The sequence below is a fragment of the Ixodes scapularis genome, unplaced genomic scaffold (assembly GCF_016920785.2).
Source record: "Ixodes scapularis isolate PalLabHiFi unplaced genomic scaffold, ASM1692078v2 PGA_scaffold1__304_contigs__length_218370807, whole genome shotgun sequence".
NCBI lineage: Eukaryota > Metazoa > Arthropoda > Arachnida > Ixodida > Ixodidae > Ixodes > Ixodes scapularis.
In genome coordinates, this window is record NW_024609846.1 from 13,787,645 (window position 1) to 13,848,239 (window position 60,595).

At 43.5% G+C, this 60,595-nt stretch overlaps 1 protein-coding gene across 1 annotated transcript; it reads left to right on the top strand.

The window, feature by feature from the left end:
- The first annotated feature begins 8,909 nt into the window (after positions 1–8,909).
- Positions 8,910–35,623, top strand: LOC115329802 (chymotrypsinogen B-like). Its single transcript, XM_040212045.1, has 6 exons — positions 8,910–8,958; positions 19,211–19,430; positions 23,540–23,753; positions 23,820–23,955; positions 25,154–25,410; positions 35,351–35,623. Exons 1-6 carry the CDS (start codon positions 8,910–8,912, stop codon positions 35,621–35,623), a joined length of 1,149 nt encoding a protein of 382 aa, XP_040067979.1.
- The last annotated feature ends 24,972 nt before the right edge of the window (positions 35,624–60,595 follow it).

Sequence of the window (60,595 nt, forward strand, 5' to 3'; positions counted from 1 at the left end):
TTTTCATAAACTCTATCATAGTTCCTCAGATTTCCGTCAAAACAACATTCTCCCACCGGCTCGCATTTCCCCTCGTCATGATCATTGTTACAAAGTTCATATTCCATTTGCAAGAACTAATCTGTTCAAATACTCCCCGTTCGTACAAGCGGCGACTGAATGGAATGAGTTGGCAAGCGAAATTGCGACGGTCACTGATCATGATACATTTATGTTGTTATTGCGTGAATCTTTAAAGTGAATGAATCATATATTGCCCTGTATGTTTGTTACTCGGTCGCTGGGTCTATTGCTTTTTTTCTAGCACGTCGACTGCCTCCAATGATGTGAGTGCGTGTGTGGCTTTTTTGTTATGTAATGTCTTTCCTTCATGGTTCTGTTTAGCGTGACACGATGTCTTCTATTCTTTCTTGTAAAATATTGTATGATTATGTAAACGTTTATACGACACCCCCCTCTATGTAATGCTCCTTTGGATCCTTTAGAGGTATGTAAATAAATAAATAAATGGAGCGCGGGATAGTGCGTTTCCCGACACGAGGTCTTTGGAATGACAGTGCCAGAAAACATATTGTTATCTGCGATCTTTTTTTTTTTTTTTTTTTTTACAGAGCACCTGCCGTGGACGTCGGTTGCCATAAAAGCTTGCAAGCAAGGCTACTGGCCGACCCCATGCATCTGCTTATGTGGGAAAGCCCGTGCGATTTCAAGCTTGCCAAAAGCTATACTCCCGTGCAGGCTGCTTGCACGGGAGTATAGCTTTTATATTCCCGTGCACTTATAGATGCTTGCACGAATTGGGCACCAATCGAGGCAGCATGTTCGCAACTCTCTGTACACGTTTTCTGTTTCGTGTCATTCTCAGTCACGTGGGTTCGTATCTGGTATGCGGGGCGAAAAATTAATAAAGCATTTCAACCGAGAACACGCGAGAGAATATACGTGAGGCAAAAGTGGAATGCGTGGCATCCGCACATCTTTCGTAAACACCTTCCTGCGGCGTGGAGAGATTACAACAGTGTTTTACCGCATGCCAGAAGTGACGACATTCAAGATGGCTGTGAACTTGTGGAAAAGGCGTATACTCCATTCACTCTTAAGCTGAGTCTAGAAGCTCCGCTTTCACTGCGAACTTTCTGCCCTTGCTAACACAAGTGTGAATGCGCAGGCATGCCCAACCAAGGCACTCCGGAAGCCAGCTAGCTCGCGCTGAAGGCGGAGCTTCTAGTCTCAGCTTAAAGGTTAACGGAGTATAAAAAAAACCCTAAGTACAAAACGGGTTGTTAAGGCGGGCGATCTTTTCAAGAATTGGGCAACATTGATGACGGACACCCTACAACGCCAACTACAATATCGGCAACTGCAACTACATGAACAACTGACGTTATTTCCAGTGTTGCGAAAAGCCCACAACAGCTGTCGCTGTAAAATAGCGGATAACAAAATGCGGTTGCAGCACCGTCAATGCCAAGAGCACTTGTCGGGAGATGCCCTTCCTTGCGCTCCGGAGCAAAAAAAAAGCAAAAGCGTTCGCAAAATAAAAAAAAATGAAACAAAAGAAAAGCGTTCAAATCAAAACAGACGTCAATCTTGTTCCGATCGCTTTTCTTCACGCATCGTGTAGGGTGTCTGAAAGCGACGCCGATGCACAAAAGCTTCTCCGTGACGTGTCGCAGCTACCTCTTTGACTCTACTGTGGATTAACATAGGATTGCTCATTTTGATATGGCAAGCAGTGGCGCACCAACTGGTCTTTGAGTGGGGGGCAAACCACACCCTCCCCCCCCCCCCCCCAGGTCGGGGGGGGGGGGGGGGTGATGCCCGTGGTATCTCTTGGGCGCCAACGGACAGTGTTTGGCCTGCCCAGTGCGGCTGTTTCAAGGGGGGCGGGGGGGCAAAACACATGCCTCGCTCCACCACTCTGAGACTGGGGGGGGGGGGGGGGGGGCGAGCGCCCCCCTTGTCCCCCTGGTTGGTACGCCCATGATGGCAAGATACCATAATTATGGTAAATAAAATGTTCATTAATCAAATTTAGTTCATTACTAAATCGGAGGCTAAATTGTTGCTTTCATATAATGTCCCCATTAGAGGATATCCAGCTGCACAAACGGAGTTATCGCACCTCTCGTAGTCTTTTCCTTTTTCCTTAGTTAGTAAAAGTTAATTTTGATTTATAGCATACAGCAGCACATTATACCAGAGCACTGTAATGGTATTGAAGTATATTATAGCACACTGCTATATCGCTTATGCAGCTACCATGCACTGATCCGCCACAACATTATAGCAACCCTACATTGTGGGAATGTGCGGGCCTAGCTGACGCTCGACCCGCGATATCTCTCATCGTTTGATTCGGATGGTGACTAACCGCAGCCAGTATTAGAGAGCCATCGTTTTATTAACTCCGTGTCCGTGTAATGGGGAAGGCTTCTGACTCAAGCGACTTTGACAAAGCGCAAATCATGGTGTCAAGGTCACTCCTGACCAGGTACGCTCATTCGTTGATTTTCTTCCCCACCGAAACGCACCGAAACGGCAATCTTTCAATAGGACAACGCTCCATGTCACTTGGTCATAATTGTGCTACAGTGGATGGAAGAGCATGATCATGAATTCTAGATGATGTCCTTGTGTTGTCAGGGCCTCAGGAACTCAGTGCTCAAACCAGCGTCCGTTGAGAATCAGCCATTTAATCAAAATTCCGGTGCTGATGTGATGCCGAAGGGCTATCTCCGGAACCTGAACCTCCGAAAAGGAGTTATGAAAGTCGTGAGATGTTGAGACTCTTTGGCTAGTTCAAACTGCAGAAATCCGGTGTTGGCATCAATTTAGAAAAGTATTTCGCTCCAGCAAGTTGTCCCAGCACCTGTTCTTTAATTGGCAAAGGATGCACTCCTCTTTTCCCGTACTTGTTTAGCCCAGTCAAATCTACGGAGATGCGCACGTCTCCATTGGATCTTGCGACTATAACCATCCCAAAGCACCACTCTGTTGGCGCTTCCACGGGTTCTGTTACTTGCATCTTGACCATTTCTTCGAGCTTCTTCTTTGTATTGCCTAGCAAAGGAATGGCTACTCTCCTAGGCGGCGTCAGTGCAAAAGAAACTGTGTTATCTCGTAGCTCAATTTTGTAAGCTTCTTTCACGCGTCCCAGCCCAGAAAAAAAATTTGGGAAACTCACTTTTCGGCTTGACGTCTCCAGTACGTGAAGTCGCAACGTCGCAGACCTTTCGGACGATTCGCAGCTTCTCACTGGCCTTTCTCAAAAGATGAGCTTCATCCAAGTCGTTAACAACGCACAGCTCCGCTTTTGTCGACTTGGTTCTGTAGGTCATGTCCTTCGTGATCATTCCCAGCACGTCTAGTTCATGGCGACCAAGACCCTTTAGGATCTTTGTGAGCCTCTGCAAGGATGTCGCTGAAAAAGACGCTTTGTACATCTCTGTCGGAATGACTGTCACGTCGGCACCAGTGTCGACCTTGAAGACGATTGGCACCTCGCCAACTTGCACTGTCGACGTCCACCGTTGATTGTTTTCGCATTCGATGTCTCCAAGGAATTCGGTCTCTGTACTAGAAACTTGGTTCGCTACTGCGGGGTATCGGCATTGGCGGGCGTAATGTCCATTTATGCTACATTTGTTGCACATCGCCTTTCGTGCCTGACATTGTTAGTTTAAATGCTGACTCTCGCCACAGCGTGAGTAGCGTCCAGTCGATGCTTGAAAATGAGTAGAGTTGAGTACCGTCTTCTCGCTTACTGTTCCTCCACGATTGGCTTTTCTTGAAGGAGGCTTCTATGATACGTAAAGGCGATCCACGTTGGTGCCCCTAGACGTTTGAAGTCTTTTCTGTTGGTCTTTCACAATCTCAGACTCTCGCGTCATGTTTGTTGCTCTTTCAAGCGTCAAGTCTGGATCAAGCTGCAGTCTTTCAGAAAGCTTGTGATCTTTAAGTCCCACCACTATCCTCTCTCGAATCATTTCGTCGTGGAGTGTGCCCAAGTTGCAGAACTTGGCAAGCTTGTGCAGATATGTTATGAACTCTTCGACGTTCTCTCCTTCTCTTTGACATGTCCGATGGAAAGTGGCTCGCTCATAAACAACCTTCCGTCTCTCGACAAAGTGGTTCTCAAAGGCTTGGAGCACGGCGCTGTAGTCTGTCATTTGCTCTTCAGGTGAACTGAGAGACAGCAGGATATCATCCGCTTTATCCCCCATGAAGTAGAGGAGAGCATTCACCTGTTCTGTTCCTGGCCTCGCGGCGAGACCACTGACGATACAAAATCGTTCGAAGCGGCGTTTCCACGAGGTTCATTTTTCTGCGTTTGCAAAAGTGTACGGCTCGGGGGGTTGATACAAGAAGCTGGACGTGGCCATTACTTTCGTAGCTGCTCCTCTGGCGATGTCGCCTTGGCGCACTTCTGACACCATGTGTTGTCAGGGTCTCAGGAATTCAGTGCTCAAACCAGAGTCCTTTGAGAATCAACCATATAATCACCTTTCTCGAGCGCCCCACCCTCGTCTTCATCGTCGTATCTTCCGGCTCACGCCTCGCGATGACTATAGCTCCTAGCACAGTCCTGACCACATAACTCGTCAGACATAAGTACGGCTGAGCACATCTGGGATGTAATAAGGCGCAAACTCGGAGCTCTCAAATTCCCTTCTCGTAATCTAGAGAAATTGCGCGACCTGTGGTTACAAATCTGATACAATCTTACTGAAACCATGGACCAAGTGAATGTATGATCCACGACAACATGGGTTGCAGCTCTCTTGCGTGCCAAAAGTTGATGAACGTGGTATTAGGTGGGTAGTTATAATATTTTCCTTGATCACTACATGGCTGTATAGATGTTCCTGACATCGCCGCAAAAACTCACCTTATTGGAAAAGTGATGAAGGGATTTTCGAAATACGACGTACACCGCGAGGGGATTACGTGGACACTACCTTGGTTTTGAGAAGGCGATTTGGCGAATTGAGTTGAGAGGACGCTCGCAACTTTAGCAACGGCGCCTGAGTAACGTACCGAAGAGAAAATAAACGAACAACAATATTTTACGGAGGCAAGTCGTGCAGACTCTTTTACATCTCATAACCAAATATCAAGCCACCCTTCTCCTTGGTCTCGACTCTATTCACTGCAATATCTATTATTGTCGTACTTACCAGCACCCTGAAGGCCTTGGCGGTAAGGCAATCAGTAAAAATTAACTAAAACGCACACCGACATTGTGAATAACTACCCCAGTCAAAACAAAAATTAAAAAAAAACGGACAAAAAGACACGCAGCGTTTGAGATGACGTGTGCGCATGTACCATATGCAATTCTTGCTTCATCGCTGGATGAAGCATATGTAGAAGACACTCAAATATCCACGCCAAAAATATTTTTGAACTATGGATCTCTCGTTAGTGAAGGGGGTTGATGTCGGTAAGTTCTTACTTCAGGTGAACCCCACAGCAACAATAACTATACAAGCATGATGGTTCTCGTTTTAAAAATATATATTTCAGTAGAAACCGCTAGAAATTGCGTTTTTCCATATGTTGAATTAGCAAAACCGGTCACAAATTATAAAGGTGCTGAACTTGAAGAGTTTACATCTCCCATAGATATTTATTTTTTCATAAAACGTGAACAAGCTATGTTTTATTCAATATTTATAAGGACTTCGACCGTCTGTCGTAAATGATATGTAATTGAAGATATTTTATATTTGTGAAATTCTCTAGTATGTATGTGCAAAGAGACGTCATGTATCACGTAAAATATTAAAGTTGGAATCAGAGAAGGTAGTACCCCATCCACTGGAAACAGCGGATGGGGTTTTAGAGAACAGAAACTAATGTTTGTGCGTTCTGAATCACGATTACTGAAATAATTAAAAAAAAAAAACTCGACATCAACTGATTTAAAATTTTTGCGATGAGCCTAATGAAGAAACTGCTTGCTTCGCATGAGGTTCATTTATCTAAAAACATTAAAGTGGGACCCGTCTTTCATTTGTGCAGCCATGCATTTTCATTCGTTCCAGCCTAGCGGCTATATTTTGACGTCGAATTACGTCTTTCTCCGTGCTTTGAAGTGGGTGCCAAGTTGAAAGATCGATGTCGCGGAAATCAAACAGATAACAGCGGAGCGCCGACCGATTTCTATCATCGTGGTCACTGACGGCACGCAGTGCCTGCTGCCGAGAACCCCGCGGTGCGCACGCGGGTCCTTTTCATGGTAGAGCATTGTTTAGCTACAACCGCTTCCCCGAAGTTCTTGGACGTTCTGGCCTACTAATGCACACTAGTTATCCGCAGTACACCATATCAGCTCACATTCTCACACTCCTTTACATTCGCACAACCTTCGAAGGACCTGACGAACTTGACGTTGTTTTCGACCTCGTCCTAGATGTAGTTCTTCAGGTCCTCGTAGATGTTGTTCTAGACGTCGTCTCTGACGACTTCCTTAAGGTCATCCTAGAGGTCGTTCTTAAAGTCGTCCTAGAGGTTACCCTAGAGTTCGTCCTCAAGATCGCCTTAGAGGTCGTTTTAGACGTCGTCTTTGATGTCGATCCTATGACGTCGTCCTCGACGTCGTCTTGTACGTCGTACTTAAGGTTGTCCTATAGAATTCATATCGTAATTCATAGACAACCAAGAATAGTGGTTTATGCAGCAAATTCTTATCTGCTGGCTTGCTCCATTGCTCGCTTCAACGCGACGCGTTCCTCTCTCATTGAATCGGCGATATACGGCGCTCCGGCAGCCGTGATTCTACAATCTTCGCTCATCGCACTGGACAACAACCAAGAGGCCGAGCTCGCGTCTTCTGCGGCACGAGCAGTTCACGCGACTCTAAAGTGCGACTCGGCGAAGCGTTAGCTTCCCCCCCTCTCATTTCTTGTTCAACCCACACCTAGTTTTACGGAAATTACACAGCATAGTACACCTATGCACCGACCAATTTTTTTTTTGTTTCTGGTGCTGGTGCCGCCTTGCACTTCCTGCGCAAATGAATATAGGCTGTTCAATATCTCAAACCTTAAAGAACAGTTTGTTTTTTTGTTGCATTTGTTCGTGGGATACGCTTGGGCACGTGTGTGCTTGTCTTCGAAGTGCTGCTTCTCACAAGTTAGAATGATAATTGACCCTGCTGCTTTTGAGCCACGGTGTAAGAAACACATTTAGGTGATGACGCTCCTCGTTATTCGCAAGAAAAACGATGCGAGAGGGCGCTACGTCGAAACTAGGAGAAACGCAGATTCACCTCGGTACACGCTTCGGTGGTGTAGTCGCCGAAATAATTACTGCGCCGATGATAGGTGCAAAAAACTAAAACAAAAAGCCCTATACCCCGTGTGGTTTCAGTATCGGTTTGCCCCCGGCCCCTCCAAACTGAGCTGTCTTCTTTTTTTTTTTTTCACGTTAAGCGCCCTGCTTGAGCATATGATAAAAAATAATGTTTTATTTTATAGTGTTACTTTTGCCTGGCATGTGTGTTTACGCGTATTTTGTTAAGGTGTGCTTCTTCCTTGTTTCAAAATTGTAAATCTACGTCGATCGACATCGCACATTATGGCACATGCAGCCTTTCACTGCGTGTGTGACTGATTATGGCCTATACTATTTCTGAATTAAATAAGTTTGTTTTGTGTTGTTTTTCTTCGTGGGACATGCTTGGGCACTTGTGCGTTTGTTTTCGATGTGTTGCCTCTTACAAGTTTGAGCGATCATCGACTCTGAGGTGATTGATTTCCTTATCAAATCGGAATTTGATGACTCAAACAAGGACGTTACAGTTTCGGATAAACAAATAACTAAGGACGCTCAAAATGGTGACCTCAGGGTGCGGGGTGAAGTTCCCACTGCACAGAGCCTTGCATCAAAAAGTAAGATAAAAGAAATTTGTAAAAGGTTGGAGACATTCAGACATCAAATAGCTTTTTGCCCATAGAACCGTGCGTATTTTATAAACAAAATATACTTCACAGAGCTTGTTCAAATATCATTGACACCAACTTTCGCGTTTTGAATGCGGAGAAAAGACCCGGCACTCAACCCGTTACTTTCGACCGCAGCTTACGCTATGCTTCCATTGAGACGAACGAGCAGCGCCAAAAGTGAGTCCTCACGCGCTCCTTGTTTTTGTGCGTTTGCTACCGCGGCTTGGTCATTCACGCACAAAGAGTTCGCTGGATCATGCCGCAATCTCCGCGCGTAAATGGGTTAGCTGGTAATAAAAGATGCACAGACATTGCACGTGGCGATGATGCATCTTTCGTGCTGCATGACCGACTCCATCGTATTGTAGGCAGGGAATTTTAGGGAACCGTTTTTGCACATCCGATACGGTGCGATGGTCCATCCGGTACAAGCTGCGCATGCGCTACCACAGAACACTCACATACGGGCAGTTCGTACTGGAGAGCCCATCGTGCCGCATCCGATGGGCAAAAACGGTTACCTAAAACTCTCTAATGCGAAACGGAGGATACCACCGTCGGAAAAAGGAAATCGCCTTGGACGATCTTTGCTATTCTGGAAGCCACGGTTCGCGGTGGGTGTTCTGCATAGAGAGCTCCGCCATGATTGGCTGGAAAAACAAAGGCATGTGGTTCCAACACAAAGCTAACTAAGAGCAAAAGGGTGTAGAAATCGACCCTACGACCTTCAAGCCTTTTTGATTTATCAACCGGATTCCACGTGCTTTATTAACTTTTGTTTTTACCTCAACGTATGGCGTTGGCGACGTAGCAAACGCCTAGCAGCTGTAGCATATTGAGATCCATGATGCTCCCACGTGCAGTGCCGAATAAAACAAAATGCATAAAGATCTAAAGTATATATAGAGGCATTCTTGGACAGAAGCAGAAAGACAAAACTTTTAATAAACGGTCGTGATGAGTTCATCTTACTATGCTTTCGTGGCTATCTTCTCGACATTGTTCAGTAAGTATACTTGCAGTTTTAATATACTGTGCCGCACTCGAATCTTTCAAGAATGAATAATTGTCAAAACAAATTAGAAAATCGAGAAAGTAACTTTGAAAACAAAGTTGCTTAGATATAAATGTATTCTGAGAAATCGCTGGGCATCTTTTATAGTACTAATGTAAAAAGTCAGCGAGGAATGCCACACATAAATATTATCTCTGTAAAGTCTCCGACGTAATCTCAATTAGGTTCTTACATCCAGTAAGTGTGTGTTTCGTTATTCTTTGAGCCGTTCAATTAATTTGCGGTCGAGGACTTAATGAAACTTTTTTTTTGTTTTAACCCTAAACAAGTGTTGCAAAGATATTTGCGGGTTTATTTGGATTTGGGAAGTGGGATATACTTGTATTCTCCAATTTTCTTTGAATATTATATCCTCTTGCGTATACCGCGTGAAGGGTAGCGCTTTAAATCCAGACATTTGTTTAAAAAAAAATATTTAATAACTTGGAAATACTGTCGGCTCCACTCAAAGAGCCTTAGTAAGAGTGGACACACTAAGCGACAGAAAGTACAGTCATAAATAAAATCAGAAAGAGGGAAAATTCAGGTAAGCAGCAATTTCACATCAGTAATGAAATTTTCAACAGGTATGAAGACGACAATATCGTTTGGTAGCTCATTCCAATCTTGAATTGCCCGAGGAATAGAACCCCAAGAAACGGGGAAGTACTTTGAGATAAAAAAAAAAAAAATTAACGACCGTGACATTCTGATTGGACCCCTAATCAAACTGTTATACCAACTGGCCCTAGAGACGTTTCTTCTTTTTTTTTTTTGAGGGGGGGGGGGCAATTTGTGTATTTGGTATTTATCGGCCTATAAATTGCGCCATTGCGTAAACCACATCCCCCTCTAAATTGCCGTTTTCAGAGAGAAAAAAAGTCATATATAAAACATGATCCTTAAAACCTAAGACTGGGAGATGCGTAAAACAAAATAGAAGAAAAATAAGACAGTGGACAGACATAAATAATATAAACAATTCGCGAGCACTTCGTTCATTTTCTTCTCCTAATTGTACAAACTTGCACGACTTAAGTTAGATTAAGCACATAAATTAAATGTGCCACGAAGCAATGAACAAGCTTTTGTTTTTAAGACGAAATCTGAACCGTGCTCGGCCTAAAGCGAAGTTAATGGCCTACATAGCCTATATTAGGCCTAGCTTGGAGTACGCTGCATCGGTATGGGACCCCTATAAAAAAATAAAATCGATGAATTCTAGAAAGTTCAGACGAAGGCGGTGCAATTTATTTTATCCAAATACAACCGACTTGATGCTGTCACAGATACGCTGAACGGCCTCAATCTCCCCTTACTTTCCGTCCGTCAAAAAATTGCTCCACTAAAGTTTTTCTTTATGTTTTCTCATCACCTGCATAATATTGACCCGGATTCTAAATTAACACATCGCGCATCGAAAAAACTCAGATACGTTAGCTCTAATCAGTTTGAAGTGCTCAAATGTAATCTGGACGCTTATAAGTTTTCTTTTTTTCCCTAGAACTGTAATAGATTGGAATAATCTCCCACAAAATATTCTGCCATCGAACTGTTTAGATGAATTTGAGAGCGCTTTCTGAATATATGTGAATTGGATTGATAAAAGGTAGCTCTAATGTTTTTGATATGTAGTAGATGTTGAATGCTGAGAATTTGTTTTGTTTAGTGCTAGAAAATACGTTGAATGTTTGCGCTGTTTCAGCCTTTTTATTACAAGTAGACGTCGCTGAATGTGTACTGTATTGTAGTCCTGATATTGTATGATTGAGCGTTCTCCTGTACCCCACGCCTGTTAAAGCCCCGCACCTAGGGTAAACAGTATTCACAAATATATATTTTTTTTTAAATAAGTCGCACATTTTTGTACGGTGGGCAGAATCGCTGTTGCCACTAGACGAATGCTCTTACGTTTCTGGTCGTTTTTGACCGCTGGAAGAGCAAGACATTGGCGAGTGCTCTGCTGTTCTTCAATCGTCGAAAACGTGCAACGACCTACATCTTGTACAGTTAAGGTCGAAACGTATAAAAAACGGACATACGTCACTTTAGAAAAATAGCGAAAAAGAAAGAATATGAATTAAACTAGTATGACGGCATTTAAAAATAAAACAAATTAGATGTAAATTTGACCAAAAGGTAACTGCAATCACGAAGCTGCAGATGAAAAATAACCCGAATCGTTTTCTAAGAAGGCTTCAAAAACAAAGGGCGCCAAACACTACTCAGGCTCAACGAATATGCTGAGAGGAATGAAAATAAAAATGGCAAGAATCTATAAAAGATAACTCCGTTATATAGCACGCCCCGCAAAAAATATTCTACAACCGATTGTCGCACTTCTTCGTTTCCCTGAGTACGACTAGTGTTTCAAGCAAATTCTCTAATGTCGTGGTGAAATAATACATCTTACAAAAGACAATTGGAAGACACTAACTGAGGCGTGTTTATTCCTGGTCTCATATTGTGTCACATTGGTCATGTCGCATTGGTCAACAAAAACTTTCTTCAGACGTGCTCAAAGCATATATATGTGCAAAGCAAAGGTAACCTAACCTAACCTAACCTAATTTAACCTAACCTAACCTAACCTAACCTACCTGAGACGTTTCAGAAAGAAAATTTTCTAAACGTGTCTGTAGAGCATACCGTGTTTTTCTTATAATGCATCAGCAGTGCAACTGTGGCTTCTTAAACGCCTCTCAAAAAGTGATGCTCAGGTACTCGCAGACTAATTTGAACGTCGCATCACCGATTAATTTATGTCATTCATACAAATACCTGCCTTCATCCCAAAGTGTGTATAGTCGCTCAACGGGGCATTCCATCTGAACAGGCTTCGCATTCCCGACTAAAAGTGGAGACAGGTTGTGGCCGCCGTCTCCAAGCCAAAGAACAGCGCTTCGATTTTTTCCAGACTGCACTTTCTAGACTAGTAGAGCTTTCTCGTCTGTTCTGGCTGATCTCAAAGAATGAACAATATAATCACGTTTTCTCGGTATTGCCTGCATGTGAAAACATTAGGCCACATACTGCAGTCAAATCCTATGCGCAGCAAAAAAAAAAAAAAAACTTTGGAAGAAAGTAAAATTAAAAAGCCAGCAGATATTTGTAATACACTTGCCAACAAAAAATTACGTCAATGCTAACGTCAAAGGAAATTGATTGCTTAAATCACATAACACACTCGTTGCCTCACCCAGCGTACAAGTAGCGTATAATCGTAAAAAAATATATTGTGTTTCTCGTGACTTCTATCTGGGCGTAAACGTTTGCGGATTGCATAACAATATCACTTCAACAATGTGCAATAACACGTGCCTCGACTTCACACGTGAACATATGAAGAAATGGGCAACCCAAGCAAAAAGAAAATCACAGCAGCTCTTGGGCTATGCGAGGCAGACCCCTACGCAATCATATGCCGCAAGACGTCATGCAAGATAGGCCTGGCAACGAACGTTAATTAAGGAGCAAAAGGTGCCATTCCAAGAAGGCGTGCGCCCTCTTTGTCTCCATAGTTTGTCCAGAACCTGCTGGCCCGATTTTTCTATCCTGCTGCGTACTGGAGGAGTAAACTAAACTAAAGGAAACTAGGGTTCCTAGAGGAGGTGATCGGTATAGGTTCCAAAATCCACCACAACGGTCACCGCGAGATACAATTTTCAGCGAGGAGAAGTGATCTAACTTTTAAAAATTATTTTTGAAGTATGACTTTATGACGTGCTTCTCGGCTATTCCAGTATTTACAAAAAACTTTGACCATATCCGTAAATTCATGTACATTTCTCAAGTTTTTGCATACTGAAAGTTATTTGAATGCTCCTTGAAATACGTTCCGATTAGTTCCTGAGCATCCTGAAAACGTTTGGTGGGTTGCCGTTTGCAGTGCTGTTAGCATATCCGCGCCATCACTTCTCTTAGATGCAGGGCTCATGTCTTCCACTTTCGTGGTTGTCTTTGGCAAAAGGCTCTAAAGAAATTTGTGCAGCCTGACCAGATTTAAAATCCAATGTGACAAAGTGAATTGGTCCGTCATTTTAAATCGTTCATCTAGTTTAGGAAATAAGGATTATTAGTTTCAACTTCTCTGCTAGAAGGCGGACCGTTATGTGGTTATGCTTTTTAGTGCGCCTTGCATTTGCGGCCACTTCCTTGGGAACGTCCTTCCTTTCGAGGTCAAAGTCGACGTTCGTCTTTTTCTCAAAGCGCCTCGGATCAACAAGTACAGTGATTCCGGAAAAACGTCATGTCCATGGTCATCCCTTCCAGAAATACTCTTACTCATATTTGCTCGTCACTCTCAAGAAATATCGAGGCTATTCTTTTAAGAGACCCCAAGTTTGCTCGGTGTCCGTACGTATACAAAGAGAAACTAACGCAAAGAAGCAGATGAGAGCGCAGAGGGGGACGTCAGAGGGTCCAGCCCTGTTTGGAAGGTTAGAGGGGAGACTCAAAGTTTAGCTGCCTTGGTCCATTCTCACAGTTCGAAAGCGTTAGAACGCCAAACGGCGGCATCCGAACGCTTGACTCTGCGCAAGGAGCAGACAAAGCTGTTATTCGCTTTTGATTGGAGGCAGACGGTGGGTAGAGACGAAGGCAGCAAGCCTTTCCGTGTACCCACTAATCCCTCCAATTGAAGCTTGGTGCTCTGACGTACCCGCGCGCACTCATCTCATCCTCGTCTTCAGTTTTACTTTTTATACCAAGGGTGGGCCAGTTGATTATAGTACATCTGGTCGCAGCCTCGGGTTAAAAAAAATGAAAAGGATGTCAGGAGGTTTTGGGTGCCTATAGCGGTTCGTTCCGTTCGAAAGCATCATATGCCTAACCCGTCATTGAAGGTCTTCATAATCCCAGCAGTGGTAGACATCATCATCAGGACTCAAGCTTGTGGAGGAGGCTGACAAGACTGTGTTGTCCTGGAACATGAACCCGGCTACATCTGCTCTAAAGTAAATGTCAAAAACGATCCGTTCTCGACTTAATTTTTTAAACCTAGAAAACTGTGCTATTGGGGATTCTGAGCTATATTTGTTTTTGTTTTGTTTCGTGAGGACAACCGAAAAGCGCCTTCGATGTCAGCGGTTCATAAATAAATAAATGCATAAATAAACATATCAATCTATCAAATAGTAAGGCAAGCAGCTATCTTGAAATCCATCAATTAACCATTCAATAAATCAGTCCAGCAATCTAGCAGTCTAGCAATACAGCAATCTACACGTTAATCCATCAATCCAACCTCTCCCTCAATGAATACACCAATCCATCAATAAATCAACCAATTAATGTTCATTGTGCCCCCGAAACAGCTGGAAATCCTCAGGAGGGTTGCAGATACATAAGGCGAATTGAATCTGGCAGAAGCATGTAACACTTTGCCTTCAGCAGCGTCTTCATTTTACTCCCACCCCGTAATATATATGACATCCTAGATTCCTGAAACATAATTGTTCTCATAACCCTCCTAACGGCTCGAAGAGAAATTTTGTGTGTTTTCCCTCGACGTGTAACTTAAGTATGCATCTTAGATATTTCCCATCTAACCGACGATGCTGAGGAGACTATGAGCCAACATACCCTGCCTGGTTCGGTTTCAGAAGTCATTCGGTGATCCACTCGTGGGAGAAATAAAGACTGCGCTCTACCTTCTCTTTCATCTATTCGACCAGAAGGAATCCGTACGAAGTGAAGCAATGTAGTTAAACGGCAACTAAGTTAATCCCATTATTTGTTCCGAATTTGTGGGTAGGTTACGTGAGTTTGAACCAACTACGTTCACGGACCGGGACCACACAAGTTTTATAAACTGATAAAATCGCGTAAAAAAACTTTTTTTCTTAGTTAGCGCCTCCGGTTCATTTACAAATTTCAGTGGATTCTTGTTTTATTTCTCCTGATGGCTATTCGCCTGCCTCCACTGATATGCTACCTAGGATTGAAGCGGTGTAGCTTGTTTATTTTGAGGAATAACCGAGCAGATTTTTGGCATTGTTACTCTCACTGTGCCCTATGTCATGGCGGCGATTTTTTCATTTAGATATTTCAGAGAGAAACCATCTGGAATGTGTTTTTCTTTTCTTACGAAGTAGTCCTTTGTTAAAATTAGGTACTTTACTTTGATGGAGGAATATTATAATGTATTTGGTTCACTTAAGTTTCAAGTGACGCGCACTCCATCCTGGTACACATGTGGTAAAGCTTACGAACCGTAAAAAACACCTAAAAACAGCGATCTCGATTTTCCTTGTGATACCTGTAATTTTGTTTAGAAATGTGAAGTGCCTCTGGTATTTTTAGAATTCGCCTATTATTTTGGTACAGCTTGACTTGTATGGTATGACTGGATGTACCTCGTTTAGGCTATTCTACGTTTTCAAATAATTGTTTTATTGAAAAACAATTATACGGCTACAGTTTGTTTTCAAAGCCTAGCGCCATGGGCGTATCAACAAGGGGGGGGGGGGGGGGGTAAGGGGGGTTCCCCCCCTTCCAGTTTTCAGAGTGGGGCGGCAAGGCATGTGTTTTGCACCCACCCCCCCCCCCCCCCCCCCCCCTTCAAACAGCCGCCACTGGGAAGGGCAAACACTGGCCGGTGGCGCCCAAGGGATACCAAAGGCACCGCTCCCCGGCCCGGGAGGGGGGGATCTGGCTTGCTCCCCTACTCAAAAACAAGTTGGTACGCCACTGCCTGGCGCCCTTGTAATAAAAGGGTACAACATCGAAACTTGAACATATTTCCAAGACATTCCAAACTTGGTTTAATGTGATCCATAATATTCGAAAATGATAATCGCACGCGTGTATGCTGAGCAGATGGCTGTATTTTGTATTCCAAATGCCCGGTTTCGGAGAGTGCTTCGAAATCGCACAGCGAGGAACACAATGTTTCTTGAGACATCCCCCTCGTTCATGACATTTTTAATTCTTTTCACAGCCAAGGCCGGCATGACTGTCAGCTTTGTCACTTGACGACGTCAACGCGTATCACGTGCACTTGTCGAAATACTCAAGTGCTGTACCGTCAGTCATTTTGGCGGCCTCGGCACCTTGCAATGCAGTTTCTATCCGGGGGGAGGGCATTTTTCCGTAGTTGCTTGCGTGATGACTGATCCCCGCGAGCGAGCAATGGTAATAGGGAGTATGCGCACGAAGAGCAAAACACCAACGTTGGGGAACATACCGTGTAATTGCCCTCATCGATGATGACCGAGAAGCTGTTCGTCCCAAAACCCTACTTGTTTGATCGATCTGCTTCGTCGTCGCCAGAAGCAACAGACCCAACCTGTCAAAAGGCCCGTTCACACTCTTGCGACCGAGTACGACTGAGAGAGACGAGATCTCTTACAACTTCTTAAATGTTTCTAGAATGAGAAAACACACTGACTTTGTGGCACCATCTATGCGGATATAGAACTGAATTTCACAAAAGCGAAGGTTTTGCGGGATTTCCGAGGTCAAATGTGCGTAATACCCATAGAAAGGCTCGTTTATAACATTGACAAAAGCTTTTCGAGCCAAAACAAAAAGGATATTGCGCGAGAAATAAAAAAAAAATATGCCGGACCGCCGAGTTTACACAGCTTCCCAATAGATGGCGCCAGTGTGTTCTCTGGTTTAAGAAGTTTTAAGGAACCCAGGTTTAAGAGGTCGCAAGCAGTCGCAAGAGTGTGAACTTGCCTTTAGGGCGCCTTCATGTGCGCTTTGCTTGCGTTTGTTCCGAACGCTTTTTTTTTTTTGTTCAGAAAGGCGTGAAAAAGCATCTCCCTGCACATGCTCCTGGAATTGACTTTGCTATGGAGACATTTAGTTTACTTCAGAGATTTATTTGTATTTTGTTTTCTGTGTGCGCGGGCTGTTAGCATTGTGTACTAAAGAGTATATCATCATCCTAAACAGAGAAGCCATGAGTAACCCTAAAGTGGTCAACTTTAAATTGACTTTCTCCGCCAATGCTTTGCGATTACGTTCAGGCCCAGGCCGCTTCTGCGGGTGAACAGTACTTCCGATGCGCGGCGCTGCTGTCGGGAGACTAACAACGTCATAACATTCCAATGTAGCTTCGTCATCATCTAGTGGGTGCGATTTGGGAATCGTTTTATTTGTTTTCATATTAGTTTTTTGGTGTTTCATCATGAATGATTAATATTTTGGGGGTTGTTGATAAAATAGGGTTCATGACACAGTCTATAAGCAAGAAAAAGTAAGGGTTCAAAATCAGTTCTTTATGACTTGGTAGCAACATGGTTTTATTAGGGGACATTTGTTTAAAACTAACCTTTGTTCATTTCAAGAGTACGCAGGTTGGCTCAATTTATTTTTATCGTTCTAAGGTTTTCGTGAAGGTTGATAACTGTGTGCTTCTACAAAGCATTTTAAAATATAGTATCACCCCTAACCTTTGAAGATGGGTTTCTAATTACCTGTCATCGAGAAGACAAAAAAAATATTTTCGTGTTAAAATTGTTTTATCAAGTGCGTTTTTTTTTCAACCGTGAGCTTTTAAGGCATGCGTATGAGGTCCGTTGTTGTACCTTATACTTATAAATAATGTTTCCCATCGCATACATTTTTTATACTTTGTTTACCCGTAAGCCCAGACTGGAGCCAAAGGTACACGCGCAATCCAGCCCGAGCTCCTGGCTTTGAGATATACATTTCTAACACGAGTGCTCGTCCCCTCGCTTTCGTGCTTGTTGCAGTATGTGCAGTCTCAGCTTAAGGTAAGGGTGAACGGAGTATAGGGTGCTTCTATGTGCAGATGACATAAAGTTATTCTCACATGCTTGTTTCGAAATACATTGCGAAACGCTGCAGTCTGACATCTTGAGTATTTCTAAGTGAAGTGCGTTGAACCGACTGCCTCTGAACGCGAAAAACATGAGTTACATTGCTTTTAAGGCAGAGAGATCGATTAAATTTTAAACACAACTTGGAAAACAGTACTATTTCTCGAGCTGACGTGATGAGGGACCTTATTGCTTTATAGTCGATCACCAGCTCACGTTCAAATACCATGACTTTAACATTTGTAGTACCGGTTTTGAATTGCTTGGCCTTATTTTACTTATAACTAGGCACTTTAGAACACCTTATGCTATGTTAAGTTTATTTTCCGTATTGGTCAGGCAACGACTTGAATTTGCTTCTGCTCTGTGGAACAGTTTATCGGAAGGTGAATGTAGGCGCCTTGAAGCGGTACAAAGGCGTTTGGTTCGCATAGTATATGATAGAGATTTTCACTAGACAATAAACTCCGAGTATTTTTTTCTTGTTAAGGTTTAAAATCTCAGGATTTTAAGTACCCGTATGAATTCTTTAGGTGAAGTATTTTTTAAAAAAACTCCTCCAAGGTCGTACTGATGCACTGGATCTTTTGGGCAGCATAAAGTTCTGTATCCCGGCGAAATTCACGAGACTTTAAGGAGTGCTGTATTCCGACAAGCAATTTGAATGATCCCCACTGCATCAAACTAACTTTTTTTTTTTTTGCAACAGCGAACTGCTCAGCAGAATTTCTTTTCTCTGACCTAATTCACCTTTGGCTAGCCAAATATATTTGTATATGATTTAATATTGCCACGCGCGTCGGCGAGCAAGAGCGTGCGTGGCGTGGCGCTCTATCCTGCGGTTTCGCCGAAATCAACGCACGCGACGCTCTGCTTTTTTCTTCTGTTCCCATTTTTGTTTTGGGCACAACTTCGCCACAGTGAACGTTTAGTTTCTTCAGCTATCTTCACCTCATCAATTGTCATTCGTGACAATATGACTTAGGCTCTCTTAGAAGCTATATATGTTTATTGTTTTTTGTGTTGTATCTTATTTTTTATATCAAGGGACTTTTGCTGCGCACCAATATCAAGATTGCAATGGTGTTTTGGGCACGTAATCAACATCAACATCAAAGCGGGGTATGCTCGGTATATCCGGATGAAGACAAATGAGGATAGCGTGCAATGCATAGGACCATTTTGAAGCAATATGCTGCACTTTTTATTCTAATCAAAACGAATAATGTGTATCCTTCCATAATGCTCAACTCTAATGTAGTCCTCCTCAAAACGGCCCTCATGTGGTCAACCCCCTTTTCCGAAGGAAAGAACAAAGCAGAGATAACTAGTTTATTTCGAAAGCTCTTTTTCGGCGTAGTTGCTTGAAATTAATGGCATTACAACGATTATACCCCAAACACTATTTGCAGGAATTTCAATCACGGGGCCAACAAACGATGGTACCCTGGAAATCGACTGTGGACGGCGTCAGCAAGAAGATATTGTGTCAGAACGAATCGTTAATGGTACCACGGCACGTCCTGACCACTGGCCGTGGATGGTGGGGTTGTATGATGCTAATGACACATTATATTGTGGTGGCGTTTTAATAAGCCGCCAGCATGTGTTGACCGCTGCTCATTGTTATAAGTACGTATATATTTATTTGTTTTTAATAGCAACAAAATTATGCTTCCAGTATCTCTATTTCTTTCGGGGATTTCATGATGGCTATTGTTGGTTCATAAACGTCGGGCTGTTGCCGACGTGCAGAGACGAGCCACGAAAGTTCGGGGCATTGCAAATACGTATACATTTCTGAGGCACCTCTTGGCCCTAGTTGATACCTGTAAAATTTTTAAAAATAACCAGTGCGTGTGGGATTTTCTAATTGAAGCCCATACGGCGGGTGCGCGATCACGTTCTTCTAGGAAGTCAGTCTTTTAAAATAAGTAAAGTAGGAGAGAAGTGTCTTCTCCTCTTCAATATATTTGGGTATAAAAATCAATGTAATGAAATTAGGAAAGCTGTGGTTTTACCCAAAGTCGCTGTTCAGATTAAGCCTCTCCGATCGCGCATTTCTTTGGGGCTGAAATCTGGATTGTGCCTGATAATATAGGGCCTCACAAAGCCCGAAGACCTGAAGGTAAAACTAAAGGATCTAACGCCTAAAGGATAACGCCTAGGACGACCTCTCGGACGACCTCAAGGACGACGTTTAGGACGACGTCAAGGAGGACTTCTAGGACGACCTTGAGGACGACGTCTAGGATGAAATCAAGGACGAACTTCTAGGACAACCTCGAAGAGGACGCCTAGAGGACGACGCTTATGACAATTTCTCGGACTCGGACGACCTCAAGGACGACTTTTAGGACGACCTCGAGGACGATGCCCACAGAGACTAACGATAGATTTGGACCTCACTATCTAATGATGCCAAGGAAGGCTGACTCACGCTGGTTACTTCCTCTTTTCATTCTTATTTATTCATACTTGCTCGACCAATGGAGAGGTTTCTGTGAACATCCGCGGACGCATTTTCCCCAGATCTTAGCGCATAACAGCTTTGCTGTAAACAATAGAATCAGCAGTAATAAAACAAAGCCTTATAAAATTCCCAAAATAATGCGCGGCTGAGCCGAAAGGTTTTCCTTCAACTTTTAGGACTGTACTTGTGCTCGCTTCTTGTTGAGTTTCAGAACAACATTTAAAATAAAGCACGGGGTCTGCATCGGCTCCTTGGTTGCCCCGGCGCTAAATGAAATATATCAGAGCGCGGTGGACGTGCACCTAAACACTGAGATTTTTCGATAGATTAACTCTGGAGAACTGTATATATTTCGCGTTGTGGATGGCTACCTGGTCACGCATACTCGTCAGAGAATTAAAGGGCAAGACATAGCAGCATGATTTTAAAAATGCTCGCTCGGCCTGAACTTCATGTAAGACGCAAGAGGTAAAAAATAACTGCAGTTGTTAGATATTAAAATTATAAGTAAATACGGAGAGATGTGTTGGATTTACGAACAGAGAACAAACAAGCCGCACACCCTTTCAGAAGTTCGCATTCGAAAACGCTCAAACATGCCATAGTAGATTGGGTCTAATCCTCAGCCTTAAAAATGTCCTGCATTCACACAGCTGCAGAGTGCCTAAATAACTACGTTCAACGCTTCAGGTGCGCAGGGTACCCCGCGGACAAAGTAAAAATTTTGGCATCACGACTAATTACATCGAAACAAAAAGGAAAAAAAAACAACGATAGACTCAAAAAATGTACATCACAATCAACTACACTCATGGATTTTCTTCAAATAAAAAAGCTTCTGGCAGGGTGCTGCAACACTCTGTTCACATGCCAAAATAAGCGCGCAAAAATAGTACCAAAGGTCAGCAGAAAACCAAGCCCAGATGAGCAATGTCAGAGAATCCAGAATATACAATTAGTGAAATGTGAACATAACGCACTATATTCCATCCCACTTTGACGTGGAAAAACTTGTGCAGGAGAAGCAAAATGAATGCCTAAAAGAATGTCAATATAAACTAACGATCACCGGGGAGCCTCAATTGAAAGCGCACGTCAATTACTGCGGTTGTGTCATCCAATCTTTGAAATAACCGTAGCAGTCAATAGGCAAAGTAGAAGGCTGAATTAAGAGGTAATAGAAGACCTTCTTATTCAGAGAAGGGGCGACGACAACGTAAACCAAAAATCGCTGCACTTGACCGACGAGAAAGAGCGATTCTTGAAGGCGGAACTGGAGAAATATGTAGGAGAGAGGAAAGCGGTCTAGCCGGTCGGGGGAGACGATTTGAGAAGACATCGTCGAAGCGGTGGAAGTAAAATCCAATGGAATTTGGTAGATTTGTTGTAAGTCGAACACCGTCCGTGTCTGTTGTGCTTTTCCTTGTTTGTCCTTTGTTCATTCTTGCGCTCAAAAAACTTTCGATATGTTCAAAGAACACGCTATTACATTCAATACTTTATTTAGGTGTTCCCAATTTTGGGCGAAGCTAATCAGTTCAGCAAACAATATAGCTACCTAGGTTTTTGTTTATGTTGGTTGTTTTGTATGAAGTGTATCCAATTGAATGTTTGGCGGTGCTTCCCCTTTGCCAACACAACATTCGCCAAAGCCCCCGCATGCCTCGGGGACTGAAAGGGTGAAGACGAGGAAATGGAGGATCCAAGGAACGACAAGCTGGCAGGTTCGAGACATCGCCGAAAATCCGTGGTGTCCGGCCGATGTCCAAGTTCTCTGTCATTTAAATAGTTTGGTTTTAAGTGAATTATCTAGTAACGTTCCTGACTGCCTGACCGCGAATAGGGAACTAATTCGAAGTTTGCCAACGGAGCAGAGAAACCCCCGCAAAGCTCTGAGATTTTTTTATTTTTTTTATTAAGGCCCAATTTTGCGTTAATCGAGGTATTGCATTATATATTTATATACTCCATCATGACTCTCAACATGTGGAATTGATCAGAGTCACAATAAACGATTACGAACCACAGTGTGTTATAACATAAATGCCTAGAGTTATTTTAATCGCAAAGTGTGTCATACTCATTATTAGCACTCTTTATTTTTAGTGCTGAATTTTTATGTACGCGGTGTTTTAAGCTGAGCCGCTAAATTTGGTAACTTTAGCTGAGATTAGCGCGACAATGCTGGTGCCGCGCTAATTTTCGGGGAACGAGTTTTCGATAATTTTCACGAGATATAAGTCCGCTACAATATGCGTGTTAATATATTTGTGTTACAATTGTTAAAATCTTTTACAATAAATCTTTATCTCTAAACATAATTTATTACAAAATGGCGCCGTATGAATGCTTTAAATAACAGGGCGTCGAGCTCTGAAAACACTGACTCAGAGAAACTCACATATTAAGAACGGCGAGCTGAGTATGTGCGTCACAATCTCTACGGGGTGAATAAAGTTAGGCTGAATATTTTTTGTGCACTTTTAACTCAAGAATGTAAGCATTACCATTGGCAATAAAAGATTAAAATGCACTACCTGACCACATTGCTCTAAAAATGATACTAATATATTTGCAGCAGCTACTAACCATTTCCTTGGTAACCCCTTAAGTTATATTACAGTGTCTTAGTAGTGCGTTAATGTTGTGTCCATTGTTTCTATATTTATTTATTTATATGCACGCGCCCTTCCTTGGGTAATGCCCACAGAGGCTTTTTAGGTAAAATAAGTGATGATGATAATGAGTACGTGTTTAGCGTGGTTAACTTCGCGAAAACGTAAGACTTGACTGTGCAACGCAAAAGGCATTACGACGTTAATTACTATAACAGCGAAACCGCTACTGCAGGTATTCCTCGCGGATTGCGCTTCATTTCCATTAAATGGCGTAAACGATCACGTGCCCACAGCGTCAACCGATTCATGCCAGATGTCGCGACTTCAATCGCTGTTCTACAATGATTGTACCAAGGCTACCTGACCCAAAACCTCTTTATTTTACATATAATAAAATTGTCACGTATAACCTTAGCGCTGCCGCAGTACCCTGTTTAGCTTTAGCTTTCGGCACAACTCTGGGTATACGAGTCGTAGATATTTTGGTTTGGTTTTATAGTTATCGCGACACAAATATAAGTCGTCGTGGAACTGCTAAGAATTTTTTTCCACCAGTCACTTTAATTAGATGAGCTTTTTGTGTTCTTGCAAAGATTACAGCAATTTAAGCCCAAGTGCAAACTTTTCCTCTTTCCCTTTAATGCCTCCAGAGACAAGAACACTACGGGCTTCCTTTCAGTTCGTCTGGGAAGTACGAACCGAACGAATTTCTCTGTAGATTGTCACCAAAACACATTAAAAAGTCAGAATCTAGAACTAAGTGACACCGCAGTCAGGCATGAGGAGCCGGAAGACAAGGTCATTTGCGTGGAGGTTGATGATGTCTGTATCCCCGTTCAGGGCAACAACTGTACAAATTTTATGGTACGTATACCTTTTTTGGAAAAATCTTTAAGCAAGGTTTGTTTAAACTACTGTATTCCATTACAGATAGACCTCGCTCTATTGAAATTAAAAAGACCTGTCAATTTTACAAAACACATTCAGCCAATCTGCCTTCCTACAAACTGCGAAGAGCCACCTTCAGATGTTACCATATATGGTGTGGGATGGGGCAGAGACTATGGTAAATTGTTTTCTCACCTTATCTTGTACCACCTATCATTATCTTAAGCAAATTACGAAGGTGCGTAAATATTTAAGAAAAAAATGCCATGAAAGTGAGGCCTTCCAAAGAAGCAAATTGTCTGGTGCATGTGACGGAGTTTAATCAGCGACAAACTGCGGAAACTCAAACGCGATAGAGAACCGGGTGCCGCTGCCACTATCTCATTCCTTCATTCATTTCTCACATAAGGCGTTCAGACACTCGCTAGTATCTGAAACATTTAATGCCAAAAATTTTTTCAACATATTTGTACATAATGATCGACGGTGTTCTGAAATCTCGTATTTAAAAGAACGCACAAGAAAAACGCGATTATAATTATTTTCACAGTGAACAAACTGGATCCTATTGTACATTTTTAATCTATGTTAACTCTTCTAATATGACGTTTGTATGCCGCAGCAAAATTACGAAAGTCACGCAAAACGTATATACCTGAAGCACGCCCAGGAATATTCGTATATATAAAAACTGAGCCCGTAAAATTATTTGTATTAACCTGCCAAATAACTCAGAATTTCTCCATAAATTAAAAAAAAATTATTTTCATCATAAATAAACTTTTCTTTGTTGTTGCGAAAGGTATTATCATCGTCGACAGCAAAATTATTAGGAGTTTATCAGCGACTCGTTGTTAAAAAAGGAACTTTCTGCATGTTCCCGACGCAAATGATTGCCTAGTGCAGCTGGAGCAGTAAAGCCCAAGCGAATTGCTGATAAAAATAATGCCATGCCTATATGTTGTGCTTTTTATTATAATCAAAATATCCTAGTAAGTACTTATGAGAAATAGTAAATACAAAACGTAATTATTATGTCAAGTATCTGTCAAGTTAATATCAGTAAGTAATACGCTAATAATGTGAGTTCCACCACTAGCAGCCCAATATCTGGAGACATCCCAAAGATACAATTAATAAACTTATATTTCTATTTCAATGATTTTTTCTTTATGGTAAAAAAGAAATCAATCCCAGGAATTGTGTCATACAAATGTATCGTCTATTTCGTTTAATTAACACCATTCTAAATATTCACAACTTCAGATCTAATCCAAGTAAACAATTAATAATCAATTAAATGCTACCAATAAACATGTAAACATTGAATGGTGCGTATACCTAACAATAACCGAAATGTAATCAAATATTTCCAGAGGACTATACCTTTTCCGACGAGTCTTCTAATGAAACAACTGAATATTCGGCTGAATATTCGGACTATGCGGGAAGTTCAACAGAGGAAGAATCGAGCGAAACCTCAGCGTGGGAATCAGAGAGCGCTCCGGTTTTTACTTACCCAGATATGCTAATGGAAAGAAATATAACCATTATTAGTAATGAGGAATGCGCAAGTCAGCTTGCAAGAGGTGTTCCAAATTACACCCTTTGCTCGGCTGGTGGAATTTGTTATGTGAGTAGAAATAATTTTTCGACACATTCTCTTGCAAACAAGAGTAAAGGCCCAGTTTTTTCTTTTTGTTTTGGTCTATAACACAGCAGATAACAAAATTACTCGATGTACGATAAAGTATAATTATGCACTTGTAATTGAAATATTGCTAGAGTAATTTGGCTTTAGAAAAGTTGAGCGAAACAAACCAATTCTATCCTGCATGTCAAAAGGAGTGCGATTTAATTCGAACTCCAGACTCTACTAAGACGAGAAATTTTCTTAGTATTCTGCTGAAAGCAAGATTTTTTCTGAGAATTCTTGATTGCACAACAGGTATCAAAATTTCTACTAAACACTTTTGAAAGTGCCTGATGAACTCATGGTGCACGATGAACTCGCGCCACTTTATTTCGCTTTGTTGAAAAAAGTTTAAAAAAAGAGAACTTCCTGGTTAGTTTTCACCTTTAACTATCGCCTTTTTTAGTTTCTTCACATATATACCTTTCCAGCGGCCGTCTGGAGCGTCCCTGGTTTTGAGAGTATAAGTCAGTGTTGCCCGACTGCGCTGGGCTGCGGGTTTTCTCGTCATTAGGGTGTGGAAGCAAGCGTAGGCACAATTCCCTACGGTGGTGTCGGCTAAATTGATTTGTTTTATTTTGTTTTTTGCATTCTATGATGATAAGTATTTGTCAAGGTCTTTAAGAAAGCACTGCCCTATTTTTGGGAAGAAAAACAAACAAATGAAAGCTATTCTTGGTGAGTCCGTGTGCGACAGAAAAAATGCAACTGGAATGTATGTCTTTCTTGTTATTTAGATTTTTTCTTTTTACGACGCCATACACTCAGCCTTGTCAATCTACAAATGTCTTAACTGCCGAAAATATTCGAACACACCACCGAATAGCCGAACTGCATGGGCGTTCCCCGCTCACAACATGAAATTCAACAAATCTCATCAATCGAAAAACATATATTGTACGTACCCCACGCCGCCGCATAATCCGAACAGGATTTGAGAGAGAGAGAGATTTTGGGGGTTTATGGCGCAATAGCTATGAGGCCATCTGCGCCAAACTAATTGAAGGTTTGTACTATAAAACAGGTTTTACAAAACGGCTAACCAAAAAGCTATAATCGGTATAAAAGGCCAATACTACCAAGAAATTATATTACTCGTTCAAAAGAGACCAGAGGATTCTCTCCCAGAAGGAGAGCAGGATGAAATGGGATATGATGTTGAAAAAATTCAGGGAAATGAATGCGGTGCTTGGGCTCAAGACCAGGGCACAACCACAAGATATGCAAAACAGTGAGCCTATCACCACACTGATCGCAGACTGGTGGATCTTCTCCCGAAAGCAGATGCCTATGGGTTACAAAAGAGTGTCCGATTCTCAGACGGCACAACAACGTTTCATGAAGTCGGCTCTTGCATGAAGAGCGTTCCCAAACTGCCAAAGCCGGTTTGGTAACATGAAGCTTGTTACCGCACTCCATGTCCCATTCCAATTGCCAAGAATGAAGAATCGAGGACTTCACCAAGGGCTTAATATCTTGATAGGGTAAACAGGACAGAGATTGTGGAAGGTTACCGGCAGACCCTGCAAGCTTGTCGGCTTCTTCATTACCTTGTATGCCAATGTGACTGGGTACCCAACAAAATTTTATATTTTGACCTCCATGCAAAGCAGTGTTAAGTTTATATTGAATCTGTTGTACAAGCATATTTTTAGTGTCTTTAAGAGAGTAAACTGCAAGAATCACACTTTGAGAGTCAACAAACAGGACCGCCCTCAGTATTCTCCTATTGATAATGCATTCGATCGCCATTGATACCGCATAGAGTTCCGCCGTAAAAATGCTGGCGACACAATCGAGTCGTTGAACCTTGGAAAAGCGTTCTGAATACACAGCGCAACCGACAAAAGAAGAAGTCTTGGCACCATCTGTATAAACATGAAGATAACCATCATACTTAGTTTGCAGTTCACCAAACTCTTGGATAATTACAGCATGGGAAATGCCGTGCTTGTCGAACTTCGCAAGAGACCAGTCAGATTCAACTCGCTGTGCTTTCCAAGGTGGAATACCGTTGACTTTCCTAACGAGGCCGACCTCGCCCAGAGGAAGGTGCAGAGAAGTGCGAAGATGTTCAATACGGAAGCTTAACGGAGTCACAATGCTTGGTTTATTTTCAAAAAGGCGAAAGAACCTTGACCTTGTAAGGGAAGAGTATGTCGGATGCTGGGGGTTGGCCAGAATCTTATAAGCATATGTTAGACTAAGATATGTACGTCGTTTGTTCAGGGACAGCTCATTGGATTCTGCATACAAACTGAGGACGGGCGACGTCCGGAAGGCTCCTGTTGCCAGTCGCAAGCCGAGATGGTGAACTGGGTCCAACATTTTAAGGGCAGAAGGCCGAGCCGATCCATACACTACTGCACCGTAGTCAAGACGGGATCGTACAAGGGCGTTGTATAACTGCAGGATACATTTTCTATCAGACCCCCAAGACTTGTGAGATAAAACTTTCAAAAGGTTTGTGGACTGAAGGCATTTTTGCTTCAGAGCTTTAAGGTGGGAAATAAAGTTAAGCTTTTTATCAAATATTACACCAAGAAATCGGTGCTCCTTTTTAACTGGAATAGGTGTTCCATTTAATTTCAGGGAGGGATCCAAAGACAGCCCGCGTCGCAAAGAAAAAGGAACACAGACCGTTTTTGAAGCAGAGAACTTGAACCCATTTTCGTCGGCCCACTTGGACAATTTGTTTATGGCTAACTGCAACTGGCGCTCACAACTAGAAAGGTTACAGGACGATGATGAAATCTGTATATCATCAGCATAAAGAGAATACGAAATAGATTGTGGCAGCAGTCGTGCGAGTGAATTCATTGTCAGCAAAAACAAAGTCACACTTAAAACACCCCCTTGAGGGACTCCATTTTGTTGAACAAAGGAGTCAGATAGGGCTGAGCCGAGACGAACTTGGAAAGTCCTGTCTGTCAGATATTCCTTTATGCTTCGCAGCATACGGCCCCGGATATTACAGGCATACAGGTTTCGGAGAATCCCATATCTCCACGCTGTGTCATATGCCCTTTCTAAGTCGAAAAAAACCGCAACACAGTGCTGCCTGTTTACAAATGCCTCACGTATCACAGTCTCCAGGCGAACTAAGTGGTCAAGGGTAGATCGACCTTGGCGAAATCCACATTGATTGTTATCAAAGACCCTCTGGCTTTCTAACATGTAGACCAGTCGCCTGTTTATAAGCCTTTCATATGTCTTCCCAAGGCAGCTTGTGAGTGCAATTGGGCGATAGCTTGATGGTTGTGAGGGGTCTTTGTTAGGCTTTAGGAGGGGGATGATATGTGCGTGTTTCCAAGCCTGAGGGAAACATGCCTTTTCCCACAAAAGATTAAAAAACAGGAGAAGGTTTTCAAGGGATTCTGGAGAAAGGCGGCGCAGCATTTCATAATGAATTCCATCGGGACCAGGGGCAGAGAGCTTTCTCACATTAAGAGCCATCTCAAGCTCGCATCCCGTAAATGGTTGGTTATACGATGCCGAGTTTCCTCCTGACATGACAAGCTTTTGTCGTTCCGTACGAACTTTTAACTGTCCGAAGGAAACACTGTAGTTGGTCGAACTAGATGAATTATAAAAATGTTCCCCGAGTATGTTACCAATATCTTTTAGAGACGAAGAAGGAGCATTAAACGTTGGAATGGCAAAGCACCTGTAATCCCCATTTACTTTCCTGTATCTGTCCCAGGCCTCTTTGGCTGGGACAAAGCTGGTTAAAGAAGAGAGATACTTCATCCACGACTTCCGCTTTGCCTGCTTCCTAGTCCAACGAGCCTTGGCTTTTCGTCGCTTGAACTCAACAAGGTTGCTTGAAGTGGGGTATCTGCGAAATCTGCCCCACGCCCTATTCTGGTCCGCCCGGGTTGTGGCACACTCCTTATTCCACCAAGGTTTACATCTTTTGGGTATATTACCAGATGTTTGGGTAATGGACTACTGAGCAGCCTTTAGTATCTGCTCAGTAACATAAAGTGTAGCGTTCTCAGGGGACATAGAAGAAAGAAGCGAAGGATCTAAAGTGGAGTGAAGATTAAAAAGTGCCCAGTCTGCCTTGTCTAACTTCCACCTAGGAACCCGCTTTAAAAGATTAGGCAATGGAACGGTACTTTCTGAAACAACTGAATAATGATCACTTCCAAAAGGGTTATGAAGAAACTTCCAGGAGAAGCAAGGAAGTAATGAAGGTGAGGCAATTGAAAGGTCAATGGATGTGAATGTGTTGTGTGCCGCACTAAAAAAAGTTGGCTCTCTCCCGTTAAGAAGGCACAGCCCAGAAGACAATAAAAGACGTTCAATTACACCACCACGGGAGTCCTGACGGGTACTACCCCACATGGATGATGAGCGTTAAAATCACCTAAAATTAAAAACGGTTGAGGAAGCTGTCCAACAAGTCCCTGCAGCTCTTGAAGATTTAAAGGAACATTTGGTGGTAAGTATAAAGAAACAAGCGTTACAAGGCGGTCCACGAGGAGACGCACTGCAACTGCCTCCAGAGGTGTGCGGAGTGGGACTTGAGAGCAAGCGACTCCACTCTGCGCAACTACTGCAACGCCACCTGAAGGAGTGGAAGCGGGACGGTCTTTCCTGAAAACCTAATGGCGCCTTAAAATGTTAAAAGAATTAGAGTGAAGATGGGTTTCTTGCAAGGCAAGAGCGATGGGTCGAAGCTCATCCATGAAATGATTGACATCATCAATATTTCTTAAAATATCGCGACAGTTCCATTGCATAAAATGTAACTTCATCATCTATTAAAAAAGTGTGTAAATATGTAAATATAAGAAGATAAAACCTAGTAAAATAAATAAAGCTATGGAGAGCCAACTCGAGCTAGGTGGAATATGTGACCACAATACGGCAGCTATTGGGGTCATCACTTGGGCGCTACTACAGGTTGCTTCTTTTTAGATTTACGAGAAGCTGTCTCCCATTCCATACCATCCTGGTCAGACCCAGGAGTAGACTGACTGTCAGCATCAGTTGGTATCTCCATGTCCTGGGAAGTGTCCGATGGATGGAGCATGACGGAGCTGGTCCGGCCTGGCACGCGCGGGGGAAAACCCCGGCCACGACCGGATGGAGGAGTGGCGGACGAACTGGGCGAGGGGTCACCCAAGTTCGTCTTGACACCTCCTTTCACAGGAGCTGCATGGGTATCATGCTGCTCCTTCAGTAGGGGAACCCTCTCCACCGAGCAGGAGCGAGAAGCTCGCTCCTCCCTAGGAGGAGACCTAGGAGAGGGGGAAGGTGCGGCTGCTGCCGGCCTGTCCTTGGATAGAGGGGCAGCACGCGTGCCACCACCAGGGGCTGGAGGAAGCTGCTGCTGCCCTGGTCGGGGAGCCGGGGCCCTAAGGTCGGCCGCCAAGATCTCGGGAGAGACCTGGGTGGCCCTCGACTCCGAGCGTGGTGCAGGGCCCCTGCGCACCGCCTCAGCATAACTACCCTTAGACAAAAAGGAAAAACGCTTTTTTGCTTTTATGTATGTGATATTTTCTTTGACTTTAAGGGTAAGAATATCTTTTTCTTGCTGAAAGAAAGGACAGCTGCGGTAGTAAGCGGGGTGTGGTCCACCGCAGTTAGCGCAATGGGCCACGGCCTCGCAAATGTCGGAGACGTTGCCTTGACTTCCACACTTTGCTCATGTCTCCCTTCCGCGACAGCTGCGTGATCCGTGGCCAAAACGCTGACAACGGAAGCACCGCTGTGGGTTGGGGACATAAGGGCGGATGCGGCAATTAAGGTAACCTGCTTTAATTGTCTCTGGTAGAGTGTGTCTCTCGAAAGTCAAAATAACATGCTTCGAGGGAATTTCTTCACCATTCTTTTTAAACATTATTCGTTTGACGGCGACGACACCAGAGCCTTCGAGGCCCTCAAGAAGTTCCTCCCCACTGGTATGAAGGAAGTCATCCTCAGAGAGGACACCACGAATGGTGTTAAGTGTACGGTGAGGGCTCACCGACACTTTCAAGTCAACAATGTTGGTCATCTTAGAGAGTGCTTCACTTTGTTTTTTTGTTTCTACCTCCACAAGGAGGTCTCCACAGTGGAGCTTCTTAGCCTTAGAGGAGAACCCTACAAGGTGCTCGAGAACTTTAGCTACAACAAAGGGTGAGAGCTTTGCAACTGGTTTCTGTTCATCCAGCGAATGAATGACAAAAAACTTTGTAAAGGCTTCTTCTTTAGATTCTTTTTCAATGGTCTCGGGTTCAAGACAAGCCTTTTAGAGGCTTGCCCTGAACGGGGTTTGGAGGGGTGGGGCGCCATAGGAGGGCAAAGAGTGTTCAGAATCCGCGGTGCACCGCCCACCACCGAGCCCAACAAGGGGTTAGGTAACGCACCATAACAAGATGGGCTTGGCTGGAGACGTTACGCTAACAGTGCTGCCGGGAAACTATAAACAAGTGTGGATCTGGACGAGGGTATCTGTCACCACCCAAGGTTAGCCCTTGCCGCCAAAGAAGGTGAAATAAGAAGGAGAGGAGAAGAAGAAGAAAGGTATAGAAAGGAGAGGTGGAGAAAGGCGACTGACTGAATCATCCTGGTCGGGCCAAGCCAGGACACCCGTCTACGAGAAGCAGGGGCCGAAGCGGTGTATTGCCTCGCCCGGGGGGCCTCGAAGGGTCCAAACATACCCCGGGCTCGGCTCAACCACCAGGGTCCCCTTTTTCCCGGACACGGGTACGCCACGCACAGCCAGACATGGGTGGGCGAACCCACATGGCTCGGGGTTCGTAGTGACGCCACTCACCAAGCACCTACTAAAGTAGGTGCCCCCTGCGTGCGGGTATGGTGGCCCACGCGGCTGGGGTCCATGGTGACGCTACTCACCAAGCACCTAGCACCTAAGGTGCAGGCGCCCCCTGCGGGGCTCGGGGTCCGTGGAGACGCCACTCTCCAAACACCTGCTTTCACAGGTGCCCCCTGCGGGGACAGGATTTGAGAAAGATCTCCCATAACAAGGCATATCCAGTATACATTGTCCACGATTGTCACTTCACGACTATCGGGCGGAATCCGGCTTGTCTTCGGGCATGTTTTGAAGACTAGTGATTTTTGCACAGCACCAAAGCAAATGAATGAACGTGTCTACTCCATCCCCATACTGCAACCCCTATCAGCTATTTTTCGCCAAGACCAGGAACATAGCAGGGAAGCAGTTTAAGAGATTATCTTAACGGAAATATCCTCGCAGAACGTCGAACGGCCCGCGTCGCGGGCTACTTGACGTTCGATTTTTTCGTTTGTTTCCTGCAAAGGCCAAGCAGGCTACGAGCCCTGGCATTCCCTGGTTTTCACAGCGAAAGATAGCGCAAAACACGTAAGCATTCTGAACAGGCATATAAAGTAGAAAATGTCAAGGAAAGCCGGAGAGCTCCGAATGCACAATACAGGTGGGGAGTCCCGTTGACCGGGTTTCCATGACTCAGGTGGGTGGCAGAAATTTCTGGCTGATAGGGGACGCTCGAGTCGCAAAATGGCGGCGGCCAGAAAGCACTTTTTGCAAAGGTCAATAGACGGGTTAGGGGAACACTATATCGCGGATTCCTTCATAAAAAAGCTGACAGATAGGTGCGTAATTATCTCTTTTTTTGTGTCAAGACATTCCCCCAAAAACAAATAGGAGCCATTGCAATATGACAATCCTGGCAACATAAACATGCATTATTTAAATGTAGCTTTTAAGTGTAAATAATTGAACTGTTAATTTAGCGTTGCCGATGTTGACAAAAAGGTGCAGTGTTTATTTTAGACTAGCGCTTAACCTTGAGATCAATGAAAAATATTGCCATGTGACTTTAAAATCTAGGGCGAGCTTGAAGCTGCCTATTATTTTCAAGGTCTCTTTCCAAGAAAGAACAAAGCACAGTGTACAGTGTTATTGATCGGGTCGTAAATGTTGAATTGAAGCGGGCAAGAGACACCGTATTTAGAATTTCACAACGTTTTCGTGAAATGCTCATAATCCGTTAATGCGAACACGCAATATATGACCCTCTCAAAGCAGAAACCTATATCTTTGTTCATAAAATAGACATAATTTATAGATATTTTTCCGCGGGATGTCTATTATGGCTCGTACATAAGAGTTTTCGGTTTCGCATTCTAAAAACAAATGAAGGAAACTTGAATGCCAACCGAATGCTGACGCTGCACTCGCCTCCTAAGTGATTGGGCACAAGTTTTAGCTGAATATCTTACTTGAGTAGGTCCCACTTACTCCCGCAGTTCACCTCACGTGTTAGGGGTAGAGCGCCAGCGACACGCTCTACTCCTAGCGCACGTCAAACAAGCGAACGCCGGGCTTTTGGCGTTCTCACTGGGCGCGCGCTTTCCTTTCTTTTTTTTTTTTTCTTTCTTAGCGCTTTCTGATTAAGGTTGTTCAAGAGGAAGTTAGAGTGCGGCCAGACGTTTTCATCGTTTCAGTTCCGGTATTTCGCTTCCCTGCATTGTGGTGCCAGAATTGCCACAATGCCAGGACAAACGGCGGCTCCGTTATCGCATCCACCTCGGCGCTGCATCACATTATCTCACCCCTGTCTTTGACACAATTATTGAAAGAAAAGTTATATAAAAAATGAAAGAGGTTTACAACCCCCTATAACGCCGAATTAGAGCGCAGCTCTTGAAGAGGAGGATTGGAAGGTACGCAGTGCAGGTTATGCCCCTCCTCCTCATCCGTACCCTCCCTTCCTCCTCTCCTGTTCTATTTAGCGAAATATTTCCGCTAAATTTCCCGCTAAATTTAGCAGAAAAAAATCCCCGCTAAAATTAGCGTTTTTTTTTCGCTAAATTTAGGAGGGAATTTTTTCCACTAAATTTAGCGGGGAAATATTTCCAAAAAATTGAGCAGGTATATTTTTCCTATAAATTTAGCGGGGAATTCTTTCGCTAAGTTTAGCTGGGAAATTTTTTCGCTAAGGTTAGAGAAAAAGTTTTTGGCTAAAATTAGCGAAACGATTTTCCTGCTAAATTTAGCGGAAATGTTCCCCGCTAAGTTTAGCGAAAAAATTCCCCGCTATAAGGAAAGAGGGACATTTAAGACAAACAGACAAGACTGTCTTGTCTCTTTGTCTTAAATGTCCCTCTTTCCTTATCGTGAATTAATAACCAACATGCTCAACCATCTACATTCCCCGCTAAGTTTAGCGGAAAACTTTTCCCGCTAAATTTAGCTGATCAATTCTTCCTCTAGGTTTAGCGGGGAATGGTTTCCGCAAAATCTATCGTATAATTTTTTTTTTTGGCTAAATTTAGCGGGGAAATTTTTCCGCTAAATTTTACGGGAAAATTTACCCATAATCCAACGAGCGGTGACGTCACCAGTGACCTCGCTCGTGACTCTTGTGACGTCACACGGGACGTCACGTGTGACTTAATTATGGAAAACGCCCCATAATGCAACGCGCGGTTACGCCGACGACGACGCTGACGCCGACGGGCGCCTAAGAGCTCGGCTCTAAAATATAAAAACATATCGGCCGTGAGTACCTTCGGACGAGTGCAGTGTTGCTCCACCCACCAGGGAGCATAAAAAATTTCAGCAATTGATGCAAAACTTGTTTCGCAAGCATAAAACAAAAATAGTTGTCCCTGACCTAAAATTTTGATGTAGGCCTCGGCGGAAAATTTCTTTAAATATATTTTTGTAGTTTTTTATTTATACCAGGGCGTCGAGACGGCAATCCAGGAACGACAAACTCACAAAATGTTACGAAATAGGCGAAGGCAGTTGCTATGACATGCACCACCAGCTTTCTTGCGAGACTCAATTCGAGGGATTGCATCTGCGAAAGTCTTCAGTGTATTCCTTCATCGTTTCCGGGAATGGAGAGAAATCGATTTTTTTTCCTGTTTTCAGGGAGACAGCGGGGGACCTTTAATGTACAAGAAAGAAGGAAGGTGGTTTCTCGTTGCAATCAATTCCGCTCGACGGGAGAGTTGCTATCATCCTGTTGAGCCCACCATACATGTTAGGGTATCACACTTCGTCGACAGCTTTATTTTGAAGATGATTAAGCACCAGGAGGGGTCTCAAGAAGAAGGGACAAAAGGCTTATGCGCCAGGGATGAGGACCGGAAAAAATGTGTACAGCAGTTTTTTAGCTCCTACAACCGATCAATAAATGAATAAATAAGGAAATAAAACTTAATTCAAGTTATTGCAGATACATGTCATCAATCTTGAAGTGAGTTGTAATTAGTCACTTTTTCTGCATTCGTGCGCAATAAATTAAAACCCAACTCTAAAATAACACCCCTGTCAGCGTTAAATCGAGGGCGGAGGGGTTCAGCAGCCAGGTTTCCGATTCAACTTAGCTTAGTCAGTGTGACCGTACTTTTTCGCCCAATTCTGAGTTTACACACAAACGCCCAGACTGGAAACGTCCCGTTGACTTATGTATGTTTCACCAAGAGCCAAACCTTCCCAGCGGGCACAGTAACGGAAACGTGTTCTTGTGATAACTGTTTTTTTTAATGCACAGTGATCTTTTGTGCAAGGCTTAATACCCAAATGCCTGCCGACTTGCGCTTCCTGTGTTTTAGACAGGAACCTTGTCCAATGGTATGGAGAGTGCAATGTTTTCTTTCTTATTTTTGTTATAGGCCAGTTACGGTACCTAGCAGAAGCTGCTGTCGGCCATCAGCTGACTGGAACTCGCTGTTCACGACAAAGCTTTATCGTATACGGTTATTGGCGAGAAAAAAGGCTTAACTCACAATGACTGTTCGAATGGAAGGTCCATGTCGTTAAAGAAGTGGCAACTACAGACATCTCTTTTTCATTAGGCGTCCTGGTTTTTTTGCTTTACCAGACAATATATCGGTTTCGGAAAACTGGATTTTGCGAGAAAGAAAATGCTTCCTGTGAAGGGGAGATTTGGTGTCGCGGTCTTGCCCAATATCTAAACTTCACCGCCATTGCCATGCGCCTGAGCTAAAATCTCAAACGAGGATTATACTACGCGTCACTAGTTGTGTGCAGTGCAGGCGAAGTCAACGCCAGTCGAAGACAGGAAGGGCGATCACTAGGAAGGCGGAACGGGAGAGGATGGCACTGAAGGGTGAGGGAGAAAGGGAGAGCACTAGAAACGTTAGAGAGGAGAGGAGGTTTCTCTCTTCTACCCCAGCCTTTCTTGTGCTTGCCCTTTTTGCCCTTTCTTGGCGTTGCCTTCACCTGTACCGCACGTGACTAGTGACACGGAGTATAGTATTCAGTTTAGAAGATGTTCCTCCCCGTGTTTTGATCCAGAGAACAAAAGCTAACCTTAATAATACCTGCACTAGTTTTGCCAAATTGATTTAAAGGAAAATTACGGCAAATTGTTTGGCACTTCAGGTGCATACGTAAAGGGTCCTAAACTCGGCGACCTTTTTTTTTTTTTGAATTTCCGGGAAGAGAAGGAGAGGCAGCGCAAAGCTTTATTCATCGCTCAAATTGGGAGAGGGAACCCGTGCCTGTACATTTTACTGCCTTGCCAAGAAAAGTTCTCCCTGAGTTCAGCATCACTAACGTTTAGCGATACTTTAAGTTTTCAAACGCGAGACGCCGAAATTCGCGGCTCTTTTTATAAGATTAACACTCAGAACGTGTACACTTGATAGTTGTTCCTAGAACGAAGCGATACTACCGATAATCGGGCTAACAAACCTGGCGATCTTACAGAGCCTTCCGTGCTCTCGAGCTACTCTCATCATCAAAGCTGAATGCTGGGCTAGTTGGTATTGGTCTTGGGTTGTCAAAGGCATGGTAGCGCTTTTTTGGACGAGGACAAAAGAAAGAAAGACAAGGACAGACACGAGCGCTGACTTCAACTATTTAATCAACATCTAAATGAGGCATATATACACGCTTGGGTCCTATCAATCAGCCAACCCCAGGCCTTGCCGCCACTTGCATGAACTGCACCTCCTTATCGAACAGGTCAATAGATGCAACGCTGACACACCCCAGCCATGCCCTTTTTATCTCGTCTGCTTCGATAGTCTCCCTAACAGTTCTATTTTTATTTTTATTATTATGTTTAGCTAGTACTAGCTAAACATAATAATAATTCTTATTTAATTCAACATAATAAATTATGTTAAATTAAATTAAATAATTAATTAAACATTATAAAAACATAACATAATAATAATTATTATTTAATTAAACATAATAATAAGCTAAACATAATAAAAAAAAACAGTCTCAGGGTAAACGACGCAATGGTTTTCTTTGTCCTCGTCCAAAAAAGCGCTACCATGCCTTTGGCAACCCAGTACTCTCCCTCACTGCACACAGGTGGTCGATCTCCTCCTCGCCTACGCCTCTGGCAACATGACCTCCCCGTTAACCAACTAACGTTGAGTACCTCACTCCTCCTCCCCCACCCGTCAACCAGTCAGTGTTGAGCCTCGCGGCCACGCCTTTATCATGGTCTTCACGAAATTCCGAACATCTAGCCAAAGGACGTTTCACGTTAACAAGTAATTACGACATCCACTGATTAAAATATTTTTGCGAGAACCGCCATTGAGAAAGTTGCTACTTCGCGCGAAGTTATGCACTTTAAATAAATTTAAATCAGCTCTCCTTATGTTCCTTCAGCCATATATTGTTCATCTGTTGCAGCCTGGCCACTTTCATTATCGCTTCTCCTCCACGCATCGGTGCCGCCTTTCTCTTGACGCGTGGGTAGATATACTATTCTTTTTTGTAATACTTCAAAAGCGGCTGGCGTCTGTGCTGTTTTCCTAGGAGGGACACACTTTTGAACATATCTATGTGTTTTTCAAGTGCTGTTTCTTACACGGTGAGTCTTACACCGTGGTTTAGAAGCAGCAGTGCCGCTTTTGAACCACGGAAACACGCATTTAGGCGATGCCACTCCTTGATATTCGCGAGAAAACTCAGCCAGATGACAGGGACTTTTAACAAACCGTTACCGAGTTGCGCGTACCGCACTACCGAACACTTCGGATCATTCTTTTAAGAGAGCGCGCGCCCGGGTGATAGGGTGACTGCGGGGTTCTCGTTTCAGAGCATACTTCAAAGGCTCCGGTAGTGCGCTACGCGGAACACGGTAACGATTTGCTAAAAGTTCCAAATGTTCGAAGCTGTGTGGGCAGAAATGGTTGCCGAGAAGGAGACGAGAGGGCGCGGGGATGGCAGAACACCGAGCCCTGGATGAAAGGATTAGTGGGTGGACGCATAGTTTGCCTGCCCTTTGTCTCTACTGGCCGTCCGAATGCCCAACGCTCGTATACGGCATTCGGCGTCCGGGTTCGAATGCGCTCGAACAGCTAGTAGAAAAAAAGAGAGCAATTACATAAAATAAGGGACCAGAACAAGCTGTTTTAAATATTTTTAGAAAGGAGAAACGAAGGCGACCTTCGCATATTTAGGAAGACATGTAATACAATTGACGGTAACATTGAAACGAAAAGTGTAAATATGACATGAGCGAACTCTCGGGAGTTATGGGAAATCCCCGCAAGACGTGGGAACCACACTCTAAAAAAAAGGGGTGTAGTGGGTACACCCACAGGGGGTGTAAGTGCTGCCACATATACTACACCCATAAAGGTGTGCAAGTACACCTCAAAACGAGGTGCATATATACACCCTCCTTAGGGGTGCATGCGTGCACTCTTTTATACACCTTCATCATTCGGGGGTGCACAGATACACCCCACACTGGGGTGTGTCTCTACTCCTTTCTTACACCCTCACTGTCGTTTTGGTGTGCAGGTACACCCCAATTTAAGGTGTACAAGTATTCTCTTCCCTACACCCACCTACAGGGTTTGTTATTACACCCTTGTTTACACCCACGCCGCTCATAGGGAACAGAGATACACCCGCCAACAGGGTTTACTATTACACCGTTTTTTACACTCACCCACTCATATGGAACATATATACACCTCATTCAATGATGTACCATTACACCTCTTTGTGAACCCACCTCAAGGAAACCTGTAAAAAATGTACGCGCCCAGGTGGTTGCAAAAAGGCAGGTAAACAGACACAACGGATTGTTTTCAAAACTCCTATAAGTTTATTAGACAGTCTATTCCGTAAACAAGTACAAACGTGCCAGCAATCTGTGATATGTGAAGATGTGCAACGAAGCTGTTACACAACTCAGGACATTAATGAGCGAACAAGAACCGGGGTGACTCTTAGGTAGTGTCTATTCTCTCAGCAGCCGGCAGAATTATTTGTCAGAAATCGTGCCGGCAGTCGTCACTCATTGGCGATATAATCACTACATCGAACGACGATTCATCGACAGCTCAGGTTAGCTTTCCTCTATAAGCATCTCTTCTCTTTTTTTTTTTTTTTTGTAATGAGCCGCCCCAGACTATATGCGCGAGGTGATACATACGGTTATCACAGGTAGGGTAAACATTTTTTTAATGAGCCACCGCAGCGAAGCGACGTGAACGGGTGGGCTGGGTCGGTGAGCACGCGCCTCAGAGACACACACACGACGAAATGTCCCTAGAGCGTGTATTTAGCGTAACGAGTCACGGTGAAACGTTAATGTCGACGAAACATGTCTAGAAAACGTGTATTAACGAAAAGGTGTCCATGAAACGCGTGTTCACAAAACGCCGGGCGAATACGAAAGTCGCCTGCAGTTATCACATGATTGTAGACAGCTAATGGCAGGCGACTGCCGATAGAATTTGGGGGAAATTATTCTCCCGGCTGCTGGGAAATAGACACTGCCTAAGTTTGGACGTAATCCGGAACGGAACGGTCAATTTCTGCAAAGGAGTAGGTTTCAGCGCACTTACGATGAAAATACCGGACTTGAAATATGTAATCCGAGATAGATGTTGACACGGGCACTGCAGAACTACACAAACACAAACACGGAAAGAAAGGGGTCTGTGAAGTTTCAACACGATGTGGCAGAATAAATAATTTGCCAAACCGAACTTTTTTGAAGAAATCGCTTGTTGCCGATGTACGTTGAACTTTTCAAACACTGGAAGCCTTGGTAGACTCGAATACGTTGTCACGGACGAAATCTCTGGCAGCCCCGCTGGTCGCAGCACAGCACACAAAAAACTAGGCCGGGAATCAGACATTCCCGGATCGGAAAGAGCTACTACGCCACCCGTGAAACCTTTGCCACATGATCACGCTCCTGCCATTACCCGCACCCAGACAGCGGACTCAAGGGATAAAAAAAGCCTCCGGTCCATTGGTCCGACGTCTGCGTAGCCTCTCCCACGCTTTCAGCTTAGGGAGAGAAAGAAAGGAGAGGAGTATACGAAAATAGCAGCTCCTTCAAGGCCAACAGTGGCTGCCCTCGCGAAGGCTTATCTTCAGGGTTATCCCAACAATGAACGCAGCTAGAGGATTTGTCCCCTATATCCTCTTGAAAGTTCGACCCAAAGTTAATAGTGCAGTGGATGCTACCCGTGGCCTTGGCCTTCAGGCAGGTGCCGTGCTCTGCCTTATCTCTAGCTTCGAGACTGTAGTCACGTGATCCTACCCGGAGCCCCGATTGGCCTAAAACAAGCATAGCGTCTACTCTACTGTCAATACCAAGCGAACAAAACAGTTCCATACTTCCTAAGAAACTGCCCAACCCAGAAGTGACCCCCAAGAAGGCATCCAAGCACACGCTGGTCGGGGCGCGTGGCTAGCGTGGCGGTGCACTGATACACCTAGAGGTTTTTAAGGGAGAGGAGGATGCTCATTGTCGGTGCACATATACACTGGCTGGGCAACGGAGGGTGCATCTTTCAGGAAAGGGGTGCATGTGCTGCTGATACACCCGACTACACCCGTTTTTTCTTAGAGTGCACACTCTAAAAAAAAAAGGGTGTCATGGGGTACACCCATAGGGGGTGTAAGTGCTTGTCACATATACTACACCCTTTGGGGGAATACAAGTGCACCCCAAATATGGGAGTACGTGTACACCCGTTGGTGTGGTGCACATGTACACCTTTTTCTACAGAAATCTCACTCCAAGGGAACACAGGTGCACCCCATTCGATGGTGTACGGCTACACCTCTTTCTACACCCGCTTCACTCAAAGGGAACACAGATGCACCCCATTCGATGGTGTACCATTGCACCTCTTCATACACCCGCTTCATTCAAAGGGAACACAGACGCACCCCTCTCAATAGTGTACCATCACTCCCCTTTCTACACCTACTGCTCTCAAAGGGAACACAGGAGCACCCCGTTCAATAGTGTACTGTTACACCTCTTTCTACACTCGCTGAATTCGAAGAGAACACAGATGCACCCGATTCGAAGGTGCATGGTTACACCACTTTATGCACCCGTTTCATAACTTCATAAACCTATTTAAGACATCAAGGAAAACAGTAAAAAATGTATGCGCCCCGGTGATTGCAAAAAGGCAGGTAAACGGACACACGGTATTGTTTTCAAATCTCATAGAAGTTTATTAGACAGCCTATTCTGTAAACAAGTACAACTTGCAAGCAATCCGTGATATCTGAAGACGTACAAAGAAGCTTTTACACAACTGAAAAGATTACTAAGCAAACAAGAACCGGGGGTGAGTCTTAGGTAGTGTCCATTCTGCCAGCAGCCCGTAGAATTATTTCCACAAATATCCACCGGCAGTCGCCGTTAATTCATCGAACGACGTTTCATCGACAGCTCAGATTAGCTTTTCTATTTTAGCTTCTCTCCTTTCTTTTCTTGTAATGAGCCGCCCCAGAATGTATCCGCGAGTGACGTGTATGGGTGGGACAGGTGGGCTAACATTTTTGTAATGAGCCGCCGCAGACTGTCGCCACGAAGCTGCGCGAACGGGTCGGCTGGGTCGGTGAGCACGCGCCTCAGAGACACACGCGCGACAAAATGTCCCTACAACGTGCATTTTGCGTAACGAGTGACGATGAAACGTTAGTGTCGATGAAGCGTGTCTACAAAATTGTATCGACAAAAACGTGTTTTCACAAAACGCCAGGAGAATAAGAAAGTCAGTATTCCACCTGCAGTTGTCACATGATTGTATACAGCTAATGGCATGCGACTGCCGATAGAATTTCGGGGAAATTATTCTCCCGGCTGCTAGAAAATAGACACTGCCTAATTCTAGAGGTAATCCAGAATGGAATGGTCAGTTGTTGCAAAGGAGTAGGTTGCAGTGCACTTACGATGAAAATACCGGACTTGAAATATGTAATCCGATATATATGTCGACATGGGCACTGCAGAACCACACAAACACAAAAACGAAAAGAAAGGGGTCCGTGAAGATTCAACACGATGTGGCCGAAGCAGTAATTTGCCGAACCGAACACTAAACACATCACATAACTTCCTTGGGCTTTTTTGAAGAAATCCCCTGTTGCCGATACACGCGTAGGACTTTTCAAACACTGGAAATCTTGGTACACTCGAATACGTTGTCGCGGGCGAAATCTACGGCAGCCCCGCTGGTCGGAGCACAGCACACAAGCAACTAGGCCGGGAAGCAGACATTCCGAGGTCGAAAAAAGCTACTACGTCATCCGTGAAACCTTTACCACATGATCACGCTCCTGCCGTATCCGCGCTCAGACAGAGGAGTCGAGGTATAAAAAAAGCCTTCGGTTCATTGGTCCGGCAGCTGCGCGCCTTCTTCCATGCTTTCAGCTTAGGGAGAGAAAGAAAAAGAAATGAGTATAAAAATTGAAGCTCCTTCAAGGCCAAGAGGGCCACCCTCGCAAAGGCTTAGCTTCAGGGGCAACCCAACAATGAAAGGATTTGTCGCTTATATCCTCTTGAAAGTTCGACCCAAAGTTAATAGTGCAGTGGATGCTATCCGTGGCCTTGGCCTTCAGGCTGGTGCCGTGCTCTGCCTTATCTCTAGCTTGGAGACTGTAGTCACGTGACCCTACCCGGAGACCCAATTGGCCTAAAACAAGCATAGCGTCCACTCTACTGTCAATACCGAGGGAACACGATAGCTCCACACTTCCTACGAAAGTGCCCATCCCAAAGAGTGACCCCCATGGGGGAATCCAAGCACAAGCTGATCGGGGCGTGTGGCTAGCGTGGCGGTGCATCGGTACACCTAGATGTTTTTAAGGGAGAGGGGGATGTTCATTGTCGGTGTACAAGCACACTGGCTGGGCAACGGAGGGTGCGTCTTTCAGGAAAAGGGTGCATGAGCGCCTGATGCACCCGACTACACCCTTTTTTTCTTAGAGTGCAGTCAAAGAGATGGCATCAAATATTATCTCGGCACAACAATGTACTTATAAAAACGAGGCGCTTACGGCCGATACACACGACGGACTGATCCGAGGACTGATTGATCAGGTGACGACATGTCCGCGGTTCGTCCATCTCCCAAGCACATCCACAGCGAGGGAGACGACGAGCAGACGCCAGCGAGGACGAACCAAACCTGCTCGCCACTCCACACCGTCACGAAACTCCGACGTCGCACCGTCGCAACGCTGTTTGATCTACGCTTCCTGCCGCGATCAAGAATCGGGGCGCCACTCTTACTCAGAGTCAGGCTTGTACAGGTTACTGAAAAAAAGTAACCGATTACTATTACCATTACTTCACCGTAAAAAGTACCCGATTACAACTACAATTAGAACCTCAAAAAGGTAATCGAAAAATTACTCTAAAGTAATCGACTACTTCCCACGTTACTTTTTATTCAATTTTTTTTTTATTGCGGTAGCATAATCTATGGGGTCTCGCGCTCGGTTGTTCCGAAGAAAAAAAGAAAGCCTTGACCTTTTTTGCTTAGAGCTGAGTGATTGACGCTAACACCTCCCTCTGGAGAAATAATAAAAAAAAATAAATAGCGCTGTTTAAATACATTACTCACAAAGGCTGAATAAGGTCATTTTTCATACCCGAACGCAGTCTCCGGTGTACCAAAAAATAAATGTACCCAGGACACGAAGCATAGTGAAGTAGCCTACTATTCATTAGGGGTTTCAAAAAGAAAAGAATAATGACCGTTGCCCAAAGCTGAGGGACTCCAGCACATCTAAAGCCTTCCCCCCTCCCCCTACAAAAATAAAAAAAGGAATTAAGAGAAGTTGTAATGGGTAATTTTGTAATCGATTACACAAAGAAGTAATTCGATTACAAGGATCGTTACTCCTTAAAGGAAGTAATTGAAGCGTTACAAAATTACACTAAAGGTCACCGATTACAAGTAATCCATTACTTGTAACGCATTACGTACAAGTCTGCCTAGAGTACATATTTATACAGAACACCATCATAGGCTTCCCGCGAAGCGCCACTAGTTTTCCTAACCAAAGGCATGACAGTGACACAGACATGGTCCTGGTCGAGAGGGCTTCGGTGTAGAAGGGACGAAGTTCTGGGCTTGCGGAAAGGCGTTTGGAGATTGCTTCACGCATTCCGTGCTCGTGCACAACATTTACGCACACCACAGCCACAAGAAAGGGCTTGCTCGATGAAAGGTTGATTGGACGTGAAAGAATTATCGCGACTTGCCTGATGAAGTTTGACGGAAGCTTTTTGTCACGGACCCGCAGGAGCACCGGAAGCTTCGTCACGTCAGCCCGACAAAGTTTCTGGAGTTTCTCTCAAGCGTGGAACCAAGAATCGCGCGACAAAATGAATCAGTGAGCGCATAAAACAAAATGATGCGCCATGTTTGTTTTTGTCGTCCGAAAAACAACAACAAGAAAACATTGTATTGTTGCCATTTCCAAGTCAATCTCCCTCCAAAAATCCGGGGATGAAAAGGCGCTCGACTTCATCAGTCCGCGCGTCCGCAGACAAGGCGCGGATCGCAAGAAGTGGTGACGTCTCGGTCACGCGGTACACGATCCGCCGACGAAAATCGCGATTCGGTCCGTCATCTGAATTGGATATATCGGATGCACAGATAGAAAATTGATTTAATGCACACTTTGTTGTTGTTGGTGCTCCTTTTAAAGGCTGCGTCGAAATACCGTGCAAACAGCCCATTACAACGAAGTGTTTAAATTCCTTCTCTCTTTATCCGACTGACCAGTACAAAATCATTAACTTAATTCTATACTTAAAAAAAAAAATGTATGTACGTGGAGCGGACAAAGGCCCGTTCACACTCTTGCGACCGAGTAAGACCAAGAGAGACCAGACCGGTTGTTAAGCTTCTTGCGATCTCTTAGGACCAGGTCCGCTGCAACACATCTGGTCCTCAGAAGTCGCAAAAGGCTTAAAAACCGGTCTGGTCTTTCTCGGTCGTACTCGGTCGCAAGAGCGTGAACGGGCCTTAATATTAAAGGGGCGGTGCAACTATTTGCAGTCTGTGGTCAATTAACTGCGAAAATCAATCTATATCACATATGGAACGAAAAACAGAAAACCGTATTTTCCTGCAAACGCTAGTTCCTTTAAAAAAATGAAAGAAATTGAAGGTCGAAGTGCCACTCAACTCTCCATATCGACTTTCGAGTGAGGTACTCTGGGGGTTCACGTGGTTTCCCCTTGGGTCCTCTCTTCAGAGACCCCAGCCGCTTCCTTCGTGATTGTCGACTTCTAAAGGATCAGAATCGTCGAAGGTCGCGGCGAGCGATCGACAGACACAACGGATGCTTCGCCACGGGGCTGACGGCAAGTGTAGCAGCAGAAGGGGACATGTTTTGTTGACTTCCAAGTATCCCCCAGAGACGGTGTCATTTTAGTTTCCGTAACCCGAACAGGTGGCTGCAGATCGGCAAATAATTCGTTCTTTGCTTTGCGATTACGCAGCAGAATAGCAGTTTTTCGGAGAAAGGGACCAAAAGTTTTTGGTCCCTTTTGCTTGCATAAACAATATAAAAAATGCAAATTGCCAATTCTTTGAACATTAAAATCGTTGCACTGCCCCTTCAATGATATTACGCCTATGCCGATAAAGGGCATCTGTGAGACAATGTGTACTGCACTGGCACATGTTTTAACGTTATGCTAGCCACAGGCGTTTTTCCGAACAAAATGATACATGCGCGTGTGGCTGTTATGCATAAAGGTGGCCCAGTTGACGATCTAAACAAAAACAAACCTATTTCTGTGCTTTCAGCCGTCGCGAAGGTCGCTCTGCATATTATTCATAAAATACTTCTCAGTTTTATTAATTACAATACGAGTATAGTAAACGCAGAATTCGGTTTTCAGAAAAATAAGTCTCCAGGAGTTCCATTCTTTGGTATACAACACCAAAATTCTTGATGAAATAGAACCTGTGAAGTTGGCATATATCTTGACTTTAAAAATACTTTCTATGGCGGTCAACATGTTTTACTCCTAAGAAAGCTTCCGTTCTGCAGCGTACGTGAAGTTACACTGACGTTGACGAAAAAACTATATTATTTCTAGAACAGGGTATGCAGTAATAAATTGTTTAAACTCAGAACTTCAGTACAACAAATATGTGGTCCCCCGCGGATACAGTCTCGGTTCTATTTTATTTTTTGTAATATACACATGCCATCGCAAACGTAAAGGGTATTTCAAATATCGTCCATTATGCCGACAATTCAAATATTTTGCTTTTCAAGCGTAGACATAAATGAACTTTCCGGAAGGGCTAAAAAAAATTGGTTGTTGTGTTTAGACTCGTTGCTTAAATCAAATAAACTTGCTTTAAACACCGGTAAAAGAAAGCACTTGCTGTTTAGACAAAAATTAATTATGTCATCGTCAAATTTGAAATTATAACTTCGGGACCTTTTTATTGAACTGCCATCAACAATGCAACTCTGGAGAGTTTTATTTAACTGAGGCTGAAGCTTTAAAAGGTTAAAACAGCGCAAACGACGAAAGAGGAGTAGAAGGACACATACACAGCGTTGTTTATGTGTCCTGCTTCTCGTCCTTCGTCGTTTGCGCTGTTTTAATCTTTTAATAGTTTTATTTCATAAATATTTATCTTCGACACTATACATATTGATTCCATGAGAAAGAATCTCTGGGGGATTGTTTTTGTTTTGAACAAGCAAAAATATTCTGTCCCAACGAAAGTGAAACGGGGAATCTATTTTGCCCCCGTACAGTCTCGCTTGAGACACTGTCTTTTAGTTTGCTCAACCACATACCAAGCGAACTTAGATTGCCTTCTTTGCATACAAAAGCGAGCATTGCGAGTAATGAGAAAACGTGCAGTTCTTTTTTTAAGTGTAATTTCTTATTTTAAAATATGCCATATATTACACGTAACAACTCTAGACGAAATACAAACTGTCCCTGGAAGTTTGGCGTAAATTTTGATCAGAATAAATAATGTTTACAGCACAGTACCATATAGTACTTTACAGCACAGTTCCGTGCAGTACGAAGTTCGCCCCATTAAAAGTTTAGTTTCGTTCATTTTCCTTCGCCTCATCAATTGTCATTCGTGACACAATCACCTTGTCAAATATTAAAACACGTTTTCAACTGATTTAGGCGTCAATGTATTAATTAGTTTGGTTAAGTCTGCCAGATTACACGGGTTCAATGAACGTACGCGTAAAAGTTTAGAAGAAATGTGTACTACAGGGTTTCAAACTTTAAGACTGGTTATTGCAAGTTCCAAGCAACGCCAGACGTTTCATATACCTCTACTGGTGAATGAAACATTTTGAAAACCACGTGAACTTAGTTACTGAAGCTTGAAATTGCTATCAATTATTTAAAAAAAAATATGGCAACTATAAAGATGCACGTCAGCAGGTTCGGCTAGACAGCACAGCTGGTAACACATTATTACCGTGAGATTATGCAGTAGGCATAGTTTTGCGCATGAAAATACTCTTAGTCAAACAGAGGAGCGTGTCCCTTCAAGGGGAATGTTTGTTAAGTATGCTTTATTTAGACTAAAAAAACCAATCAATATAATTAATATCTTCCGCATTTGAGTCCTTCGCATTCTCCCCCCCTCTCCCTCAGATTTCCGAATTTGACTCCGCTCACACTCGCTCGCACCCGAGGGAGTTAAGCGTATTAGGAGAGAGCATGACGCTAGTGCCGTAGCTTCTGCAAGAAATCCTTTCGTTCGTTCCTGGCCTGCGCTGAACGTGCGAGAAGTAGCGAGAGTGAAATGCTGCGAGAAAACCGCCTCCGCTGAAATCAGAGCGATGCGTCTTCTATCGCGTTTCCGGTGAGAGGTGAATATTCCTTCCAGTATTTTGTCATGTTTGACAAAGCAACATATTGTGAAACAAAATTAACTAAACAATATTTGGGTAATGTGGTTTAAATGTGGGAGTTTTACGTTCCCCGGAAAGTAACACAAAAGTAGCTTAAGTTAATTACCCTACATGCTGGGAAAATGTACAGTGCTAATCAGACTTGTGTATAACGCACGAGCCTGCGGCTTTTTCCGGGGAGCGCTAGACTGGTGGCATTCGCGAAAACTAAGCTAGTCACGTGGCGCAACATGGAACGACCCGCTCGAGGGCCCACTCTATCAGCTGCCGGCAAACGCGGAAGGCTGCTCGCACGCTTTTTCCAAACATCAATGTTCGAACAATAAACAAACTAAAGCATGAAGGCGTATCAACGATGGCGTCATCAAAAAACAAAAAATATAGCATAAAGCACTTTACTTTTATGGCTTATCAAGCTGATAGAGTGGGCAGGACACCCCTCGAGTGGGCCGTTCTATGTTGCGCCACGTGACTAGCTTAGCTTCCGCGAATGCCACCAGTCTAGCGCTCCCCGGAAAAAGCCGCACGCTTGCGCATCATAGACAAGGGTAATTAGCACTGTTCTCCAAGCAAAGTACAATTTTTTTGTAACTTCCATGAAGGAGCGCATTAAATACAATGTACATAAATTCTTTCCCCCAACTGAATATTACCAACTCTATGAAAACCCGTGATTAAGCGAAGGGCTGAATTCAAACCAAAAGTTGAAGAAATAATCTGTTAGGCACTATAATCTTCACTTCAAACTCTTCTTTGCGACCACATGATATGGGGTTAGCCAAAACGATTGTTGAGGCAACGGGTTCATTCAACTGTGTCGCAGTTGCGTTGCTAGGAAACAGCATGCGTCACAATGTACAGCCATGCAGACACTAAAAAGTTCCGAGCTAGTAGGCGTTTGTTTTGCTGTTGTTGTTTCTGAGGAGCGCTGAAGTCGTAGTTTACGTTCGAACTAACGCTGGCGTCAGGACTCTTCCATTTGAAGAAGATAGGGGGAGCCCGATCTGCTCCACATGCGGCGTTTCGAGAATCCTCTCGCCTTTTCAATCATGCCGTGGTTTCTCTGGCACAGACGATAACTGCAGTTCGCGTTGATAGGCTCCCCGCTATGTGCTTCAGATGGACAAGTCCTGACGTCAGCGCTTTTTCGTACGTAAGCCACCCGTCAAGAGCCCCTCATAATAAATTGAGAAGCCCGCTCGCGAAGGCTTTTTAGGATCTACATAACTGTACGCAACTACAGCTAAAGGTTTTTCCCATTTATCTACAGCTTAGATATAAGATATAACAAGGTTTAAACGCTTAAAAACGAAAGCGGCGTGTTATCGCCTTGTGAATAGGAAATATGAGCCCACGCCACCTCGGTTTCTTGCTTATTGTCAGCACATATTTCGGTAAGTAAAGATTCCATCTCACGATCAGGAACCAAAACACTGTTTTTCCCCAAAAATACAAACACAATCTAGGATCCAGAAAAAAAAAAGAAGATTACCTGGGGTATTAGCGCGTACACGTCGAGCATACTTTACATAGAATTATTTTTAAGTGGTTAAACCTCCCCGCACGTCTGGAAGATTCAGATTGTTCTGAAAAAAATACAAGGGTCTCTTTCGATGAGTCACTATCTAGTATCTACTAGGGATGCCGCGAACTTTTTTCGATTCGAAGTTTCGATGATCGAATCAAGCGGTTCGAAAGGTTCGAAAGATTTCGATTTTTCGAATTGTCTATATCGTAAAATTCGACGGAGGTCAAATTTTCGAACTTGTTAAGCTAAGAAGTTCGACGCTTTTCGAACCGTCGAACTTATTACGCTAAAAAATTCGATCTTTTTCGAACTTTCGAACTTATTGCGCTGCAAGGTTCGATGCTTGTCGAACTTTCGAACTTGACTGACCAAAAAATTCGATGAATTTCGAACTTTCGAACTTATTTATCAAGAAAATTCGAAAAGTTTCGAACTTTCGATTTCTGAAAAGTCAGAAGTTCGACGAACTTCGAACTTTTAGGGTAAAAGTTCGACGTTCGTCGAACTTCGAAAGACCGGCGGTCGGTTTTATTTGATTTCAAGGAGTGGGGTACATTCGTAATTTTTTTTTCTCGAACTTTTACACGCGGTGCTGCGTTCCTTACGAAAGACAATGTCATTTATTTCAATGTTCTGGCATGCTTAGGTTTAAAGAAATAAATCCCCGAAGGGGCGAGGACGGACGACACGACGGGTTTTTGACGATTATCGTTTGTGCCAGATTTGAAGCACGCTGCAGCCGGAGCTATTTATGGTAGATATGTTATACTTTTTTAAGAATGATCTATGTATAGCTACAGGTAAGTGCCGTCTTAAGATGTGATTATTGTTATTCAACGTGAGTTTCGAAGAAATGTCCAAACATGTATCTGCATGCAATTATGACCTAAACTTGATATTTATTTTCGTCTAAGTTGTTTGAGGTATCGCATTTAAATTAGCACCACAGAGAGTACATATCATTGCCATCTGCAGAATACAAAATAATATATTTATTGTTTTTTCACGTTAAGGAATAAATTAACTCATTGCAAAAGATTTCTAGTAGTGTTCAAGTTCAGCACGTCATTAAAAGAAAACTTTTTTTTTTCGCTTCACGTTCCTGGGACGTGTTTCTTTTAGCCTGTACACATTTTGGTAAAGGAAACTTGTTTCGAAGTTCTGAACCTCTGAATATGCACGAATAGAACACTTCCGACGAATTCTTGATAGTTTTTTTTTTCTCCTGCTTTTTATTCCCGCATTCATTCTTTTTTTTTTTCTTTTGTTACTATCGGCACAGGTGTTTAGGTCGAAAAGACAGCTTTGAACTTCCGAACCACTAAGCATGTGACGAGCAGTGCCTTCTGACAACGAGTTTCTAACAGTGACCATCTACGCAACCTTTTATGTAGTGAAGAGCGACAGTAGCTATACATATGCATAAATAATTTCAGATTAAAATAAGCTCGACCACGCCCTCTTTCCCCGTATTGTTTTCTTTAACAGTCCGAAATACCTGCAAGGGAAAAAAGGAGGCTGAAGCCCCCCCCCCCCCCCCCCCCCCCCCGCTACCCTCTTTCCCCCCGTTTTTCCTCTTCCGACGCCACTTGTATGGTAGAACGCTCCTCGACCTCGAGTTGTGTCGGCTTTGGTGCTTTCTGCGAGGCGATTCCTCCGTCCCAGAAAATAAACCTCCAGGACAATTATAAACTTCACCGGATCGGATTACTACCAGCGTGCAAGGGGTGGCGAGCTAGTTTGCCAGGTCGCATCAAGGTTTTTCTGAGCCTCAACCTCCTGCTCGCCCCTGGCCGTTTCGAACTGGATGAGTCTCGTAAAACAGTGTTTTCGTGCAATCACTACTGCGTGATAAAGACCCCCCCCCCCCCCCCCGGGGGGGCTGGCGGTCACAATTCTGCACTGGCAAATATTCTAGCACGTCCGGGACACTCGTCGTCTCATTTAATTGCCTTACCAACTTCGCAGAATCTAGGTATCACACCCTAACTTTTCTAAACTTGATTTTGTGAAAACAAGCGAGTCGTGAAAACGTTATTTGAAACTGAAACTGTAGAAAAACTTGAAAATCGGACTTCAAACTTTGAAAACTTGGATTAGAAAAAAATTCAAAATCTTCGAAGTTTTTTTTTTTTTTTTTGAATGTAGCGTTAAAAGAGAATCGAAACTTTCGAACTTTTCGAACTTTAAGCCAAAAGAAATTCGAAATTTTCGAATTGTTCGAACTTCATGTCTATAAAAATTCGAAGCGTTCGAAGTTTTCGAATTTTTTTACAAAGAATTCGAAATATTCGAATTTATCGAACCTGAAGTAAAAAAATATTCGAAATATTCGAATTCGAAATTTTAGAAACCGTGAAAGCTTCGAAATTTTCGATTTCGAAACTCCGCTGTGGACAAAAGTTGCGAATTTTTCGAAATCGAACCTCGGTCGGTACGAAAATATCGAAATTTTTCGAAATCGAACCTTAGTTCGCTTCGCAAATATCGAAACCTTTCGAAATCGAACCTAGGGTGGTTCGCGACATCCCTAGTATCTACGAAATACAAAGTAAAATCGGTATCCGCTAATCTGTACGTCGTAACACTGAAAACATTACCCTTTGCTACATTTCACATTTAGCCCGAACCCGGCCAACGCTACAACCCGATGGAGCCAGGCGTGCAGTGCCAAAAGGTCATGGTTATAACTCTCGTCGCTTTTGTGCGTTTGAAATCACCGGCTAAATAAAATCACCCACAGATGTAAGCGCAGGATCGCACCTTATTCACCATACGTGATTCATTTAGAAGGTTAAGACACAAGCGCTGCGTTACGGAATGAAAAATCGTCTTCGACCAGGACTGCTGTTCTGCAAGACAAGGTTTTCGAAAAATGTGCCATATTGAAAAAACCAAAAACAAATAAAAAAACATGACGCGTAGTTTTAGCACAAAGCTGAGATTGAAGCGAAAAGATCTAAGGGTTGATCCTTTGATATTTGCGCATGCCCCTCGAAATTTGAGTTCTCAACAAGCTTCCGTGTTGTTTGATAAACTGTGTTGAATCAACGCCTGACGTCGGCTGCCTAGAAAATCCTTGGCTGCTAAATAATAAGATCCAACATGTTTTCACCTGCAGTGCAGAGTAAGAGGATATGCGTAGAAATGTAAAAACAAAATGCTTTCGACATTAATATACTAAAGCAGAAAGACATAATTCATAACATGTCTTCGTTATGAGTTTCCCCTTCTTCGCTTTAACTACTATATAGGGTGGTTCAAGTCACCAGGTTCTACCTAAAATGGACCGTAAAAATCGACGCCTGCACTTAGCCATCAACTTTTCGTCAAAGACGTATTTCACAGGCCGGTTTTTTCTTGTAAAATTACAAAGCTTACGTTCTCTTTTAGTAAAAAATAAGGCCAAGAAACTTGCCAGGGTCTACGGCGGGTGGCGACCCACACGACCAAGTCCAATAGCGGGGTGCGTTTGGCGTTCGTATTGATAGATGCGTTGGGAGCAGCGTCTGAAGGTGCAGCCGACCAGCGAAAGATAGCAGACGACACGCAGACGAAATCCGTTGGCCGCAAAAGCGCCGCTGTTATGCTGGCGCGTTTTTTGGTTTTATTGTTCGCATTTACTTTTTTAACCGAAGGTACATTTCAAACATATTATATTCATTTTAATAAATCATAGTGGTCGCGAACCGTCGCGATAAGGAGATAGCGCCATCCACACATCCCGCTACTGAACCACTGTCGTCTGCGTTGCTGCCCGCCGTAGACCCTGGCAAGTTTCTTGGCCATAGTTTTTACAGAAAGAGAGCTGCGCTTTGTAATTTTACAAGAAAAAGATCTACCTGTGAATTACACCTTTGACGAAAAGTTTAGGTTGCTACGTGCAGGCGTCGATTTTTACTGTCTATTTTAGATCGAGCCTGATGACTTAAACGACCCTATATTCTGCATGTTGCTTATTAAGTGAACCTGCAGTTTGAATATAATTTGCCCAACATTAATACTTGAGTGTTGAAAAACTGACATCAAGTCTCGGACAACAGTTAGCGTTAATTTTTATTCAAAGTTCCTTAGCGTATACCTATACTACGTTGAACAAAACGACTGAATTGTTAGAAATATAAAAAATTAGTGAGGAATGTCAGATATAAAAATTATATTTATATTGTTTCCCTCATCAATACAGTACAGTTATACAGTTAGCCGCTGAAATCCTGGATTGGCAAGCAGTGTTATTAATTTAATGATTAAGTGATCTTAACTTCAAAGACTTTGAGTAAACATGTTTTTGGGGCTTAAGTGGGACACCCTGTCCTACTTAAAACACAAAAACATGTTTGCCCAAAGGATTTGAACTGAATAAAATTGTAACCGAATTAATCGTTATCATTTTATCGATTATTATTGTATTACTCGGTTGCGTTGGCGTCCATGCATTTAATATCTAAAAAAAAGTGTAAAAACTACATTTCTTCGAAATTATTGTGAGAGGGCAGCCGAGCTTGGGTATATTTTCCACCCTCCCCCCCCCCCCCCTCCAAAAAAAAAAGAAGTCGTTAGTTTATGCAGCAGGAGTTTAGTCAGCCAGACCATGGCGACAGTGTTACCCACAATAGACTAGCAATTTAGCCAGTCCAGTACGACTGATAGCCTGGTGTGGTGTGATGCGTGGTGTGTGTGACTTGTGGTGCGTGGTGCACGTCTTTAACGTGCACCACGCACCACACGACCGCAGGCTGGTATCACGCTCATTCAGATCGAAACGGGTGGGGCTGGGTATTGAACTTGAATCCCCCGAAACTGAGGCGACAAACCTAAAGAAACATTAATCAGTGAAAGACAAAGCAAAAGGTGACAGAAAGACAAAAACTCAAACTTCTAATTCTTCTTTCTATTTATGGCTATGCAATTCTTGGTGGAATACGCAATCTTATTTAAAAATTTGCCATGTACCCGTCAAAAAGGCAAACAATTAAATAATTTCATATATTTATAACATGTTAATGTTGCTAATTACGCTGCAGTACAACCACGGTAAATGCTAAAGTGCCTAACCGTGGAACGCTACGGTGCCACCTCCTAAAGTTCATAGATATGAACCAAGTTGTAAAGGAAGCATTTTTTAACTTCTCCCCAAACCTCCTAACTTTAAACGCGATCGATTAATTCGTTAGATAATACTGATCACAACTAAATCATTTATTGCCTAATCGGGGAATTAGGTCATCAATTACGCAGCCCTCGTTTTAACTCCTAACGCGTACTGCAAACATTCGTTTTTTTTTTATTTGGAGTCAGGCAGTGAAATATATATTCGAATTTTTTTACTTTCTTAATTTTGTATCTATATTTTGTGACGTGTATCGCGCGAAATTATACTTTATGTCGAAACATATTTAATTTCAAAGAATTAAAATTCAAAGCAACGCGCGGATGCACGGCGGGGTCTTAACGATCGTCGACTGTGACATTTCGACTCACCCTCCGTCCCAAACTGTGGCCGACGAATCCTCAATGCGATTTACGGTAATCTATGTATATTGCATTGTCCGTTTAATGGGTAGTTTTAGTATATTGTTCAAATAACCTCCAGAAACGATACCCGATACCCCGCTCATGCCTTAGCACAAGCATCTTATCATTATCGGATATCGGTATTGGAGGTATAGGAACGATCTACCGGGTGTGTCAAGTAGCGGCCTATCACCTAACCTATTAACCTATCGCGCTACAATTTTGTGCAGCGGTGGACAATGGTGCATTTTTTATAAAATTCTCAAAGGGCGAACTTACGTGAGAAAAAAGTAATAAAAAAATATGCTTAACTCCTATGAAAACGCAGAGAAACCACCGGACTTCAAACAGTACGGCGCCCTGTTGATTGAAGACCGATGGTTTCGCTAAGTTATCACAGGAGTTAAGACTTTTTTTTTTTTTACTTCTTTCTCAGGTAAGTTCGCTCCTTACAATTTTTATAGAAGAAATGCCCCACCTGTGGGCAACGCTGCACAAAACTCTTAGCGCGATAGGTTAAGGAACCGAATTTCGCGGTCGATTTAAAAAGCCTGGCCGCTTTTTGAGACAGCCGATACTAAAACTCGTTTATAGGTCGCCCAATTGTGTAAGTAGCACCCACCTATAAACATCCGTTTCCAGAAAATGTAGGCAAATAAGTAGCTACATAGGAGTCCACTTCGTACGGTGGCAGGGATCGCTGCAGCCACGGCCCTGAGCCTCCATACATTGGACTGTCTTTGGACCGACAAAAGTACATGCCGTTGATGGCAGATCTGCCGTTCCTCCTGTTTCGAAAATGTTTATACGGCCTATAGTCAAGGCTCAAATTTATATTTTAAAAAAACGCATATAAGTATCATCGTTTTGTGAGACCTACCGACGAAAAGGTTTAGAAAGAACAGCGACGTATCATTATTATCAACACCAGCACCACCATTATCATCATCATCAGCATCATGATTCACGTTATTTGTGTTATTTATTTATATATTTGGAATTCTGTGGACCTTCCGCTCTACAGAGGAGGGAAAAACATACACCGGGAATATTGATACTGCACTCAAAACAATTTAACTAAAAATGATACATAAGCAATATTCGAACATGCACTTAAGGAGTTAACTAAGCAGATGATTCAGATGAATGATTCACAAGAGCGCTACAAACAGCAATATACTTCACAAATATTGATTTACGCACCCAAGCAATTTAACAATGGAAATCATTTAACCGGATTTCAAATAAATCAACATTTGTCAACTTGATCGGACAGATCATTCTAATCAATGATAGTACAAGAGAATAATGAGGATTTAAAAGCATCATTCCTGTACTGGTATGGAGAAATATTTGATCGTATTTTGGGAGCGTGACGTTGACGGTGGGAGTTACCGTGTTGAGGACCAATCTTTGTGAGGACATTTGCTATAAAGTATACTTTTATTAATCTCGAAAACACACCTCATTTTTCATTGCAGTGACCAATCACTCCAATGTTTCTCTCTGTTCTTTTTATCATATCTTTATTTCTTAGCCCATAAATATCAGTATTATGTAATGAGGCGCAACGTAGTATAATTTAAAACGTGCTGAAACATATGAAATACGCCAATTTCATAAAAATAAAAAAGCAGAAGCTACGAGAATAACAAATTCTGAGCTAAGAAATAAGCATCGCATTCAACTTCATTTTTAACTTAGCATAATGGCAAAAGTATATCCAAGCCTTTCATGGTCTAAATTATTTACACATGTCCCTATTCTTGTCTTTGGTGATGATATATGTTGATAGTGAGGACAAGAAGAACACTCCTAATCAGACGAGACGGTACATTTGTATTCACTATGCACACAAGCTCAGAGCATAAATATCACTGTGAATTATTCTTTTTTTTTTAAATCTGCACCTTGGGTTAGCTTTTTATATATATAACTTAAAGAATGTATTAATGAATAGGCATTCACAATTATAAAAAAAAAAATGTCTGGCCAATATTTGTCAGACACTATGCGCGCAGGACCAACGTCACTGAAACCAACTCAGTCATGGAACTCCGCTCCCGATGTGTTCCCTTTGCTTGGCGCCTGTCAGAGGGCGAGCGCTTCGCATTAATACTCGCTGTCATCATCATTGACGGCGCGGTTCTGGCCTTTGCTTCTGGCTTACAGTGCTTACGGCTGACAGCAGCAGACGTGTTTAAGATTGTTTCTGCTGCTGTTGGCAGTCACATATTGAAAATCTGGTACGTTGTGTAACCAATAAAACATTGAAACTGTGTTCCTGTTGACCCTGAACCCTATTTGAAGTGTCGTCTGCAATCGACGCAAAATAATGATCGCGCGCGCGCGAACATTCCTTCGGTCGTCCGCAACCGCCGCGACGGGGACGGCCGCGTGCATTCCACACCTCGGCAAAACAACGCAGAGAAGCTTATACCTGGACGTGAGAGTACACAGATTGTTCAAAACTTGTGAAGCGAAAATTTGTGAATCTATAATCTTATTAGAATATGCCGGTGGCGTGGTCCGCACCGGAGTGTCGATGTCGTAAACGGTCGGTGCCAGGAACTCAGGCGAGACATTTATTCAAAGTTTCTTTAAACGAGAAACGACGCGTCTAAAGGGTTATTCACACGAGGGAGAAATCCCGGGGATTTCTCCCCGGCACGCGCATCCCACGACGAAAACGTCAGGCTTTGCGATGGGCAAATCCTCGCGTTTTCGTCTCGTGATGTGGGCGCGCCAGGGAGAAATCCACACGAGGGAGAAATTCCCGGGATTTCTCTGATTTGTGCTTTAGGAAAAAGGAAACTCTAAAGTAAATTCTAAAGTATTTCGAGCACGAGATTCGTGGAAAAGTCGTCGTAACGCCACGGGGTATGTGGAGTCTGAAACCTGACGCCGTCCACAAGCGTATTTGCGACCTTTCCGGAATATTTGCCACGTTCTGATATTAAACCTGAAAGAAGTGGGTCATTTGAGACACCTCTGTGCAAAGATGTTTTGGATGTCCCACCAGCAATGGCATTGCCCTGGTAAGACTGCACATCTACTACTATGGTAGAAACTCTCTTTGTAGTCACCGGATTGTAGTGGCGCCGACGAATTCTAGTTGTTTGAAACGCTTCACGCTGTCAGTACAGCTAAGGCAAAAGCCTTTTACGATAATGCGAAGCGTATGCCTAAGCGGTTTTAGCGTTTATTATGCTCAAATTGAATTTTTTACTGGCGAAAGGGCAAACATTAGCAGACAACCATGCTGAATTTCGAGAGGAGTCGGGACTCGCAAGCAGCCGCGGAGCAGTAGCAGACGAAAACGCGTGGATTAATGCGCCGGCAGCGCCACCTAGTTGCAAAAAAATCGGACACGGTTTCGGACCCCTTCCAATGTACAGCGTCTATACACTCCGTGCGGGAACTATAGGTGGCGCTTTGAAAAACGCGCACAGCGCCGCTAGCGGAGGAGCTGGCTTTCGACTGTGAGGCGCGTTCAGCAGCCTGCGGCGCCTTTTCGCATGCCACGCTGTGGCGGCGGAAGCGCGCACGGACGAAACTTTTGCTTTTTGAGCCGATAAGTTGAGGGTGACGTTGCATGAGTACTGGGGTAGACCTAAAAAGGGCTTCTAGCTGTTCTCCACTTCTTATATATTGAGTTTGAGTCGTTATTAGGGTTAATGTCTCTAGTTGCGGCCGAAAAAGGAGTTGGAGCAATTTTCCGAAAAACAAGACGGCCGCCACCTTGATTGCTCTGGGTGGGAAATTTATTTCGCTCGTCGCTGTAAACCTAGGACTGCTGGAACGATGATATTTGGAGGCGAGTGAGATGTTCACTAAGTTTGTGCACGAAGAGTGCCAAGTTTCTTTAAGACAACAGGTGTGAAAGTTAGGTTTCTAATGAATAAAGAAATAAAGCTGTACGGGATATCCAATATTCGACCCAAAATGTTGTGTTATAGCGGGCTGTGTAAAGCGCAGGTTTGGGCACACAGGTACAGGTGCTTGGTCTTGAAAGTAACATGACACAGCACTTATTATACAAAAAAAAAGGTGGCATAGGAGAACCAGGTGAAAATTGGTTTGGGCGGCGTAACTCAATGGGAACCGGTTTTGACCATGAAAAGGCTGTCAAGAGAATACCACTGGTTGGGGGGGGGGGGGTGGAGACTTTAGAGGTTGGAAGGGACTAGGGTGGACTGTACTTCCAATTGAAACAACTTTACGAAAGGTGGTTCCAAAGCCGAGAAAACAAAGTTGTCGGCCAAAACACGGTTTGCCCGCCAAGGGCTTTTGCGGTCTGCTGTTGTGTAATAACCTGCTGTGCGAGGTGCTGATTTTCGGCGCACAGGTACTTTGACATGACCGCCACTTGGCACAACACTTATTATAACAAAAAGAGTTGGCATAGCGAAACCAGGTGGGAATTTAGTTTGGGCGGCGTAACTAAATGGGAACTGGCTTCGACCGTCAAAGGCTGTCAGATAATACCACTCATCGTGGGAGGTGCACACTTTACAGGTAGGAAGGGACCAGTGGACGGTAATTCCAGTTCGAACCACTTTGCAATAGGTGGCTAAGCCGAGAAAAAAAAATTGTTGTACACAGAACTCGGGGTGTCAGCGTTTCCACATCCAAAAGGAGGCTGATCAAGAAAGAAAGCACACCACATAAACTTCCATACTCTAACGTCGATTCTCCAGTGGTTCCGAGTTTCATTGTTGTTTCCTTTAGATTTATATTTGTCACTTTTTTTACCGTTCGAATCTTTCTTCATGAAGTACAGATTGCGTGCCATGCTTGTTCGGAAGTATCATCGACACGGACGATGGGGACGAAACTTCTTTGGAGGGCATTCCTCCAACGAAATTAGCACTGCATACCCGCGAGTGTGGGATGGTGTTTCAGTTCGTCCCATCGGCGCTAACAGA

Coding starts and splice junctions, on each gene's coding strand:
- LOC115329802 (XM_040212045.1), top strand. CDS start 8,910: ATGAGTTCATCTTACTATGCTTTCGTGGCTATCTTCTCGACATTGTTC. Junction 8,959..19,210: donor TATCTTCTCGACATTGTTCA/GTAAGTATACTT, acceptor CACTATTTGCAG/GAATTTCAATCACGGGGCCA. Junction 25,411..35,350: donor CGGCTGGTGGAATTTGTTAT/GTGAGTAGAAAT, acceptor TCCTGTTTTCAG/GGAGACAGCGGGGGACCTTT.